This window comes from Leuresthes tenuis, unplaced genomic scaffold, assembly GCF_036924035.1.
Source record: "Leuresthes tenuis unplaced genomic scaffold, fLeuTen1.0.hap1 SCAF_18, whole genome shotgun sequence".
In the NCBI taxonomy this organism is placed as follows: domain Eukaryota; kingdom Metazoa; phylum Chordata; class Actinopteri; order Atheriniformes; family Atherinopsidae; genus Leuresthes; species Leuresthes tenuis.
Window position 1 is genome coordinate 25,988,473 of NW_027325372.1, and position 72,089 is coordinate 26,060,561.

Genomic DNA, 72,089 nt, shown 5'->3' on the forward strand with positions numbered 1-72,089 from the left:
GTTTTGAGGAAGCAGACATTGTTTCCATGCTAATATAATCTAAAAGAAAATTTCTAAACTGGTTAATACACAGATTGTTCTTCGCTTTCCAGTTCATGAGAATAGTTTTCTTTGCTATACATAACACTGTGAGGATCATGTGTGCTAAGCTAAATTCCACATTGATGTTGTCTAAGTCACCCAGTATGCACAGTGTGGGGCATGCAGGAATGCTACACTTTAGTCATGTTGATAGGTCCGCACAGACTTCAAGCCAGAACCTCTGGACAGGCGCACAAAACCACAAAGCGTGTGCATAATCATCAGGTGTGTTATCTGTGCAATGTGAGCAGATGTTTGAGTGTGTTAGACCCATCCTGAACATCCTTTGTCCTGTATAGTGTGTTCTATGAAGAATTTTGTATTGTATGAGCTCTAAATTAGGATTTTGAGTCATTCTGAAGGTGTTCAAACATATATGTGGCCAGAAGCTATGACTAGAACTGATGGATAAATGTGCCTCCCATTTTGAGGACGGTAGAGACATTGTGTCATCTATCTTAGACAATAATTTATATATTTTTGATAGTAGTTTTGGGGTGCAGATGCTTAGAAATTCTACTACCCTAATCGGGAGTTGTAAGTCTGGTTGGTGGAGGATATATTTCTTTGTTATTATAGACTTAAGTTGTTGATATTCTAGGAATTTATTGCTGCCTATCTCATGTTGTGATATGAGCTCATCAAATGAAATAAAATGTCCATTTTGGATTATATGTTCCAGATGTTTGATTCCTTTGATCTTCCACAGAGTAAAGTTTAGCATTTTTTTGTTTTGCAGGATGTCAGGATTGTTCCAGATGGGTGTAAGCTTACACGGGACAAGTGAAGACTTTGTTATTTTAAGAAATTCCCAACAGGCTGTCAGAGAGGTGCTGATGTTAATGCTTTTGAAACATTTGTGATTTTTTACGTTTTGACTAATAAGTGGCAGGTCAGAGATTTCCAGATTATCACACAATGCTTGTTCTATATTTATCCATGGTTCATCTATTGGGCTAGGTTTAAACCATTTTGATATATACTGTAACCTATTGGCTAAGGAATAGTGCTGAAAATTAGGTAAATCTAATCCACCACTGTCCTTGGTCTTCTGTAGGGTTTTTAAACTAATACGTGGTGGTTTGTTTTTCCACAGAAATTTGGAGATGCATGAACCTAGTGACTTAAACCAAGTAGCAGATGGTTTTATGGGGATCATTGAGAACAAATAGTTAACTTTTGGTAGTATCATCATTTTAATGGTTGTAACTCTCCCCATAAGTGATATAGGTAAGGACTTCAAACGAGAGAGATCGTCCTCTACTGTCTTTAATAATTGCACATAATTTAGCTTTGTTAGCTCTGAGAGCCTGGAGGAAATGTTTATGCCTAAATATCTAATATTTCCTGACTGTAAAGTGATCGCAGGTATATTCTGGTCCCTATAGTTAATGGGCAGAACTGTGGTCTTAGACCAATTGATAGAGTAGTCAGAAAGTGCTGAGAATTTATTTATGAGTGTGATCGTGTGAGTGAGAGATGTCTGTGAGTTCTGAAGGAAAAGTAATACATCATCAGCATAAAGACTTATTTTATGCTCAATATTTTGGGGTTGGATGCCTTTAATATTTCTATCTTGTCTGATAGCAGCTGCTAAAGGTTCGATGAAAATAGCAAAAAGTGAGGGCGAAACCCTGTCTTGTACCTCTCTGCAGACTGAAGCTTGGAGAAGTTTGATCATTTGTCCTGACACTTGCACTTGGGGAGTCAGTTATTTTCTTTTGAGGAGATAAGAGGCTTTAATAATAATATCTTGCAAGAGAGAACAACACAGTACAGAATACAGAGTTGCTCTGACCACTGAAGCAAAAACACACAGTTATATTGCCCGCTCATCACGTCATCTGTTTTTGGGTATAGTTGATTGTTCTTCTAACTTTCCTCCCCAACCATTAGTTGAGGTTACCCAGACACACTCGTAAATACCAGCCTAACCCTGTCCCCCCTAAAGTGCAGCTATCTCATAATAACAAGCCCACCATTGTAAAGAGGAATTTAAGAAAACAGGGCAGGGTGGTACCTTGCAGCTCAGTCATTTGCAGGTTATACACAGTAACACTCAATACAATGCATATAAGAATTATTTTCCATTACATTCCTCCCTTTTGATTATAATAATACCATTATATTAATCAACCCAAAAGAAACAAGGAAAATAATAACTTTATCTGTAAAACATCAGCCTGCATTTGCACACAACGTGAGTTTAAAATGCAGGCATCATAGTGATAAAGGGTCCAAAGATAAACAATCAAAACATGAACAATTAAATATGATTATCTTCATCCCTCTCTAAGTCAGCGTCACTAGAGGAAAAATTTTGAAAGCAAGAAAGTTATTTGAGTCATTTGGTCTTTTTCACACTGTTGTTTAGATGGACTACATAAAAGGATGTCATCCACATACTGCAAAAGAGCAGAGCCTGTGGTTGATTGAAGTTAATCCAGACTAGCTTTGAGGGCAGCATTGTAAATAGTGGGACTTTCACAGTACCCCTGTCATAACCGGGTAAAAGTCCAAGATCTCTGTTCAAACTAAAAAGCAAACCAAAATGGGCTATCAGGGTGCACTGGCGACAAGTCAACCACTGAGAAAAACTGTGCATCTGATGTAATTTGAGACAAAATAGTGTGTGGGTTGGGCACAGTAGGAGCATGTGGCTGAACTTTAGCATTCACCGCTTGGAGGTCCTGTACAAAACGCCATTCATCTGGCTGGCCAGCATCTTTAATCTTTTTAACAGGAAACAATGGAGTAAGCACAGGTGAATTTTCAAAAGGAACAATAACGCCTGTTTTCTGAAAAGATTGAAAAACAGGTTTAATCCCTTTAATTGCTTCAGGCTTAAAAGGGTATTGTTTTTTACATGGACAAAAGTCTGATTTAGGGGTGACAATTACTGGTTCACAGCCTTTTATCAACCCCACATCATATGTGCTCTTAGCCCAAAGATCATTGGATACTTCAGCCAACATGGGTATCGAAGACAAATCTGTTTCAGATAAAAAACATGCTTCAAAATGTGATTCTGTGGTAGGAATTAAGTCCACAGTTCTTTGACAATGCATTGTACTCAAAAATGTTTTTTTGTATGCTGACAATCGTTCAGAAAACATCAAATTTGGATCAGCAGGTGAAACAGTCCACTCCATTTCTTTCTGACATGTAGCAACAAACTCTCCCACACCTTGTCACTGCCAGTGTGTACGTTTGGCCAAGGAAATGTGAGGGCGAGTACCACAAACATTAAAAAAATCAAAGTGCTCTGGAGTCAATAAAGTAGGCGCACATATTTTTTTACTTCTTCTCATAGTCATTGTCAGGCCCCAAAGAAATGTGTGATGTGCAGTGCAAATCAGTAGGTTGCATGAAATCAGAAAGGGGTGAAACTAACGCTTTTGCTTCTTCCACTAGTTGTTGTGAAAAAGGAGAGCTGGGAAGTTTCCACTCATAAGCATATGTAAGTGCCGATGAATCAAACTGCACTGCTGTGAAAACTTTGTCAGGCTGTAACATAACCTTAACACCCTCTGGTGTAGAAGTTAAAATAATGCCTAATTTACACATGAGATCACAGCCCATCAGGTTAATGGGACACAACTCTGATAACAAAAATGAGTGTTTGAAGGAGAGCTCATCGGGAGTGACAACACGCAATGGGCATTGTCATTTTCTCCTTCACAACCTGGCCTGATGCAGACATACAGTAAACGTGGTTTCCACTTAACTTTGGAGGACAATCAAACTCCCCTGACGTCACTACTGATGAACATAATTTCCTATATTCTGAGAGAAATATCTTTGCTCTAGGACGGAAATAGCATGCAAAACTTTACTACGTGAATCACAGTCGGCAAGCGTTGCTTCACTACACAGAGCAGGAAAAATGTGTGAGTGTGTTTGTGCTATCACCCATTAGTGGAGGCTCCGCTGCCGCGTGACGTCCAGAACCTGCCTCCCACCCTCAGTCAGCCTTTTGCCCAATTTCATCACTTTTTAGCTGTGGACAGTCCTTCTTCCAGTGTCCAGTCTGGCCACAGTAAAAACAAATATTCGGATCATAGCTCTGGCGTGGCCCATTTCGACCTCCTCTCCCACACGTCCACGTCTTCGACTTCGGCCTCGTCCTCTGTTTACACCAACTGCGTAATACATGGTCATGGATGCCAAATGCAGCTCCTTTTCACACTTGTCCCTTTTGGTTGTCTTACACGTCTCAACTTGGTTCTGAGCATGGCGAGTATATCGGCGAACGTCAGCCAAACGAGGACCCTCACACCATCCCACGTAAATGTTCTTTACTTCAGTGGCGACATCTATATAATATTGTCTGGGTCCCGTTAAAACATGTATTTTTCTTGTTTGCTTTAAAACAAGTATTCCCCATTTTCTATCCCTTCAGTAGCCAACCAGTTTGTATGGAGTACACTGGAGCAACTTGACTGATCAGTAAAACACTGCTTTTGTTGTCACCGCAAGGCTTCCCCCGTCGGTTGTTTCACTGAGACACTACTGAGTAACTACAACTCAACACAGTTTATACACATAACATTCATATACATACTAACAAACAAACAAACAATAATTTATCGCAATTTTCTCATCTCTGTTTGAACGTACACCCAGGTAAATATTCCTGTAGTCTTCTCATACCGACTATGGACCCATTAATTGTTTAACTTCACTGTTTTGCAAATCCTAATTGAATATTACACATTGACATTGAACTTTACTGGATAAGCAGGTCTTCATTGCATTCAGCAGCCTATATGTGAGCATCTATGTGTAAGCTGTTCTTCTTTGCATTTATCAGCAGCAAGCAATTCTTCACTGCACATGCATATGTAAATAGTAAAACAATTCCAATGTGTTAGCGAAACCTTCTATATCACAGTGGTTTCTATGATCTATTTTAAGTTCTTTGCCATCAGTGAGATGACATAGTTTACAAAGTGTGTCAAATTATCACTGAAGATCTTTTCAGGAATTTCAAATCTAGAAATGAGTTATTTTACGCGTGATTTTGCTACTGAGAGTGCATCTGCTTGTGCACATGGAAATATTTCAGACCATTTGGTAAAAACCTCTGTTGTCACTGAGCAGAATCGTTTCCCTTAACATTAATTTAGTTCAATGAAATCTACACAATAATGAAATAATGAAATACAAACAAATATGTTGAAAAGATACACTGGCTTAGGGAATTATCTTCGTTTTGGTCTTAGATTTCCCTGTGGAATGTATTTTGCACATATTTGACCTGCTAGACAAAACTTTATTAATTTATTTATTCTAAAAAAAAAAATTCAATAATTAGTAAAACCATATGCTGTAAAAACCTTGTTCATTATTGCTTCCATCCCTCCTGTTGAGACATGACATGGTCCGTGGCTCAATACTGCAGCATATTTAAACAAATTCTTTGGCAGTATGGTTTTCCTTCCGGTCATTCATACGAGTCTATTGTAGATGGCAATTGAATAACATCTAATAATGCTAAAATATTTGTAGTTTATACATTTAGCTGTGGATGTCAACATACCTGTTTTTCCAATGCTGTGTTAACACATGTACAGTTGAGAAGGCATACTGACTGTCAGTGTAAACGTTAACAACCTTTTTGTTATTTAATTTACAAGCTTCAGTTAAAGCTACCAATTCGACTGCTTGAACAGAGTAATTTTTTGGTAGTGGTTGTTTTAAGAAAACTTCAGTTTCTGTTACTACTGCAAATCCTGTAGCATTTGTGCCATCAGGGTTTTTTGCTTGACCTGTTGAATAAATATAGTTATTTCTGCATTTTCATAACGTATATCAGTTAAGTCTGGCCTGGGTAAAACACTGATGGTTATTTCTGACATGCAATCATGAGGCTTTCCATCTGTGGGGTAGGTAGCAGTGTGGATGGATTAAGTGTAGCACATCTCTCGACAACAAGGTGTGGCTGTGAAAGAAGAACTGTTATGTAGGAGAGATGTCTGGTAAAGATATTTTGTTAAGTAACCATATCACAGCCACTGCATGAGGTACCTTAAGTGTTAATGGGTGAAATAACACCATTATTGTTGATGCCTGCACTGCCAATGGCTTCTGGCCATTGATTCAAAAGTACGATCTCGTCCCTTTTTCCCCCTTTCAGTGGACACTGGCCCCTAATTACCGCAATTCAGCAGGGGGTCTTTCATTAGGAGTACTGGACTCCCCCGTGCACGGTTTCAGCTCCGACCCTGGAAAGCGGAAAAAATGTTGAGATCTGGTTTGAGGACCCAATTGTTGAGAAAGGTCTCTCAATGAGACTCAGAGTTGCTGGAGTCAGTTAATGCAAATGTTTAATCTTGCAGCAAGTTCAAGAATGTGTGTGTGTGTGTGGGTGTATGTGTGCGAACGTGTGTGAGTTTGTGTGTGTGAGAGTTTAAAGAACCTGTTATCCACAGGCAGGTCTTAACTAGTATGGCACAGGTCCAGCCTGTCTCATCTTTTTTGGAAGGTCCAGTGCTCGGCCGTAACCCTTCTGTCTGTTTGGACTCTCACATACATTCGGTTAATCATAGAAAAACGAGAACAAAACTTTTTAGCCCCTTAAATTCATAAAACAGACATGGTGCAGTTATTTCCATTCTAGAAAATAAGAGTAATCACCACCATTCCTATAAATTCTGGATATTCTAACAATCTGAATCTTTTTTAAATGTTCGATGAAGCCCTTTGCTGTTCTGTTTAGAGACTCAGCTGATCATAAACCAAGTTTTGCTCTTGAACCAAGCTTCTAAACTCTTCACCTTTTTCATTTCTCAGTTAGTATTCACTTTAAAACTGATTAAAAGAAAAATTAAATGAATGCCTATCAACAAATGTGGGATCTAAACTCTAGTGCTTTCTCTAAAATAATTTCCTTTCTCAATTCAGAAATGTGTGTGTGTAAGTCACAACACCCGTGACACCAAAACGGCTTTCTTTTCTCTCTTTTCTCTACACTCTGCACTGTGAGCACACACACCAAATCAGAAAGGCTTTTTTCTCTCTTTTCTACATTATGGACTGTGGGGACAGTCCATAATGTGTGCCAGGGCGTTGTCTCACGTATTAGATTATGCTTAAGATACGAATGGGTTTATCAGTCACATCAGAATCCATACATACTGATCCTCCCGTAATAAAATGGTCGGATCTTATCAAACACACTTTGTTTCTTGTGACAAGTCAGCGAAACAGCGTATACACGTCAAGACACTGAATCAAGTTTGCCACAAGAACTCATAAGTTTGGCAGTATTGCTCTGCCGTCAGCAATCATACACCCATTTTATTTTCATGAGACATGTGCAGGCACCTGTTCATCTACTGTTCTATCACTATGAATTAGTTTATCTATTATCAATAAGGATACTTCTACAACTACTATCAAAGTATGTCCGGACTTCTTATGTTGTCAGTTGCTATATATGAATAAGTGGGTTGCTACTGAAAAGCATTAAGCATGTCACACAGCCCAAAAATATAACATTTCAGGACACACCACACAGTTAACAACCACAGTGAAGCGTGTCAAAGCCCAAACATGTAACATTCAACAGGACACTTACACAACACATTCAAATCAAACAGTCAGACAACATACAAGAACATATACCCCAGCCGGCATTGCTCCCTGCCTATTTTCCTACAACTCACTATGTGTGCGCACACCTTTATTCACAAACTCTTCAACTTATACTCTTTTACCGAAGCTGCTACAGCTTGATTGGCCAAATACCCTTAGATCCTATTTCGGTGAATTTGACATCTGCCTTGTATGTAAAAGATTAGCGGTTTAGCAGTTTTAATTTAGTTTGAGTGAAGGAATTCATTTTATAGCAAAATCCGAAATCGTGAAGAACTCATGAAAGTAAGCTTATTCTCGGATTCCTGAAACTTTAGATTTGCTCTTTCTTTTACTGCAAAGTACAACGTTGAGCAGCACTAATGAGTTGTTTCTATTTTTGGCAGGCTTTACCTTTGCGGATGAAGCCCTTTCTGTCTGTGCAAAAGAAATCTTGTTACTGTGCAGAGTGACTTCTCTGAGTAGAGTCGCCTTACTTGTTGCGACTTTGCCGATGTTCGAAGCTGGAGTGCAAAGTTGTTGCTTGAATGGTGCTCGCTGGAGCGTGTGGTAGTGTAAAGTTATACCATTTAAAAGGGCTGAAGAGTGCTCAGTGCAGCGGGTGGGCGGAGGTGCAAAGTGACACTATGGCCATAAAAAGAACACCGCTACAAGTGCGCATTGTGCCAGGAAGGGCCCTCGGACGTGAACCAGTGGACAGTTATCGCTTCTCGGCCTTTTGGCTAAGATCAAGTGTAGTATCTGTTCTTATCAGTTTAATGTCTGATATGTCCTCTATGCGAGGACTACATATTAAATGGATTTTTATCAATAGGAGTTGAAAAAGGAGCTTGCTCCGTTCACTCCAAGCATCGACCCGGTACTGCAGTGCCGCTGGGAACGGTGCGCTCTCCTCTGCTCTTGTGAAAAAGCAAACAGCGGTGCAGGATGGAAGTTTCAGGGAGCCTAAGATGAAACTTTCTTTTAATCTGCTGAGAAAAGAGGGTGAATGCGAAGCAGACTTTAACACGGCTCTGGGAGCGAGCCGAGTGCGGGCTAACCGGGACAATTGCTTGAAAGAAACGCGACACCGAATGAGCAGTCAGAACAAAGCCTCAATACGGTGTTCCCGTGTTGTTTGTGGCTGCCTTGTCTTTTGCACAGAGTAAAAGACAAGGCAGCCATCGAATAGGGCCCGATTGTTCCTACTTGGTCAGCCGAGGAGCAAGGGGGGGAGCAAGCGTCTCAACCAAGCAAAGCTCACCATGGGGAAGGTGGCTATGCCAACTAGCCTGATGCCCTGCTCCCGCAGTGATGGATAATCGTACACTGGTTTCTCTTCATAATGTACAAGTCTTTCGCCTTTTACTAAAGACTTCCGTGGAGAGCAGCACTAATGAATTGTTTCTATTTTTGGCAGGCTTTACCTTTGCGGGTGAAGCCCTTTCTGTCTGTGCAAAAGAAATCTTGTTACTGTGCAGAGTGACTTCTCTGAGTAGAGTCGCCTTACTTGTTGCGACTGTGCCGATGTTGCTTGAATGGTGCTCGCTGGAGCGTGCGGTAGTGTAAAGTTATACCATTTAAAAGGGTTGAAGAGTGCTCAGTGCAGCGGGTGGGCGGAGGTGCAAAGTGACACTATGGCCATAAAACGAACACCGCTACAAGTGCGCATTGTGCCAGGAAGGGCCCTCGGATGTGAACCAGTGGACAGATATCGCTTCTCGGCCTTTTGGCTAAGATCAAGTGTAGTATCTGTACTTATCAGTTTAATATGTGATATGTCTATGCAAGGACTACATATTAAATGGATTTTTATCAATAGGATTTGAAAAAGGAACGGTGCGCTCTCCTCTGCTCTTGTGAAAAAGCAAACAGCGGTGCAGGATGGAAGTTTCTTTTAATCTGCTGAGAAAAGAGAGTGAATGCGAAGCAGACTTTAACACGGCTCTGGGAGCGAGCCGAGTGCGGGCTAACCAGGAGAATTGCTTGAAAGAAACGCGACACCGAATGAGCGGTCAGAACAAAATCTCAATACGGTGTTCCTGTGGTGTTTTTATAAAATGCGGTGTAAAAAAGGTGTGAATGCCCCATAGAAAACTAAAAGGTGGAGCGGAAGTGTTCGGCTGCAAGAAGGTGTGAATGTCCGACTTTATTTGGTGAAAAGCAGGTGAAGCAAGGTCTGAATGCCTTAACCTTTTCTTACCCGCTTTTTACCAACTATGGTCGGACATTCGCAGCATCTTACAGCCGAACACCACCTCTCTAGCTTTTGATGATGTATGGTTGGGCATTCGCACCTTTTCTTACCCATTTTTGAGGAATTATGGGTGGACATTCACACCTTCTTGCAGCTGAACACCTCTTCTCCCACTTATGATCATGTGCGGTTGGATATTCGAAAAATGTTTGAGTATCTGTACTTATCAGTTTAATATGTGATATGTCTATGCAAGGACTACATATTAAATGGATTTTTATCAATAGGAGTTGAAAAAGGAGCTTGCTCCGTTCACTCAAAGCATCGACCCGGTACTGCAGTACTGTCCCCACAGTCCATAATGTAGAAAAGAGAGAAAAAAGCCTTTCTGATTTGGTGTGTGTGCTCACAGTGCAGAGTGTAGAGAAAAGAGAGAAAAGAAAGCCGTTTTGGTGTCACGGGTGTTGTGACTTACACACACACATTTCTGAATTGAGAAAGGAAATTATTTTAGAGAAAGCACTAGAGTTTAGATCCCACATTTGTTGATAGGCATTCATTTAATTTTTCTTTTAATCAGTTTTAAAGTGAATACTAACTGAGAAATGAAAAAGGTGAAGAGTTTAGAAGCTTGGTTCAAGAGCAAAACTTGGTTTATGATCAGCTGAGTCTCTAAACAGAACAGCAAAGGGCTTCATCGAACATTTAAAAAAGATTCAGATTGTTAGAATATCCAGAATTTATAGGAATGGTGGTGATTACTCTTATTTTCTAGAATGGAAATAACTGCACCATGTCTGTTTTATGAATTTAAGGGGCTAAAAAGTTTTGTTCTCGTTTTTCTATGATTAACCGAATGTATGTGAGAGTCCAAACAGACAGAAGGGTTACGGCCGAGCACTGGACCTTCCAAAAAAGATGAGACAGGCTGGACCTGTGCCATACTAGTTAAGACCTGCCTGTGGATAACAGGTTCTTTAAACTCTCACACACACAAACTCACACACGTTCGCACACATACACCCACACACACACACACATTCTTGAACTTGCTGCAAGATTAAACATTTGCATTAACTGACTCCAGCAACTCTGAGTCTCATTGAGAGACTTTTCTCAACAATTGGGTCCTCAAACCAGATCTCAACGTTTTTTCCGCTTTCCAGGGTCGGAGCTGAAACCGTGCACGGGGGAGTCCAGTACTTCTAATGAAAGACCCCCTGCTGAATTGCGGTAATTAGGGGCCAGTGTCCACTGAAAGGGGGAAAAAGGGACGAGATCGTACTTTTGAATCAATGGCCAGAAGCCATTGGCAGTGCAGGCATCAACAATAATGGTGTTATTTCACCCATTAACACTTAAGGTACCTCATGCAGTGGCTGTGATATGGTTACTTAACAAAATATCTTTACCAGACATCTCTCCTACATAACAGTTCTTCTTTCACAGCCACACCTTGTTGTCGAGAGATGTGCTACACTTAATCCATCCACACTGCTACCTACCCCACAGATGGAAAGCCTCATGATTGCATGTCAGAAATAACCATCAGTGTTTTACCCAGGCCAGACTTAACTGATATACGTTATGAAAATGCAGAAATAACTATATTTATTCAACAGGTCAAGCAAAAAACCCTGATGGCACAAATGCTACAGGATTTGCAGTAGTAACAGAAACTGAAGTTTTCTTAAAACAACCACTACCAAAAAATTACTCTGTTCAAGCAGTCGAATTGGTAGCTTTAACTGAAGCTTGTAAATTAAATAACAAAAAGGTTGTTAACGTTTACACTGACAGTCAGTATGCCTTCTCAACTGTACATGTGTTAACACAGCATTGGAAAAACAGGTATGTTGACATCCACAGCTAAATGTATAAACTACAAATATTTTAGCATTATTAGATGTTATTCAATTGCCATCTACAATAGACTCGTATGAATGACCGGAAGGAAAACCATACTGCCAAAGAATTTGTTTAAATATGCTGCAGTATTGAGCCACGGACCATGTCATGTCTCAACAGGAGGGATGGAAGCAATAATGAACAAGGTTTTTACAGCATATGGTTTTACTAATTATTGAATTTTTTTTTTTAGAATAAATAAATTAATAAAGTTTTGTCTAGCAGGTCAAATATGTGCAAAATACATTCCACAGGGCAATCTAAGACCAAAACGAAGATAATTCCCTAAGCCAGTGTATCTTTTTCAACATATTTGTTTGGATTTCATTATTTCATTATTGTGTAGATTTCATTGAACTAAATTAATGTTAAGGGAAACGATTCTGCTCAGTGACAACAGAGGTTTTTACCAAATGGTCTGAAATATTTCCATGTGCACAAGCAGATGCACTCTCAGTAGCAAAATCACGCGTAAAATAACTCATTTCTAGATTTGAAATTCCTGAAAAGATCTTCAGTGATAATTTGACACACTTTGTAAACAATGTCATCTCACTGATGGCAAAGAACTTAAAATAGACCTTAGAAACCACTGTGATATAGAAGGTTTCGCTAACACATTGGAATTGTTTTACTATTTACATATGCATGTGCAGTGAAGAATTGCTTGCTGCTGATAAATGCAAAGAAGAACAGCTTACACATAGATGCTCACATATAGGCTGCTGAATGCAATGAAGACCTGCTTATCCAGTAAAGTTCAATGTCAATGTGTAATATTCAATTAGGATTTGCAAAACAGTGAAGTTAAACAATGAATGGGTCCATAGTCGGTATGAGAAGACTACAGGAATATTTACCTGGGTGTACGTTCAAACAGAGATGAGAAAATTGCGATAAATTATTGTTTGTTTGTTTGTTAGTATGTATATGAATGTTATGTGTATAAACTGTGTTGAGTTGTAGTTACTCAGTAGTGTCTCAGTGAAACAACCGACGGGGGAAGCCTTGCGGTGACAACAAAAGCAGTGTTTTACTGATCAGTCAAGTTGCTCCAGTGTACTCCATACAAACTGGTTGGCTACTGAAGGGATAGAAAATGGGGAATACTTGTTTTAAAGCAAACAAGGAATTAGATGGGTAAAATACATGTTTTAACGGGACCCAGACAATATTATATAGATGTCGCCACTGAAGTAAAGAACATTTACGTGGGATGGTGTGAGGGTCCTCGTTTGGCTGACGTTCGCCGATATGCTCGCCATGCTCAGAACCAAGTTGAGACGCGTAAGACAACCAAAAGGGACAAGTGTGAAAAGGAGCTGCATTTGGCAACCATGACCATGTATTACGCAGTTGGTGTAAACAGAGGACGAGGCCGAAGTCGAAGACGTGGACGTGTGGGAGAGGAGGTCGAAATGGGCCACGCCAGAGCTATGATCCGAATATTTGTTTTTACTGTGGCCAGACTGGACACTGGAAGAAGGACTGTCCACAGCTAAAAAGTGATGAAATTGGGCAAAAGGCTGACTGAGGGTGGGAGGCAGGTTCTGGACGTCACGCGGCAGCGGAGCCTCCACTAATGGGTGATAGCACAAACACACTCACACATTTTTCCTGCTCTGTGTAGTGAAGCAACGCTTGCCGACTGTGATTCACGTAGTAAAGTTTTGCATGCTATTTCCGTCCTAGAGCAAAGATATTTCTCTCAGAATATAGGAACTTATGTTCATCAGTAGTGACGTCAGGGGAGTTTGATTGTCCTCCAAAGTTAAGTGGAAACCACGTTTACTGTATGTCTGCATCAGGCCAGGTTGTGAAGGAGAAAATGACAATGCCCATTGCGTGTTGTCACTCCCGATGAGCTCTCCTTCAAACACTCATTTTTGTTATCAGAGTTGTGTCCCATTAACCTGATGGGCTGTGATCTCATGTGTAAATTAGGCATTATTTTAACTTCTACACCAGAGGGTGTTAAGGTTATGTTACAGCCTGACAAAGTTTTCACAGCAGTGCAGTTTGATTCATCGGCACTTACATATGCTTATGAGTGGAAACTTCCCAGCTCTCCTTTTTCACAACAACTAGTGGAAGAAGCAAAAGCGTTAGTTTCACCCCTTTCTGATTTCATGCAACCTACTGATTTGCACTGCACATCACACATTTCTTTGGGGCCTGACAATGACTATGAGAAGAAGTGAAAAAATATGTGCGCCTACTTTATTGGCTGTGTCGCTCACTCCAGAGCACTTCGATTTTTTTAATGTTTGTGGTACTCGCCCTCACATTTCCTTGGCCAAACGTACACACTGGCAGTGACAAGGTGTGGGAGAGTTTGTTGCTACATGTCAGAAAGAAATGGAGTGGACTGTTTCACCTGCTGATCCAAATTTGATGTTTTCTGAACGATTGTCAGCATACAAAAAAACATTTTTGAGTACAATGCATTGTCAAAGAACTGTGGACTTAATTCCTACCACAGAATCACATTTTGAAGCATGTTTTTTATCTGAAACAGATTTGTCTTCGATACCCATGTTGGCTGAAGTGCAAATATGATGTGGGGTTGATAAAAGGCTGTGAACCAGTAATTGTCACCCCTAAATCAGACTTTTGTCCATGTAAAAAACAATACCCTTTTAAGCCTGAAGCAATTAAAGGGATTAAACCTGTTTTTCAATCTTTTCAGAAAACAGGCGTTATTGTTCCTTTTGAAAATTCACCTGTGCTTACTCCATTGTTTCCTGTTAAAAAGATTAAAGATGCTGGCCAGCCAGATGAATGGCGTTTTGTACAGGACCTCCAAGCGGTGAATGCTGCAGTTCAGCCACATGCTCCTACTGTGCCCAACCCACACACTATTTTGTCTCAAATTACATCAGATGCACAGTTTTTCTCAGTGGTTGACTTGTCGCCAGTGCACCCTGATAGCCCATTTTGGTTTGCTTTTTAGTTTGAAGGGAGATCTTGGACTTTTACCCGGTTATGCCAGGGGTACTGTGAAAGTCCCACTATTTACAATGCTGCCCTCAAAGCTAGTCTGGATTAACTTCAATCAACCACAGGCTCTGCTCTTTTGCAGTATGTGGATGACATCCTTTTATGTGGTCCATCTAAACAACAGTGTGAAAAAGACAGTGAATCTGTTGAAACATCTTCCTTCTTATGGCCATAAAGCCACCCTTTCTAAGTTACAATTTGTACAGGACGAAGTCACCTTTTTGGGTCATGTGATTTCTAAGGATGGGCGCTCACTTTCTCCTAAACGTGTTGCTGCAGTTCAGATCATTCCTAAACCGGTTACTAAAAAACAGCTTATGTCATTCTTAGGTATAACATCTTACTGCAGGAACTTTATTCCTAACTACTCTTTTCTCGAAGCTCTCTTAGGTGCTCTTATCCATGGTAAAGGCAGCTGCAGTTATGACATGCAGCTCTAGTCAGCTGATCGTGTTCCATGTACTCCTGAGGCTGAATCAGCCTTTAGTCAGCTTAAGCTGGCTCTTCAAACAGCACCAACACTTGGCATTCCAGATCCTCATAAACCTTTCATACAGGCAGTTGATGAGAAGCATGGTTGTATGACATCTGTTCTTATGCAGGAACATGGGGCAGGCAAAGGCCAGTGGCTCATTTCTCAGCAAAACTGGACTCTGTGGCTGCAGGCCTGCCTGGTTGTCTTCGTGCTGTTGCAGCTGCAGAGAAAGCTGTCCTGGCCTCCCAAGATATTGTGGGCTACGCTAATTTGACTGTTTTGGTTCCTCATGCTGTTGCCATTATTCTTCTTGAGCAGAAAACTTCACATCTTTCAACTGCTTGTTGGATCAGATACACCTCTGTGCTCCTTGATATGCCAAATGTCACTGTTAAACGTTGTACTGTTCTGAATCCTGCTACTTTGCTTCCGACTCCTGAGGATGGGGAGCCTCATGACGCTCATGAAGCTGTTTTGGAACAAGTTTGTACACCCCGACCTGATCTTTTAGAGACTCCTCTTCCAAACTCTGACATGATTCTTTTTGTAGATGGATCAGCTTTGCGTGATCCAGCCACAGGTACTAACTGTGTTTGGTTTGCAGTATGTTCTTCACATGACACTTTGTTGTCTGGTTCTCTTCCTAAACATTTCTCTGCTCAAACTACTGAGCTTATTGCACTTACTGAAGCTTGTAAGTTGGCAGCTGGTAAGTCTGTCACTATTTACACAGATTCCAGATATGCTTTTGGTGTTGTTCATGACTTTGGTGCGCTGTGGAAACACAGGCATTTCCTTAAATCAGATGGTAAAACTATTCTGAACTCCAAGCAGGTTTCTGATCTTCTTGATGCGATCCTTTTGCCTACAGCAATCTCGGTCTGTAAGTGTGCGGCTCACACTAACTCAGACGATCCTGTTGCTTGTGGCAATGCCAGAGCTGATGCTGCAGCTAAGCAAGCAGCTAATTTTTTTCCTGTTTTCGCTTCCCTCTCTTTGCAGGCAGAAGACTCCCTCACAGATCTCCATGCTTTGCAAACTTTTGCCTCTGCAGATGAAATTTGGTCCTCTGGACGCATTTGGTCCTCTGTGGGTGCAACTCATACGGATGGTGTTTGGATGGGACCTGATGGTAAACCCTGTCTACCTAAACATTTTTTTCCTCATTTTTCAAAATTGACACATGGGTTGGACCATGTGTCAAAAGGGGGGATGCTGAATGCACTCACTGCTCAGTGGTTCACAAAAGGGTTCAGTTCATATGCGCAAAAATACTGTCAGTCATGTATGGTTTGTGCCACACATAATGTAGGAAAGGCATTACACACATCGCAAGTTGCACACCCTCCACCAGAGAAACCTTTTGAACATTTGATGATGGATTTTGTTGAACTCACACCAGCTGAAGGAAAGAAATATGCACTAGTAATAGTGGACGTGTTTAGTAAATGTGTTGAAGTTTTCCCTGCAAAACATGCAAACAGTAATGCAGTGACTAAAGCACTGCTAAACAGAAATCATTCCTAGATGGGGCATTCCAGAGAAGATCAGCAGTGATAATGGCACACATTTTGTAAACACTGCATTGACTGAGGTTGGTAAATTCCTGGGAATAAGCTTGCGCACACATTGTGCTTATCATCCACAGAGTGGAGGTGCTGTGGAAAGAGAAAATGGTACATTAAAGTCCAAGTTAGCCAAATGTTGTGAAGAAACAGGTCTGCCATGGACAAAAGCATTACCTATTGTGCTTACCTACATGAGAATGAGAATCAGAGCTCAAGTGAATCTCAGCCCATTTGAAACTTTATTTGGCAGACCTCCTAACCTGGGATTGGGACCTGTAACCAGACCCCTCCCTTCCACAACTGTTTGTGATGATGCTATGTTGTCTTACTGTCGAAACCTTTCCACTGTTCTATCTCAAGTTTCACAGACAGTAAAAGCAGCCCTTCCAGCCACAGAAAACACACCACTCCAACCAGATGACAGGTGGTGAAGGAACTTCGCAGGAAACATTGGAAGTCCAAACGTTGGCAAGGCCCGTTCCAGGTGCTACTGGTCACTCACACAGCTGTTAAAGTTGCAGAGAGAGCAACCTGGATTCATGCCAGTCACTGTAAGAAGGTACCAGAACCAGTAGATGACTTCCACCCTGACATACATCAGCCTAACCAACACGCCCGGAAGGACAAAGATAAGAGTCAGCAGTAAAAGCTGTACTCCACCGGTGTGTTAAGTGCTAGTAACCTCTGACACCGAAGATTGAAACATCCTTACTGAGACCAGCGATGAAGATGATCATACACATGCTGTGAACCATGGAAGAAACTGTTTGTTGTTTGTATTTTCTTATTTGTAACCAGCATGTGCACATTGTATCTTGATTTCACAGGAAGCAATAATACAGGGCTGCTGTATTTCCCCACGACCCGAGAGACCACCAGACGCCCGAAGCCACACAGCCCCCCCCAGCACACACCCAACCGCCCAGAGCGACGGGACAGCAACCCACCACCACCACTATGTGATCAAGCTAATCAGAAGGGACCAGAGAGAATTAAATTCAGCCAATTGATGTTTTGAGGAAGCAGACATTGTTTCCATGCTAATATAATCTAAAAGAAAATTTCTAAACTGGTTAATACACAGATTGTTCTTCGCTTTCCAGTTCATGAGAATAGTTTTCTTTGCTATACATAACACTGTGAGGATCATGTGTGCTAAGCTAAATTCCACATTGATGTTGTCTAAGTCACCCAGTATGCACAGTGTGGGGCATGCAGGAATGCTACACTTTAGTCATGTTGATAGGTCCGCACAGACTTCAAGCCAGAACCTCTGGACAGGCGCACAAAACCACAAAGCGTGTGCATAATCATCAGGTGTGTTATCTGTGCAATGTGAGCAGATGTTTGAGTGTGTTAGACCTATCCTGAACATCCTTTGTCCTGTATAGTGTGTTCTATGAAGAATTTTGTATTGTATGAGCTGTAAATTAGGATTTCGAGTCATTCTGAAGGTGTTCAAACATATATGTGGCCAGAAGCTATGACTAGAACTGATGGATAAATACGCCTCCCATTTTGAGGACGGTAGAGACATTGTGTCATCTATCTTAGACAATAATTTATATATTTTTGATAGTAGTTTTGGGGTGCAGATGCTTAGAAATTCTACTACCCTAATCAGGAGTTGTAAGTCTGGTTGGTGGAGGATATATTTCTTTGTTATTATAGACTTAAGTTGTTGATATTCTAGGAATTTATTGCTGCCTATCTCATGTTGTGATATGAGCTCATCAAATGAAATAAAATGTCCATTTTGGATTATATGTTCCAGATGTTTGATTCCTTTGATCTTCCAGAGAGTAAAGTTTAGCATTTTTTTGTTTTGCAGGATGTCAGGATTGTTCCAGATGGGTGTAAGCTTACACGGGACAAGTGAAGACTTTGTTATTTTAAGAAATTCCCACCAGGCTGTCAGAGAGGTGCTGATGTTAATGCTCTTGAAACATTTGTGATTTTTTACGTTTTGACTAATAAGTGGCAGGTCAGAGATTTCCAGATTATCACACAATGCTTGTTCTATATTTATCCATGGTTCATCTATTGGGCTAGGTTTAAACCATTTTGATATATACTGTAACCTATTGGCTAAGGAATAGTGCTGAAAATTAGGTAAATCTAATCCACCACTGTCCTTGGTCTTCTGTAGGGTTTTTAAACTAATACGTGGTGGTTTGTTTTTCCACAGAAATTTGGAGATGCATGAACCTAGTGACTTAAACCAAGTAGCAGATGGTTTTATGGGGATCATTGAGAACAAATAGTTAACTTTTGGTAGTATCATCATTTTAATGGTTGTAACTCTCCCCATAAGTGATATAGGTAAGGACTTCAAACGAGAGAGATCGTCCTCTACTGTCTTTAATAATTGCACATAATTTAGCTTTGTTAGCTCTGAGAGCCTGGAGGAAATGTTTATGCCTAAATATCTAATATTTCCTGACTGTAAAGTGATCGCAGGTATATTCTGGTCCCTATAGTTAATGGGCAGAACTGTGGTCTTAGACCAATTGATAGAGTAGTCAGAAAGTGCTGAGAATTTATTTATGAGTGTGATCGTGTGAGTGAGAGACGTCTGTGAGTTCTGAAGGAAAAGTAATACATCATCAGCATAAAGACTTATTTTATGCTCAATATTTTGGGGTTGGATGCCTTTAATATTTCTATCTTGTCTGATAGCAGCTGCTAAAGGTTCGATGAAAATAGCAAAAAGTGAGGGCGAAAGTGGGCAACCCTGTCTTGTACCTCTCTGCAGACTGAAGCTTGGAGAAGTTTGATCATTTGTCCTGACACTTGCACTTGGGGAGTCAGTTATTTTCTTTTGAGGAGATAAGAGGCTTTAATAATAATATCTTGCAAGAGAGAACAACACAGTACAGAATACAGAGTTGCTCTGACCACTGAAGCAAAAACACACAGTTATATTGCCCACTCATCACGTCATCTGTTTTTGGGTATAGTTGATTGTTCTTCTAACTTTCCTCCCCAACCATTAGTTGAGGTTACCCAGACACACTCGTAAATACCAGCCTAACCCTGTCCCCCCTAAAGTGCAGCTATCTCATAATAACAAGCCCACCATTGTAAAGAGGAATTTAAGAAAACAGGGCAGGGTGGTACCTTGCAGCTCAGTCATTTGCAGGTTATACACAGTAACACTCAATACAATGCATATAAGAATTATTTTCCATTACATTCCTCCCTTTTGATTATAATAATACCATTATATTAATCAACCCAAAAGAAACAAGGAAAATAATAACTTTATCTGTAAAACATCAGCCTGCATTTGCACACAACGTGAGTTTAAAATGCAGGCATCATAGTGATAAAGGGTCCAATGATAAACAATCAAAACATGAACAATTAAATATGATTATCTTCATGCCTCTCTAAGTCAGCGTCACTAGAGGAAAAATTTTGAAAGCAAAAAAGTTATTTGAGTCATTTGAATCATTTGGTGAGATACATACAATGAGGCCTTTCACACAGGGAAAAATACAGCAGCCCTGTATTATTGCTTCCTGTGAAATCAAGATACAATGTGCACATGCTGGTTACAAATAAGAAAATACAAACAACAAACAGTTTCTTCCATGGTTCACAGCATGTGTATGATCATCTTCATCGCAGGTCTCAGTAAGGATGTTTCAATCTTCGGTGTCAGAGGTTACTAGCACTTAACACACCGGTGGAGTACAGCTTTTACTGCTGACTCTTATCTTTGTCCTTCCGGGCGTGTTGGTTAGGCTGATGTATGTCAGGGTGGAAGTCATCTACTGGTTCTGGTACCTTCTTACAGTGACTGGCATGAATCCACGTTGCTCTCTCTGCAACTTTAACAGCTGTGTGAGTGACCAGTAGCACCTGGAACGGGCCTTGCCAACGTTTGGACTTCCAATGTTTCCTGCGAAGTTCCTTCACCACCTGTCATCTGGTTGGAGTGGTGTGTTTTCTGTGGCTGGAAGGGCTGCTTTTACTGTCTGTGAAACTTGAGATAGAACAGTGGAAAGGTTTCGACAGTAAGACAACATTAGGGGTAAGCACAATAGGTAATGCTTTTGTCCTGTTTCTTCACAACATTTGGCTAACTTGGACTTTAATGTACCATTTTCTCTTTCCACAGCACCTCCACTCTGTGGATGATAAGCACAATGTGTGCGCAAGGTTATTCCCAGGATTTTACCAACCTCAGTCAATGCAGTGTTTACAAAATGTGTGCCATTATCACTGCTGATCTTCTCTGGAATGCCCCATCTAGGAATGATTTCTGTTTAGCAGTGCTTTAGTCACTGCATTACTGTTTGCATGTTTTGCAGGGAAAACTTCAACCCATTTACTAAACACGTCCACTATTACTAGTGCATATTTCTTTCCTTCAGCTGGTGTGAGTTCAACAAAATCCATCATCAAATGTTCAAAAGGTTTCTCTGGTGGAGGGTGTGCAACTTGCGATGTGTGTAATGCCTTTCCTACATTATGTGTGGCACAAACCATACATGACTGACAGTATTTTTGCGCATATGAACTGAACCCTTTTGTGAACCACTGAGCAGTGAGTGCATTCAGCATCCCCCCTTTTGACACATGGTTCAACCCATGTGTCAATTTTGAAAAATGAGGAAAAAAATGTTTAGGTAGACAGGGTTTACCATCAGGTCCCATCCAAACACCATCCGTATGAGTTGCACCCACAGAGGACCAAATGCGTCCAGAGGACCAAATTTCATCTGCAGAGGCAAAAGTTTGCAAAGCATGGAGATCTGTGAGGGAGTCTTCTGCCTGCAAAGAGAGGGAAGCGAAAACAGGAAAAAAATTAGCTGCTTGCTTAGCTGCAGCATCAGCTCTGGCATTGCCACATGCAACAGGATCGTCTGAGTTAGTGTGAGCCGCACACTTACAGACCGAGATTGCTGTAGGCAAAAGGATCGCATCAAGAAGATCAGAAACCTGCTTGGAGTTCAGAATAGTTTTACCATCTGATTTAAGGAAATGCCTGTGTTTCCACAGCGCACCAAAGTCATGAACAACACCAAAAGCATATCTGGAATCTGTGTAAATAGTGACAGACTTACCAGCTGCCAACTTACAAGCTTCAGTAAGTGCAATAAGCTCAGTAGTTTGAGCAGAGAAATGTTTAGGAAGAGAACCAGACAACAAAGTGTCATGTGAAGAAAATACTGCAAACCAAACACAGTTAGTACCTGTGGCTGGATCACGCAAAGCTGATCCATCTACAAAAAGAATCATGTCAGAGTTTGGAAGAGGAGTCTCTAAAAGATCAGGTCGTGGTGTACAAACTTGTTCCAAAACAGCTTCACAGTCATGAGGCTCCCCATCCTCAGGAGTCAGAAGCAAAGTAGCAGGATTCAGAACAGTACAACGTTTAACAGTGACATTTGGCATATCAAGGAGCACAGAGGTATATCTGAGCCAACAAGATGTTGAAAGATGGGAAGTTTTCTGCTCGAGAAGAATAATGGCAACAGCATGAGGAACCAAAACAGTCAAATTAGCGTAGCCCACAATATCTTGGGAGGCCAGGACAGCTTTCTCTGCAGCTGCAACAGCACGAAGACCACCAGGCAGGCCTGCAGCCACAGAGTCCAGTTTTGCTGAGAAATGAGCCACTGGCCTTTGCCTGCCCCATGTTCCTGCATAAGAACAGATGTCATACAACCATGCTTCTCATCAACTGCCTGTATGAAAGGTTTATGAGGATCTGGAATGCCAAGTGTTGGTGCTGTTTGAAGAGCCAGCTTAAGCTGACTAAAGGCTGATTCAGCCTCAGGAGTCCATGGAACACGATCAGCTGACTGGAGCTGCATGTCATAACTGCAGCTGCCTTTACCATGGATAAGAGCACCTAAGAGAGCTTCGAGAAAAGAGTAGTTAGGAATAAAGTTCCTGCAGTAAGATGTTATACCTAAGAATGACATAAGCTGTTTTTTAGTAACCGGTTTAGGAATGATCTGAACTGCAGCAACACGTTTAGGAGAAAGTGAGCGCCCATCCTTAGAAATCACATGACCCAAAAAGGTGACTTCGTCCTGTACAAACTGTAACTTAGAAAGGCTGGCTTTATGGCCATAAGAAGGAAGATGTTTCAACAGATTCACTGTCTTTTTCACACTGTTGTTTAGATGGACCACATAAAAGGATGTCATCCACATACTGCAAAAGAGCAGAGCCTGTGGTTGATTGAAGTTAATCCAGACTAGCTTTGAGGGCAGCATTGTAAATAGTGGGACTTTCACAGTACCCCTGGCATAACCGGGTAAAAGTCCAAGATCTCCCTTCAAACTAAAAAGCAAACCAAAATGGGCTATCAGGGTGCACTGGCGACAAGTCAACCACTGAGAAAAACTGTGCATCTGATGTAATTTGAGACAAAATAGTGTGTGGGTTGGGCACAGTAGGAGCATGTGGCTGAACTGCAGCATTCACCGCTTGGAGGTCCTGTACAAAACGCCATTCATCTGGCTGGCCAGCATCTTTAATCTTTTTAACAGGAAACAATGGAGTAAGCACAGGTGAATTTTCAAAAGGAACAATAACGCCTGTTTTCTGAAAAGATTGAAAAACAGGTTTAATCCCTTTAATTGCTTCAGGCTTAAAAGGGTATTGTTTTTTACATGGACAAAAGTCTGATTTAGGGGTGACAATTACTGGTTCACAGCCTTTTATCAACCCCACATCATATTTGCTCTTAGCCCAAAGATCATTGGGCACTTCAGCCAACATGGGTATCGAAGACAAATCTGTTTCAGATAAAAAACATGCTTCAAAATGTGATTCTGTGGTAGGAATTAAGTCCACAGTTCTTTGACAATGCATTGTACTCAAAAATGTTTTTTTGTATGCTGACAATCGTTCAGAAAACATCAAATTTGGATCAGCAGGTGAAACGGTCCACTCCATTTCTTTCTGACATGTAGCAACAAACTCTCCCACACCTTGTCACTGCCAGTGTGTACGTTTGGCCAAGGAAATGTGAGGGCGAGTACCACAAACATTAAAAAAATCGAAGTGCTCTGGAGTGAGCGACACAGCCAATAAAGTAGGCGCACATATTTTTTCACTTCTTCTCATAGTCATTGTCAGGCCCCAAAGAAATGTGTGATGTGCAGTGCAAATCAGTAGGTTGCATGAAATCAGAAAGGGGTGAAACTAACACTTTTGCTTCTTCCACTAGTTGTTGTGAAAAAGGAGAGCTGGGAAGTTTCCACTCATAAGCATATGTAAGTGCCGATGAATCAAACTGCACTGCTGTGAAAACTTTGTCAGGCTGTAACATAACCTTAACACCCTCTGGTGTAGAAGTTAAAATAATGCCTAATTTACACATGAGATCACAGCCCATCAGGTTAATGGGACACAACTCTGATAACAAAAATGAGTGTTTGAAGGAGAGCTCATCGGGAGTGACAACACGCAATGGGCATTGTCATTTTCTCCTTCACAACCTGGCCTGAGGCAGACATACAGTAAACGTGGTTTCCACTTAACTTTGGAGGACAATCAAACTCCCCTGACGTCACTACTGATGAACATAAGTTCCCATATTCTGAGAGAAATATCTTTGTTCTAGGACGGAAATAGCATGCAAAACTTTACTACGTGAATCACAGTCAGCAAGCGTTTCTTCACTACACAGAGCAGGAAAAATGTGTGAGTGTGTTTGTGCTATCACCCATTAGTGGAGGCTCCGCTGCCGCGTGACGTCCAGAACCTGCCTCCCACCCTCAGTCAGCCTTTTGCCCAATTTCATCACTTTTCAGCTGTGGACAGTCCTTCTTCCAGTGTCCAGTCTGGCCACAGTAAAAACAAATATTCGGATCATAGCTCTGATCCCACACGTCCACGTCTTCGACTTCGGCCTCGTCCTCTGTTTACACCAACTGCGTAATACATGGTCATGGCTGCCAAATGCAGCTCCTTTTCACACTTGTCCCTTTTGGTTGTCTTACGCGTCTCAACTTGGTTATGAGCATGGCGAGCATATCGGCGAACGTCAGCCAAACGAGGACCCTCACACCATCCCACGTAAATGTTCTTTACTTCAGTGGCGACATCTGGCATGAGGCCTTTAATTATTGCATTGCATGCAATACTCTCCCATGGTCCTGATTCATTACCCAAATCCCTTGGTCTCTGATGACCGCTGTGCTTGCTGACTTCCTCAAGGATGCGGTGTACAAAATCATCAGTCCCTTCACCGGGTGTCTGTTTGCAGGTGTAAATGTGGGACATATTGATTTTGGTTGGAAATTGAGTGGTGATGGCTTGACACAGTATTTGGTTGGCTGCTTCATATTGAGCGTTATCATTATGTCCTCGTTCACTGTTGGTAGGTCGCAAATCCAGTTGTAGCATACTGGCCTCTATTTTCTAGAGGTCGGACGGTTTGAACTTTTTTGCCAATATGCGACGCAATTCAACCCCAGTCGGGCAGAATTGTGCGCAGAAATCTCGCAACTCGTCAGCAAAATGGGGTCCAGAAATCTCTGGATCTGGTAAGCATTGTTATGCTTCCATGATGTCAGTCTCAGTCCAGGGTCGATAAACCAGTAATGGTCCAGTGGGAACTGCAACTTTAACCATAGGCATGGTTTGAATCTGGTTTTGTTTTTTCTCATGTTTAGATCTCTGAAGTCCAGATTGTGGGTAAAGGATTTTTGTCACTTGCGTTAAAAGTTCTTGGGCAGGTACGCTGGAGAACCAAACGTCTTCCTTTTCCTCATCATCAGACCTATGTAGCTGATGTTGTGAGAATGATGGAATTTCTTCCCAAGGGAGGATGGAAGAAGTCCCTTCTTCCCGAGAGCCAGAGGCTTGTGGCAGGGCTGGCTGTTGTTGTTGCAGGCGTCGTGGAGGGCAGGAGTCCAGGTCTGGATCCGGCACAGCTAATACTAAATTATTATCATCATTCCGTCATGGCATTTGTTTAACATTTTCCTTTCTTTCTCTTAATACACTTTATTTTTTCCAAAATTCTATACCTTTCTTACTTCTTATTTAAACTTAATTTTCTTTTTTTTTGCTTCATCTCTTTCTCATATTTGCAAAACTTTTCTTCTAATTTTCTTATTTCTAACATACTAAAAGAACCTTCTGGTGGAAAACCTCTGGACCATATGTCTTTTTCATTTCATCATGCTTAGGTCCCCCGGTAGGGTCAAAAGTCTGAGACCTACTGTTTCCAATTCTCAGACTTGGAATGGGGAAATATATTCCTTCACTCAAAGGACGTCTCCAATGAGGACCTTAATCTCTACTCACACTTCTTCGGAGTACTTCACACTTCTTCGGACTGCTTCAAAAGTTTCACTTACCCATGAAATCTCTGTCTCACTAATGACACAACCGGGAAACCCTCTTTTATTCAAATAAAAACTAAAAAGCAGTCCTATCGTCTCAGACTATCATATTTCAAAAATGATCCCAGCGCTGGTATTCAAGAAAAGGACCTGCCAGTCCTCTCTCTCAGAAAAGGCCTTGGAGGTATGAGGCTGGAACAGCTACTTCAGTCCAGGCTGGCCATGCACTGCGATCCGGTCCAGAGACACCAGTCGAGGGATCCTGTTCGTGACGCCAAAATTGTGGTGGAAATTTAGTAACGCACAGAGTCAGTTATTTTCTTCTGAGGAGATAAGAGGCTTTAATAATAATATCTTGAAAGAGAGAACAACACAGTACAGAATACAGAGTTGCTCTGAAGCAAAAACACAGTTATATTGCCCGCTCATCACGTCATCTGTCTTTGGTTGATAGTTGATTGTTCTTCTAACTTTCCTCCCAAACCATCAGTTTAGGTTACCCAAAAGGAGTGTATTGCTCCATCACAAGTATGCTTCTTTCACATACAGGGTAATATGAAGAATTTTATGCCTGAAACCTATTTAGACATGCAAAAATATGAAGGACAAAGCAGTTTTAACTTAGTTTGAGTGAAGGAATTCATTTTATATCAAAATCCGGAATTGTGTAGAACTCGTGAAAAGAAGCTTATTCTTGGATTCCTGAAAAAATTTAGTGTTGTTGTTTCCTATCCTGAAAAGTACTACGTTCGTTTTTGTTTAAAGGTATTTAGACATGGATAAATATGAAGGACAAAGCAGTTTTAACTTGGTTTGAGTGAAGGAATTAATTTTATATCAAAATCCGATATTGTGTAGAACTCGTCAAACGACGCTTATTCTCGGATTCCTGAAAAGGTTTAGTGTTGTTCTTTCCTATCCTGCAAAGTACAACGTTCTTTTTTGTTTAAAGCTATTTGGACATGGATAAATATGAAGGACAAAGCAGTTTTAACTTAGTTTGAGTGAAGGAATTCATTTTATATCAAAATCCGAAATTGTGTAGAACTCGTGAAAATAAGCTTATTCTCGGATTCCTAAAGGTTTAGTGTTGTTGTTTCCTATCCTGCAAAGTACAACGTTCTTTTTTGTTTAAAGCTATATAGACATGGATAAATATGAAGGAAAAGCAGTTTTAACTTGGTTTGAGTGAAGGAATTCATTTTATATCAAAATCCGGAATTGTGCATTATGGCAGCAGAATTGTAGTCTGAATACCTTTATGCCAAACAGATTTGCTTTGCCAAGGGAAGTTTTATAATTGTTTATTGTTTATGTTTACAATATATAAACTAGCAGAATAATTAATTCATCCTCCTGGTCCCTCCCACCCCGGAGAGGGCAGCCAGAGACTGGCTGCAATAGGCATCCCCGCTACCTGGGACCCAACACAGGGCAGGAGGGCCTGATGTCCACCAGGCTCGGGGCCTGCAGTCACCATATTCCGGGAGCTACTGTACCCCCAGAAGGAACCCATCCCGCCCCACCCCACTCAACCCAACCCCACCCCGGAGGACCTCTACAAAAACAAACAAACAACAACAAAAATCAAACAAACAAACAAACAAATCACCCGGTTACACCAGTCGCAGCAGCCCGGGCCTGAGACCCACCATCACCCAGGCCCCCCCAGGCCCCCCCCAACAGGGGAAAAGCACACCCCCATACAGACCCCCTCCTCCTCACCGCACGCCCCAACACCCTAAAAAAAATAACCACCTGCGGACACCTTGGAGTTCCCAGAGCAACAAGGCCGGCACCAGGACCTGCACCAACCCACGCATGCTGTGGCATGTCCAGGGCAACCCAGACCCCCCAGGCACAGGCAGGGCCCCGCCCCGGGCACAAGGCAGCGGCAAGCCACCAGGTCCAGGCCCAGCTCCACCACCCACGCCAGAGCGGCCCCGTCACCCGGTACAGAGCCAGCAGCCACCACCCCAAGGCCCCTAAGGGACCCCGCCCCACACCGCAAGACAGCCCCACCCGCAAGCCCCCAAAACTGCCCTCCAAGCCCGACACACAGTCCCCCCAGCAATGACCAACCGCCCAGAGCGACGGGACAGCAACCCACCACCAACACTATGTGATCAAGCTAAGACCAGAGAGAATTAAATTCAGCCAATTGATGTTTTTAGGAGGCAGACATTGTTTCCATGCTAATATAATCTAAAAGAAAATTTCTAAACTGGTTAATACACAGATTGTTCTTCGCTTTCTAGTTCATGAGAATAGTTTTCTTTGCTATACATAACACTGTGAGGATCATGTGTGCTAAGCTAAATTCCACGTTGATGTTGTCTAAGTCACCCAGTATGCACAGTGTGGGGCATGCAGGAATGCTACACTTTAGCCATGTTGATAGGTCCGCACAGACTTCAAGCCAGAACTTCTGGACAGGCGCACAAAACCACAAAGCGTGTGCATAATCATCAGGTGTGTTATCTGTGCAATGTGAGCAGATGTTTGAGTGTGTTAGACCCATCCTGAACATCCTTTGTCCTGTATAGTGTGTTCTATGAAGAATTTTGTATTGTATGAGCTGTAAATTAGGATTTCGAGTCATTGTGAAGGTGTTCAAACATATTTGTGGCCAGAAGCTATGACTAGAACTGATGGATAAATCTGCCTCCCATTTTGAGGACGGTAGAGACATTGTGTCATCTATCTTAGACAATAATTTATATATTTTTGATAGTAGTTTTGGGGTGCAGATGCTTAGAAATTCTGCTTCCCTAATCGGGAGTTGTAAGTCTGGTTGGTGGAGGATATATTTCTTTGTTATTATAGACTTAAGTTGTTGATATTCTAGGAATTTATTGCTGCCTATCTCATGTTGTGATATGAGCTCATCAAATGAAATAAAATGTCCATTTTGGATTATATGTTCCAGATGTTTGATTCCTTTGATCTTCCACAGAGTAAAGTTTAGCATTTTTTTGTTTTGCAGGATGTCAGGATTGTTCCAGATGGGTGTAAGCTTACACGGGACAAGTGAAGACTTTGTTATTTTAAGAAATTCCCACCAGGCTGTCAGAGAGGTGCTGATGTTAATGCTTTTGAAACATTTGTGATTTTTCACGTTTTGACTAATAAGTGGCAGGTCAGAGATTTCCAGATTATCACACAATGCTTGTTCTATACTTATCCATGTTCATGTATTGGGCTAGGTTTAAACCATTTTGATATATACTGTAACCTATTGGCTAAGGAATAGTGCTGAAAATTAGGTAAATCTAATCCACCCTGTCCTTGGTCTTCTGTAGGGTTTTTAAACTAATACGTGGTGGTTTGTTTTTCCACAGAAATTTAGAGATGCATGAATCTAGTGACTTAAACCAAGTAGCAGGTGGTTTTATGGGGATCATTGAGAACAGATAGTTAACTTTTGGTAGTATCATCATTTTAATGGTTGTAACTCTCCCCATAAGTGATATAGGTAAGGACTTCCAACGAGAGAGATCGTCCTTTACTGTCTTTAATAATTGCACATTGAGGCGGCCTGTTGCCACTGCGGGTTCTTTCAGAGAGACTCAGAGACAGAGGACGGTTCAACGTATAGTTTATTTAACCCTTTTTCATGAATGTGGAGTCGTTCGCAGGCCTTCCCTCCCGGTTCGTGCTGCCGACTCCACTTCAATCCTCCTTACAGCTCTGAGTTTTTTAAAGAGGAGAGTGATTAGACAAGTGACTGCCGGTGTACTAATCACTCACCTAGTCCTGCTCCCCAGAGCTCTCTCCACAGCTCTCTCCTGCAGCTGATGCACCACGCCCCCTCCACATACCTCCACCGCCTGACCTTGGCCGGGGAGCGGTCCGGCCTAACCTACTCCCCCCCCCCCCCCCCCCCCCCCCCCCCCACCTCGCCATGCGAGCTGTAAAGGAAGTCGGCCACCGCCATCTGTGCCCCCGGCCTATGGACCACTTTGAATTTAAAAGGCTGTAGTGCCAGATACCAGCGGGTGATCCGTGCATTGACATTTTTCATTCGGTGGAGCCACTGGAGGGGAGCAAGGTCCGAGCAAAGGGTGAATGGGCGCCCCAGCAAGTAATACCGCATAGCGCCGACCACCCACCGGATGGCCAGGCACTCCCTCTCCATCGTGTTGTATCTGGTCTCCCTCTCGGATAGTTTCTGGCTGATGTAAAGCACTGGGCGGTCAACGCCCCGCACCTGCTGGGACAGAACAGCCCCTGACCCCCTTCCCGATGCATCAGTCTGCAGGACAAATGGGAGAGAGGAGTTAGGTGTGTGGAGAAGAGGCTCCCCACAGAGGGTCTGCTTTACCCTCTCAAGTGACACCTGGCACTGCTTCGTCCACCGGACCGGATCAGAGGCACCTTTTCGCGAAGTTGGGAATAAATCGCCGGTAATATCCGGCCAGCCCCAAAAACCGCCTCACCTCTTTCTTGATCTTAGGTTTTGGGCAGGCTGCAATCGCTGCTGTCTTGTCTACCTGTGGACGCACCTGTCCGCCGCCCAAGTGGTACCCCAGATACCGTACCTCCCTCCATCCAACTGCACACTTCTTTGGGTTGGCCGTGAGCCCCGCCTGCCGCAGTGACTCCAGCACTGCCGCCATCTGCTGAACATGCTCCGCCCAGCTGTTGCTATGGATGATGACGTCATCCAGGTAAGCGGCAGCATACGCAGGAACTTACATCATGAAAAGCGAGATCAGAGGTGTTTGGCTGAGAGAAGGCCACAGTTTGCGATGCAATAATTAAAGGCCTCATGCCAGATGTCGCCACTGAAGTAAAGAACATTTACGTGGGATGGTGTGAGGGTCCTCGTTTGGCTGACGTTCGCCGATATGCTCGCCATGCTCATAACCAAGTTGAGACGCGTAAGACAACCAAAAGGGACAAGTGTGAAAAGGAGCTGCATTTGGCAGCCATGACCATGTATTCCGCAGTGTGTGTAAACAGAGGACGAGGCCGAAGTCGAAGACGTGGACGTGTGGGAGAGGAGGTCGAAATGGGCCACGCCAGAGCTATGATCCGAATATTTGTTTTTACTGTGGCCAGACTGGACAGCTGAAAAGTGATGAAATTGGGCAAAAGGTTGACTGAGGGTGGGAGGCAGGTTCTGGACGTCACGCGGCAGCGGAGCCTCCACTAATGGGTGATAGCACAAACACACTCACACATTTTTCCTGCTCTGTGTAGTGAAGAAACGCTTGCCGACTGTGATTCACGTAGTAAAGTTTTGCATGCTATTTCCGTCCTAGAGCAAAGATATTTCTCTCAGAATATAGGAACTTATGTTCATCAGTAGTGACGTCAGGGGAGTTTGATTGTCCTCCAAAGTTAAGTGGAAACCACGTTTACTGTATGTCTGCATCAGCCCAGGTTGTGAAGGAGAAAATGACAATGCCCATTGCGTGTTGTCACTCCCGATGAGCTCTCCTTCAAACACTCATTTTTGTTATCAGAGTTGTGTCCCATTAACCTGATGGGCTGTGATCTCATGTGTAAATTAGGCATTATTTTAACTTCTACACCAGAGGGTGTTAAGGTTATGTTACAGCCTGACAAAGTTTTCACAGCAGTGCAGTTTGATTCATCGGCACTTACATATGCTTATGAGTGGAAACTTCCCAGCTCTCCTTTTTCACAACAACTAGTGGAAGAAGCAAAAGCGTTAGTTTCACCCCTTTCTGATTTCATGCAACCTACTGATTTGCACTGCACATCACACATTTCTTTGGGGCTATGAGAAGAAGTGAAAAAATATGTGCGCCTACTTTATTGGCTGTGTCGCTCACTCCAGAGCACTTCGATTTTTTAATGTTTGTGGTACTCGCCCTCACATTTCCTTGGCCAAACGTACACACTGGCAGTGACAAGGTGTGGGAGAGTTTGTTGCTACATGTCAGAAAGAAATGGAGTGGACCGTTTCACCTGCTGATCCAAATTTGATGTTTTCTGAACGATTGTCAGCATACAAAAAAACATTTTTGAGTACAATGCATTGTCAAAGAACTGTGGACTTAATTCCTACCACAGAATCACATTTTGAAGCATGTTTTTTATCTGAAACAGATTTGTCTTCGATACCCATGTTGGCTGAAGTGCCCAATGATCTTTGGGCTAAGAGCAAATATGATGTGGGGTTGATAAAAGGCTGTGAACCAGTAATTGTCACCCCTAAATCAGACATTTGTCCATGTAAAAAACAATACCCTTTTAAGCCTGAAGCAATTAAAGGGAAACCTGTTTTTCAATCTTTTCAGAAAACAGGCGTTATTGTTCCTTTTGAAAATTCACCTGTGCTTACTCCATTGTTTCCTGTTAAAAAGATTAAAGATGCTGGCCAGCCAGATGAATGGCGTTTTGTACAGGACCTCCAAGCGGTGAATGCTGCAGTTCAGCCACATGCTCCTACTGTGCCCAACCCACACACTATTTTGTCTCAAATTACATCAGATGCACAGTTTTTCTCAGTGGTTGACTTGTCGCCAGTGCACCCTGATAGCCCATTTTGGTTTGCTTTTTAGTTTGAAGGGAGATCTTGGACTTTTACCCGGTTATGCCAGGGGTACTGTGAAAGTCCCACTATTTACAATGCTGCCCTCAAAGCTAGTCTGGATTAACTTCAATCAACCACAGGCTCTGCTCTTTTGCAGTATGTGGATGACATCCTTTTATGTAGTCCATCTAAACAACAGTGTGAAAAAGACAGTGAATCTGTTGAAACATCTTCCTTCTTATGGCCATAAAGCCAGCCTTTCTAAGTTACAGTTTGTACAGGACGAATGTGTACAATGTGCACATGCTGGTTACAAATAAGAAAATATAAACAACAAACAGTTTCTGCCATGGTTCACAGCATGTGTATGATCACCTTCATCGCAGGTCTCAGCAAGGATGTTTCAATCTTCGGTGTCAGAGGTTACTAGCACTTAACACACCGGTGGAGTACAGCTTTTACTGCTGACTCTTATCTTTGTCCTTCCGGGCGTGTTGGTTAGGCTGATGTATGTCAGGGTGGAAGCCATCTACTGGTTCTGGTACCTTCTTACAGTGACTGGCATGAATCCAGGTTGCTCTCTCTGCAACTTTAACAGCTGTATGAGTGACCAGTAGCACCTGGAACGGGCCTTGCCAACGTTTGGACTTCCAATGTTTCCTGCGAAGTTCCTTCACCACCTGTCATCTGGTTGGAGTGGTGTGTTTTCTGTGGCTGGAAGGGCTGCTTTTACTGTCTGTGAAACTTGAGATAGAACAGTGGAAAGGTTTCGACAGTAAGACAACATAGCATCATCACAAACAGTTGTGGAAGGGAGGGGTCTGGTTACAGGTCCCAATCCCAGGTTAGGAGGTCTGCCAAATAAAATTTCAAATGAGCTGAGATTCACTTGAGCTCTGATTCTCATTCTCATGTAGGTAAGCACAATAGGTAATACTTTTGTCCATGGCAGACCTGTTTCTTCACAACATTTGGCTAACTTGGACTTTAATGTACCATTTTCTCTTTCCACAGCACCTCCACTCTGTGGATGATAAGCACAATGTGTGCGCAAGGTTATTCCCAGGAATTTACCAACCTCAGTCAATGCAGTGTTTACAAAATGTGTGCCATTATCACTGCTGATCTTCTCTGGAATGCCCCATCTAGGAATGATTTCTGTTTAGCAGTGCTTTAGTCACTGCATTACTGTTTGCATGTTTTGCAGGGAAAACTTCAACCCATTTACTAAACACGTCCACTATTACTAGTGCATATTTCTTTCTTTCAGCTGGTGTGAGTTCAACAAAATCCATCATCAAATGTTCAAAAGGTTTCTCTGGTGGAGGGTGTGCAACTTGCGATGTGTGTAATGCCTTTCCTACATTATGTGTGGCACAAACCATACATGACTGACAGTATTTTTGCGCATATGAACTGAACCCTTTTGTGAACCACTGAGCAGTGAGTGCATTCAGCATCCCCCCTTTTGACACATGGTCCAACCCATGTGTCAATTTTGAAAAATGAGGAAAAAAATGTTTAGGTAGACAGGGTTTACCATCAGGTCCCATCCAAACACCATCCATATGAGTTGCACCCACAGAGGACCAAATGCGTCCAGAGGACCAAATTTCATCTGCAGAGGCAAAAGTTTGCAAAGCATGGAGATCTGTGAGGGAGTCTTCTGCCTGCAAAGAGAGGGAAGCGAAAACAGGAAAAGATTTAGCTGCTTGCTTAGCTGCAGCATCAGCTCTGGCATTGCCACAAGCAACAGGATCGTCTGAGTTAGTGTGAGCCGCACACTTACAGACCGAGATTGCTGTAGGCAAAAGGATCACATCAAGAAGATCAGAAACCTGCTTGGAGTTCAGAATAGTTTTACCATCTGATTTAAGGAAATGCCTGTGTTTCCACAGCGCACCAAAGTCATGAACAACACCAAAAGCATATCTGGAATCTGTGTAAATAGTGACAGACTTACCAGCTGCCAACTTACAAGCTTCAGTAAGTGCAATAAGCTCAGTAGTTTGAGCAGAGAAATGTTTAGGAAGAGAACCAGACAACAAAGTGTCATGTGAAGAACATACTGCAAACCAAACACAGTTAGTACCTGTGGCTGGATCACGCAAAGCTGATCCATCTACAAAAAGAATCATGTCAGAGTTTGGAAGAGGAGTCTCTAAAAGATCAGGTCGGGGTGTACAAACTTGTTCCAAAACAGCTTCACAGTCATGAGGCTCCCCATCCTCAGGAGTCGGAAGCAAAGTAGCAGGATTCAGAACAGTACAACGTTTAACAGTGACATTTGGCATATCACAGAGGTGTATCTGAGCCAACGAGCAGTTGAAAGATGTGAAGTTTTCTGCTCGAGAAGAATAATGGCAACAGCATGAGGAACCAAAAAAGTCAAATTAGCGTAGCCCACAATATCTTGGGAGGCCAGGACAGCTTTCTCTGCAGCTGCAACAACACGAAGACAACCAGGCAGGCCTGCAGCCACAGAGTCCAGTTTTGCTGAGAAATGAGCCACTGGCCTTTGCCTGCCCCATGTTCCTGCATAAGAACAGATGTCATGCTTCTCATCAACTGCCTGTATGAAAGGTTTATGAGGATCTGGAATGCCAAGTGTTGGTGCTGTTTGAAGAGCCAGCTTAAGCTGACTAAAGGCTGATTCAGCCTCAGGAGTCCATGGAACACGGTCAGCTGACTGGAGGCCTTTACCATGGATAAGAGCACCTAAGAGAGCTTCGAGAAAAGAGTAGTTAGGAATAAAGTTCCTGCAGTAAGATGTTATACCTAAGAATGACATAAGCTGTTTTTTAGTAACCGGTTTAGGAATGATCTGAACTGCAGCAACACGTTTAGGAGAAAGTGAGCGCCCATCCTTAGAAATCACATGACCCAAAAAGGTGACTTCGTCCTGTACAAACTGTAAATTAGAAAGGCTGGCTTTAAGGCTATAAGAATGAAGATGTTTCAACAGATTCACTGTCTTTTTCACACTGTTGTTTAGATGGACTACATAAAAGGATGTCATCCACATACTGCAAAAGAGCAGAGCCTGTGGTTGATTGAAGTTAATCCAGACTAGCTTTGAGGGCAGCATTGTAAATAGTGGGACTTTCACAGTACCCCTGGCATAACCGGGTAAAAGTCCAAGATCTCCCTTCAAACTAAAAAGCAAACCAAAATGGGCTATCAGGGTGCACTGGCGACAAGTCAACCACTGAGAAAAACTGTGCATCTGATGTAATTTGAGACAAAATAGTGTGTGGGTTGGGCACAGTAGGAGCATGTGGCTGAACTTTAGCATTCACCGCTTGGAGGTCCTGTACAAAACGCCATTCATCTGGCTGGCCAGCATCTTTAATCTTTTTAACAGGAATCAATGGAGTAAGCACAGGTGAATTTTCAAAAGGAACAATAACGCCTGTTTTCTGAAAAGATTGAAAAACAGGTTTAATCCCTTTAATTGCTTCAGGCTTAAAAGGGTATTGTTTTTTACATGGACAAAAGTCTGATTTAGGGGTGACAATTACTGGTTCACAGCCTTTTATCAACCCCACATCATATTTGCTCTTAGCCCAAAGATCATTGGGCACTTCAGCCAACATGGGTATCGAAGACAAATCTGTTTCAGATAAAAAACATGCTTCAAAATGTGATTCTGTGGTAGGAATTAAGTCCACAGTTCTTTGACAATGCATTGTACTCAAAAATGTTTTTTTGTATGCTGACAATCGTTCAGAAAACATCAAATTTGGATCAGCAGGTGAAACGGTCCACTCCATTTCTTTCTGACATGTAGCAACAAACTCTCCCACACCTTGTCACTGCCTGTGTGTACGTTTGGCCAAGGAAATGTGAGGGCGAGTACCACAAACATTAAAAAAATCGAAGTGCTCTGGAGTGAGCGACACAGCCAATAAAGTAGGCGCACATATTTTTTCACTTCTTCTCATAGTCATTGTCAGGCCCCAAAGAAATGTGTGATGTGCAGTGCAAATCAGTAGGTTGCATGAAATCAGAAAGGGGTGAAACTAACGCTTTTGCTTCTTCCACTAGTTGTTGTGAAAAAGGAGAGCTGGGAAGTTTCCACTCATAAGCATATGTAAGTGCCGATGAATCAAACTGCACTGCTGTGAAAACTTTGTCAGGCTGTAACATAACCTTAACACCCTCTGGTGTAGAAGTTAAAATAATGCCTAATTTACACATGAGATCACAGCCCATCAGGTTAATGGGACACAACTCTGATAACAAAAATGAGTGTTTGAAGGAGAGCTCATCAGGAATGACAACACGCAATGGGCATTGTCATTTTCTCCTTCACAACCTGGCCTGATGCAGACATACAGTAAATGTGGTTTCCACTTAACTTTGGAGGACAATCAAACTCCCCTGACGTCACTACTGATGAACATAAGTTCCTATATTCTGAGAGAAATATCTTTGCTCTAGGACGGAAATAGCATGCAAAACTTTACTACGTGAATCACAGTCGGCAAGCGTTTCTTCACTACACAGAGCAGGAAAAATGTGTGAGTGTGTTTGTGCTATCACCCATTAGTGGAGGCTCCGCTGCCGCGTGACGTCCAGAACCTGCCTCCCACCCTCAGTCAGTCTTTTGCCCAATTTCATCACTTTTCAGCTGTGGACAGTCCTTCTTCCAGTGTCCAGTCTGGACACAGTAAAAACAAATATTCGGATCATAGCTCTGGCGTGGCCCATTTCGACCTCCTCTCCCACACGTCCACGTCTTCGACTTCGGCCTCGTCCTCTGTTTACACCAACTGCGTAATACATGGTCATGGCTGCCAAATGCAGCTCCTTTTCACACTTGTCCCTTTTGGTTGTCTTACGCGTCTCAACTTGGTTCTGAGCATGGCGAGCATATCGGCGAACGTCAGCCAAACGAGGACCCTCACACCATCCCACGTAAATGTTCTTTACTTCAGTGGCAACATCTGGCATGAGGCCTTTAATTATTGCATCGCAAACTGTGGCCTTCTCTCAGCCAAACACCTCTGATCTCGCTTTTCATGATGTAAGGTTGGGCATTCAGACCTTGCTTCACCTGCTTTTCACCAAATATAGTCGGACATTCACACCTTCTTGCAGCCGAACACTTCCACTCCACCTTTTAGTGTTCTATCACACCTTTTTTTTCACCGCATTTTATAGATTATGGTTGGAAATTCTCAACCACTCTCATCCGAAGACCTCTCCTCCCGCTTTTGTTAATATATTTGAACTTTAGTCGGACATTCACACCTTCTTGCAGCCGAACCACCTCCGCTCCCTGTTTTGATCATGTATGGTCTGGCAATACTACCTTTTCTTACCCATTTTTCAGGAATTATGGGTGGACATTCAAACCTTCCTGCAGCTGAACACCTCCTCTCCCGCTTATGATCATGTGCGGTTTGATATTCGAAAATTTTCTTTCATGTTTTCTAGCAATTATTGATGGACATTCAGACCTTCTTGCAGCTGAACACCTCCGCTCCCGCTTTTGTTAATATATTTGAACTTTAGTCGGACATTCACACCTTCTTGCAGCCGAACCACCTCCGCTCCCTGTTTTGATCATGTATGGTCTGGCAATACTACCTTTTCTTACCCATTTTTCAGGAATTATGGGTGGACATTCAAACCTTCCTGCAGCTGAACACCTCCTCTCCCGCTTATGATCATGTGCGGTTTGATATTCGAAAATTTTCTTTCATGTTTTCTAGCAATTATTGATGGACATTCAGACCTTCTTGCAGCTGAACACCTCCGCTCCCGCTTTTGTTAATATATTTGAACTTTAGTCTGACATTCACACCTACTTGCAGCCGAACACCACCTCTCTAGCTTTTGATGAGGTATGGTCCGGCATTCTTACTGTTTCTAACACATTTTTCAGCAATTATGGTAGGACATTCACACCTTCTTGCAGCTGAACACCTCCTCTCCCACTTATGATCATGTGCGGATTGATTTTCGAAAATTTTCTTTCATGTTTTCTAGCAATTAATAATGGACATTTAGACCTTCTTGCAGCTGAACACCTCCGCTCCCGCTTTTGATCATACATTGTCAGGCATTCGCACCTTGTCTTACCCGCTTTTTACAAACTTTAGTCGAACATTCACACCTTTTTGCAGCCGAACACAGTTTTTTGCAGCCGAATTTGGGCATTCGAACCTTTTCATACCCACTTTTTACCAACTATGGTCGGACATTCACACCGTCTTACAACGGAACACCTCCACTCCCTCTTTTGATGGTGTATGTTCGGGCATTCGAACCTTTTCTTACCCGCTTTTTACAAACTATGCTCGGACATTCAAACCTTCTTGTAGCCGAACACATCCACTCGTGCTTTTGATGATGTATGGTATGGCATTCGAACCTACTTGTTGCCCGCTTTTCATTAATTATGGGTGGACATTCACACCTTGTCGCAGCCAAACACCTCCGCTCCCTGGTTTGATCATGTATGGTTGGACATTCGCACCTTTTCTCACCCGCTTTTTGCAAACTATGGTCGGCCATTCACAGCTTCCTCTCCACCATACTTGTATGGTGGGATATTCACACCCACTTGCATTCGAAGACCTCCGCCCCCACTTTTGTTGATATTTAGTCGGTCATTCGCACCTTACCCGCTTTTGGCAAACTATGGCCTTCTTGCAGCCAAAAACCTCTGATCTCGCTTTTGATGATGTAAGGTTGGGCATTCAGACCTTGCTTCACCTGCTTTTCACCAAATATAGTCGGACATTCACACCTTCTTGCAGCCGAACACTTCCGCTCCACCTTTTAGTTTTCTATGGGGCATTCACACCTTTATTTTCACCGCATTTTATAAAAACACCACAGGAACACCGTATTGAGGCTTTGTTCTGACCGCTCATTCGGTGTCGCGTTTCTTTCAAGCATTTCTCCTGGTTAGCCCGCACTCGGCTCGCTCCCAGAGCCGTGTTAAAGTCTGCTTCGCATTCACTCTCTTTTCTCAGCAGACTAAAAGAAACTTCCATCCTGCACCGCTGTTTGCTTTTTCACAACAGCAGAGGAGAGCGCACCGTTCCCAGCGGCACTGCAATACCGGGTCGATGCTTGGAGTGAACGGAGCAAGCTCCTTTTTCAACTCCTATTGATAAAAATCCATTTAATATGTAGTCCTTGCATAGACATATCACATATTAAACTGATAAGTACAGATGGATTATGTGCAATTATTAAAGAGAGTAGAGGACGATCTCTCTCGTTGGAAGTCCTTACCTATATCACTTATGGGGAGAGTTACAACCATTAAAATGATGATACTACCAAAAGTTAACTATTTGTTCTCAATGATCCCCATAAAACCATCTGCTACTTGGTTTAAGTCACTAGATTCATGCATCTCCAAATTTCTGTGGAAAAACAAACCACCACGTATTAGTTTACAAACCCTACAGAAGACCAAGGACAGTGGTGGATTAGATTTACCTCATTTTCAGCACTATTCCTTAGCCAATAGGTTACAATATAAATCAAAATGGTTTAAACCTTGTTGTTGTCACAGTTCCCAGAGATGTTGTAATCGTTGAGGATTCTATATTCACCCCCTCATTAGAGGCACGTGTTGCAGATTGATGACACTGAATCTTCTTCTCTGTTCATTGCTGGCATCATTCCCAGAATCGTAAGTGTTCGTGGCATTGTTAGCCTCTTCTTCTGGATCTTGATATCGAGCATCCTTTTGTATTTCTGGTTTGTAAGTCCTCTCTCTTCGTTCACCGGAGTCTTCGTCTCTTTGTCCTTGAGTTTGGTGATTTTTTCTTTTTTTGATGCCTTGACACAGTGTGACAGGTGATACCACGTGGGAGATCCTTTAACTTGGACTGCTGTCCCTGTGCTGCGAAATGGCTGTGCTGCTCAAATGGTCTCTCCTTCATCATATACACAGTTATTTATACATCACCTTCCACCATGAAGCGTTGTCCCTTTTTGTTTCTCTCTTTGTTCTTAAAATGCTGTTATGCATGTCTAAACCAATCCATTAAACTAGATCATTTTGGCAGTAAAGCGATCTACAATGTGCTTGGTCGCAAAGCTGCTCATCTGTGGTAAACAGCTCTTCAGAAAGGCATTCTTCAATTGATTTCACTAATTTTATGTAATAATTTTGTGATTTCCTACAAAACTACACTTCTTCTCCCATCTGTCTGAGTATTTAATATTGTCTGGGTCCCGTTAAAACATATATTTTTCCCATCTAATTCCTTGTTTGCTTTAAAACAAGTATTCCCCATTTTCTATCCCTTCAGTAGCCAACCAGTTTGTATGGAGTACACTGGAGCAACTTGACTGATCAGTAAAACACTGCTTTTGTTGTCACCGCAAGGCTTCCCCCGTCGGTTGTTTCACTGAGACACTACTGAGTAACTACAACTCAACACAGTTTATACACATAACATTCATATACATACTAACAAACAAACAAACAATAATTTATCGCAATTTTCTCATCTCTGTTTGAACGTACACCCAGGTAAATATTCCTGTAGTCTTCTCATACCGACTATGGACCCATTCATTGTTTAACTTCACTGTTTTGCAAATCCTAATTGAATATTACACATTGACATTGAACTTTACTGGATAAGCAGGTCTTCATTGCATTCAGCAGCCTATATGTGAGCATTTATGTGTAAGCTGTTCTTCTTTGCATTTATCAGCAGCAAGCAATTCTTCACTGCACATGCATATGTAAATAGTAAAACAATTCCAATGTGTTAGCGAAACCTTCTATATCACAGTGGTTTCTAAGGTCTATTTTAAGTTCTTTGCCATCAGTGAGATGACATTGTTTACAAAGTGTGTCAAATTATCACTGAAGATCTTTTCAGGAATTTCAAATCTAGAAATGAGTTATTTTACGCGTGATTTTGCTACTGAGAGTGCATCTGCTTGTGCACATGGAAATATTTCAGACCATTTGGTAAAAACCTCTGTTGTCACTGAGCAGAATCGTTTCCCTTAACATTAATTTAGTTCAATGAAATCTACAAAATAATGAAATAATGAAATCCAAACAAATATGTTGAAAAAGATACACTGGCTTAGGGAATTATCTTCGTTTTGGTCTTAGATTGCCCTGTGGAATGTATTTTGCACATATTTGACCTGCTAGACAAAACTTTATTCATTTATTTATTCTAAAAAATATTTTTTTAATAATTAGTAAAACCATATGCTGTAAAAACCTGGTTCATTATTGCTTCCATCCCTCCTGTTGAGACATGACATGGTCCGTGGCTCAATACTGCAGCATATTTAAACAAATTCTTTGGCAGTATGGTTTTCCTTCCGGTCATTCATACGAGTCTATTGTAGATGGCAATTGAATAACATCTAATAATGCTAAAATATTTGTAGTTTATACATTTAGCTGTGGATGTCAACATACCTGTTTTTCCAATGCTGTGTTAACACATGTACAGTTGAGAAGGCATACTGACTGTCAGTGTAAACGTTAACAACCTTTTTGTTATTTAATTTACAAGCTTCAGTTAAAGCTACCAATTCGACTGCTTGAACAGAGTAATTTTTTGGTAGTGGTTGTTTTAAGAAAACTTCAGTTTCTGTTACTACTGCAAATCCTGTAGCATTTGTGCCATCAGGGTTTTTTTCCTTGATCTGTTGAATAAATATAGTTATTTCTGCATTTTCATAACGTATATCAGTTAAGTCTGGCCTGGGTAAAACACTGATGGTTATTTCTGACATGCAATCATGAGGCTTTCCATCTGTGGGGTAGGTAGCAGTGTGGATGGATTAAGTGTAGCACATCTCTCGACAACAAGGTGTGGCTGTGAAAGAAGAACTGTTATGTAGGAGAGATGTCTGGTAAAGATATTTTGTTAAGTAACCATATCACAGCCACTGCATGAGGTACCTTAAGTGTTAATGGGTGAAATAACACCATTATTGTTGATGCCTGCACTGCCAATGGCTTCTGGCCATTGATTCAAAAGTACGATCTCGTCCCTTTTTCCCCCTTTCAGTGGACACTGGCCCCTAATTACCGCAATTCAGCAGGGGGTCTTTCATTAGGAGTACTGGACTCCCCCGTGCACGGTTTCAGCTCCGACCCTGGACAGCGGAAAAAACGTTGAGATCTGGTTTGAGGACCCAATTGTTGAGAAAAGTCTCTCAATGAGACTCAGAGTTGCTGGAGTCAGTTAATGCAAATGTTTAATCTTGCAGCAAGTTCAAGAATGTGTGTGTGTATGGGTGTATGTGTGCGAACGTGTGTGAGTTTGTGTGTGTGAGAGTTTAAAGAACCTGTTATCCACAGGCAGGTCTTAACTAGTATGGCACGGGTCCAGCCTGTCTCATCTTTTTTGGAAGGTCCAGCGCTCAGCCGTAACCCTTCTGTCTGTTTGGACTCTCACATACATTCGGTTAATCATAGAAAAACGAGAACAAAACTTTTTAGCCCCTTAAATTCATAAAACAGACATGGTGCAGTTATTTCCATTCTAGAAAATAAGAGTAATCACCACCATTCCTATAAATTCTGGATATTCTAACAATCTGAATCTTTTTTAAATGTTCGATGAAGCCCTTTTCTGTTCTGTTTAGAGACTCAGCTGATCATAAACCAAGTTTTGCTCTTGAACCAAGCTTCTAAACTCTTCATCTTTTTCATTTCTCAGTTAGTATTCACTTTAAAACTGATTAAAAGAAAAATTAAATGAATGCCTATCAACAAATGTGGGATCTAAACTCTAGTGCTTCCTCTAAAATAATTTCCTTTCTCAATTCAGAAATGTGTGTGTGTAAGTCACAACACCCGTGACACCAAAACGGCTTTCTTTTCTCTCTTTTCTCTACACTCTGCACTGTGAGCACACACACCAAATCAGAAAGGCTTTTTTCTCTCTTTTCTACATTATGGACTGTGGGGACACAAAACCGCTCTCTCTTTTTTTTTTTTTGATTGTGTGCCAGGGCGTTGTCTCACGTATTAGATTATGCTTAAGATACAAATGGGTTTATCAGTCACATCAGAATCCATACATACTGATCCTCCCGTAATAAAATGGTTGGATCTTATCAAACACACTTTGTTTCTTGTGACAAGTCAGCGAAACAGCGTATACACGTCAAGACACTGAATCAAGTTTGCCACAAGAACTCATAAGTTTGGCAGTATTGCTCTGCCGTCAGCAATCATACACCCATTTTATTTTCATGAGACATGTGCAGGCACCTGTTCATCTACTGTTCTATCACTATGAATTAGTTTATCTATTATCAATAAGGATACTTCTACAACTACTATCAAAGTTTGTCCGGACTTCTTATGTTGTCAGTTGCTATATATGAATAAGTGGGTTGCTACTGAAAAGCATTAAGCATGTCACACAGCCCAAACATATAACATTTCAGGACACACCACACAGTTAACAACCACAGTGAAGCGTGTCAAAGCCCAAACATGTAACATTCAACAGGACACTTACACAACACATTCAAATCAAACAGTCAGACAACATACAAGAACCTATACCCCAGCCGGCATTGCTCCCTGCCTATTTTCCTACAACTCACTATGTGTGCGCACACCTTTATTCACAAACTCTTCAACTTATACTCTTTTACCGAAGCTGCTACAGCTCGATTGGCCGAATACCCTTAGATCCTATTTTGGTGAATTTGACATCTGCCTTGCATGTAACAGATTAGCGGTTTAGCAGTTTTAATTTAGTTTGAGTGAAGGAATTCATTTTATAGCAAAATCCGAAATCTTGAAGAACTCATGGAAGTAAGCTTATTCTCGGATTCCTGAATCTTTAGATTTGCTCTTTCTTTTACTGCAAAGTACAATGTTGAGCAGCACTAATGAGTTGTTTCTATTTTTGGCAGGCTTTACCTTTGCGGATGAAGCCCTTTCTGTCTGTGCAAAAGAAATCTTGTTACTGTGCAGAGTGACTTCTCTGAGTAGAGTCGCCTTACTTGTTGCGACTGTGCCGATGTTCGAAGCTGGAGTGCAAAGTTGTTGCTTGAATGGTGCTCGCTGGAGCGTGCGGTAGTGTAAAGTTATACCATTTAAAAGGGCTGAAGAGTGCTCAGTGCAGCGGGTGGGCGGAGGTGCGGAATGCGAAGTAGACTTTAACACGGCTCTGGGAGCGAGCCGAGTGCGGGCTAACCAGGAGAATTGCTTGAAAGAAACACGACACCGAATGAGGTGGCTGTTTTGGAACAAGTTTGTACACCCCGACCTGATCTTTTAGAGACTCCTCTTCCAAACTCTGACATGATTCTTTTTGTAGATGGATCAGCTTTGCTTGATCCAGCCACAGGTACTAACTGTGTTTGGTTTGCAGTATGTTCTTCACATGACACTTTGTTGTCTGGTTCTCTTCCTAAACATTTCTCTGCTCAAACTACTGAGCTTATTGCACTTACTGAAGCTTGTAAGTTGGCAGCTGGTAAGTCTGTCACTATTTACACAGATTCCAGATATGCTTTTGGTGTTGTTCGTGACTTTGGTGCGCTGTGGAAACACAGGCATTTCCTTAAATCAGATGGTAAAACTATTCTGAACTCCAAGCAGGTTTCTGATCTTCTTGATGCGATCCTTTTGCCTACAGCAATCTCGGTCTGTAAGTGTGCGGCTCACACTAACTCAGACGATCCTGTTGCTTGTGGCAATGCCAGAGCTGATGCTGCAGCTAAGCAAGCAGCTAATTTTTTTACTGTTTTCGCTTCCCTCTCTTTGCAGGCAGAAGACTCCCTCACAGATCTCCATGCTTTGCAAACTTTTGCCTCTGCAGATGAAATTTGGTCCTCTGGACGCATTTGGTCCTCTGTGGGTGCAACTCATACGGATGGTGTTTGGATGGGACCTGATGGTAAACCCTGTCTACCTAAACATTTTTTTCCTCATTTTTCAAAATTGACACATGGGTTGAACCATGTGTCAAAAGGGGGGATGCTGAATGCACTCACTGCTCAGTGGTTCACAAAAGGGTTCAGTTCATATGCGCAAAAATACTGTCAGTCATGTATGGTTTGTGCCACACATAATGTAGGAAAGGCATTACACACATCGCAAGTTGCACACCCTCCACCAGAGAAACCTTTTGAACATTTGATGATGGATTTTGTTGAACTCACACCAGCTGAAGGAAAGAAATATGCACTAGTAATAGTGGACGTGTTTAGTAAATGGGTTGAAGTTTTCCCTGCAAAACATGCAAACAGTAATGCAGTGACTAAAGCACTGCTAAACAGAAATCATTCCTAGATGGGGCATTCCAGAGAAGATCAGCAGTGATAATGGCACACATTTTGTAAACACTGCATTGACTGAGGTTGGTAAATTCCTGGGAATAACCTTGCGCACACATTGTGCTTATCATCCACAGAGTGGAGGTGCTGTGGAAAGAGAAAATGGTACATTAAAGTCCAAGTTAGCCAAATGTTGTGAAGAAACAGGACAAAAGCATTACCTATTGAGCTTACCTACATGAGAATGAGAATCAGAGCTCAAGTGAATCTCAGCCCATTTGAAATTTTATTTGGTAGACCTCCTAACCTGGGATTGGGACCTGTAACCAGACCCCGCCCTTCCACAACTGTTTGTGATGATGCTATGTTGTCTTACTGTCGAAACCTTTCCACTGTTCTATCTCAAGTTTCACAGACAGTAAAAGCAGCCCTTCCAGCCACAGAAAACACACCACTCCAACCAGATGACAGGTGGTGAAGGAACTTCGCAGGAAACATTGGAAGTCCAAACGTTGGCAAGGCCCGTTCCAGGTGCTACTGGTCACTCACACAGCTGTTAAAGTTGCAGAGAGAGCAACCTGGATTCATGCCAGTCACTGTAAGAAGGTACCAGAACCAGTAGATGACTTCCACCCTGAAATACATCAGCCTAACCAACACGCCCGGAAGGACAAAGATAAGAGTCAGCAGTAAAAGCTGTACTCCAACGGTGTGTTAAGTGCTAGTAACCTCTGACACCGAAGATTGAAACATCCTTACTGAGACCAGCGATGAAGATGATCATACACATGCTGTGAACCATGGAAGAAACTGTTTGTTGTTTGTATTTTCTTATTTGTAACCAGCATGTGCACATTGTATCTTGATTTCACAGGAAGCAATAATACAGGGCTGCTGTATTTCCCCACGACCCGAGAGACCACCAGACGCCCGAAGCCACACAGCCCCCCCCAGCACACACCCAACCGCCCAGAGCGACGGGACAGCAACCCACCACCACCACTATGTGATCAAGCTAATCAGAAGGGACCAGAGAGAATTAAATTCAGCCAATTGATGTTTTGAGGAAGCAGACATTGTTTCCATGCTAATATAATCTAAAAGAAAATTTCTAAACTGGTTAATACACAGATTGTTCTTCGCTTTCCAGTTCATGAGAATAGTTTTCTTTGCTATACATAACACTGTGAGGATAATGTGTGCTAAGCTAAATTCCACATTGATGTTGTCTAAGTCACCCAGTATGCACAGTGTGGGGCATGCAGGAATGCTACACTTTAGTCATGTTGATAGGTCCGCACAGACTTCAAGCCAGAACCTCTGGACAGGCGCACGAAACCACAAAGCGTGTGCATAATCATCAGGTGTGTTATCTGTGCAATGTGAGCAGATGTTTGAGTGTGTTAGACCCATCCTGAACATCCTTTGTCCTGTATAGTGTGTTCTATGAAGAATTTTGTATTGTATGAGCTCTAAATTAGGATTTTGAGTCATTCTGAAGGTGTTCAAACATATATGTGGCCAGAAGCTATGACTAGAACTGATGGATAAATGTGCCTCCCATTTTGAGGACGGTAGAGACATTGTGTCATCTATCTTAGACAATAATTTATATATTTTTGATAGTAGTTTTGGGGTGCAGATGCTTAGAAATTCTACTACCCTAATCGGGAGTTGTAAGTCTGGTTGGTGGAGGATATATTTCTTTGTTATTATAGACTTAAGTTGTTGATATTCTAGGAATTTATTGCTGCCTATCTCATGTTGTGATATGAGCTCATCAAATGAAATAAAATGTCCATTTTGGATTATATGTTCCAGATGTTTGATTCCTTTGATCTTCCACAGAGTAAAGTTTAGCATTTTTTTGTTTTGCAGGATGTCAGGATTGTTCCAGATGGGTGTAAGCTTACACGGGACAAGTGAAGACTTTGTTATTTTAAGAAATTCCCACCAGGCTGTCAGAGAGGTGCTGATGTTAATGCTTTTGAAACATTTGTGATTTTTTACGTTTTGACTAATAAGTGGCAGGTCAGAGATTTCCAGATTATCACACAATGCTTGTTCTATATTTATCCATGGTTCATCTATTGGGCTAGGTTTAAACCATTTTGATATATACTGTAACCTATTGGCTAAGGAATAGTGCTGAAAATTAGGTAAATCTAATCCACCACTGTCCTTGGTCTTCTGTAGGGTTTTTAAACTAATACGTGGTGGTTTGTTTTTCCACAGAAATTTGGAGATGCATGAACCTAGTGACTTAAATCAAGTAGCAGATGGTTTTATGGGGATCATTGAGAACAAATAGTTAACTTTTGGTAGTATCATCATTTTAATGGTTGTAACTCTCCCCATAAGTGATATAGGTAAGGACTTCAAACGAGAGAGATCGTCCTCTACTGTCTTTAATAATTGCACATAATTTAGCTTTGTTAGCTCTGAGAGCCTGGAGGAAATGTTTATGCCTAAATATCTAATATTTCCTGACTGTAAAGTGATCGCAGGTATATTCTGGTCCCTATAGTTAATGGGCAGAACTGTGGTCTTAGACCAATTGATAGAGTAGTCAGAAAGTGCTGAGAATTTATTTATGAGTGTGATCGTGTGAGTGAGAGACGTCTGTGAGTTCTGAAGGAAAAGTAATACATCATCAGCATAAAGACTTATTTTATGCTCAATATTTTGGGGTTGGATGCCTTTAATATTTCTATCTTGTCTGATAGCAGCTGCTAAAGGTTCGATGAAAATAGCAAAAAGTGAGGGCGAAAGTGGGCAACCCTGTCTTGTACCTCTCTGCAGACTGAAGCTTGGAGAAGTTTGATCATTTGTCCTGACACTTGCACTTGGGGAGTCAGTTATTTTCTTTTGAGGAGATAAGAGGCTTTAATAATAATATCTTGCAAGAGAGAACAACACAGTACAGAATACAGAGTTGCTCTGACCACTGAAGCAAAAACACAGTTATATTGCCCACTCATCACGTCATCTGTTTTTGGGTATAGTTGATTGTTCTTCTAACTTTCCTCCCCAACCATTAGTTGAGGTTACCCAGACACACTCGTAAATACCAGCCTAACCCTGTCCCCCCTAAAGTGCAGCTATCTCATATTAACAAGCCCACCATTGTAAAGAGGAATTTAAGAAAACAGGGCAGGGTGGTACCTTGCAGCTCAGTCATTTGCAGGTTATACACAGTAACACTCAATACAATGCATAGAAGAATTATTTTCCATTACATTCCTCCCTTTTGATTATAATAATACCATTATATTAATCAACCCAAAAGAAACAAGGAAAATAATAACTTTATCTGTAAAACATCAGCCTGCATTTGCACACAACGTGAGTTTAAAATGCAGGCATCATAGTGATAAAGGGTCCAAAGATAAACAATCAAAACATGAACAATTAAATATGATTATCTTCATCCCTCTCTAAGTCAGCGTCACTAGAGGAAAAATTTTGAAAGCAAGAAAGTTATTTGAGTCATTTGGTCTTTTTCACACTGTTGTTTAGATGGACTACATAAAAGGATGTCATCCACATACTGCAAAAGAGCAGAGCCTGTGGTTGATTGAAGTTAATCCAGACTAGCTTTGAGGGCAGCATTGTAAATAGTGGGACTTTCACAGTACCCCTGTCATAACCGGGTAAAAGTCCAAGATCTCTGTTCAAACTAAAAAGCAAACCAAAATGGGCTATCAGGGTGCACTGGCGACAAGTCAACCACTGAGAAAAACTGTGCATCTGATGTAATTTGAGACAAAATAGTGTGTGGGTTGGGCACAGTAGGAGCATGTGGCTGAACTTTAGCATTCACCGCTTGGAGGTCCTGTACAAAACGCCATTCATCTGGCTGGCCAGCATCTTTAATCTTTTTAACAGGAAACAATGGAGTAAGCACAGGTGAATTTTCAAAAGGAACAATAACGCCTGTTTTCTGAAAAGATTGAAAAACAGGTTTAATCCCTTTAATTGCTTCAGGCTTAAAAGGGTATTGTTTTTTACATGGACAAAAGTCTGATTTAGGGGTGACAATTACTGGTTCACAGCCTTTTATCAACCCCACATCATATTTGCTCTTAGCCCAAAGATCATTGGGCACTTCAGCCAACATGGGTATCGAAGACAAATCTGTTTCAGATAAAAAACATGCTTCAAAATGTGATTCTGTGGTAGGAATTAAGTCCACAGTTCTTTGACAATGCATTGTACTCAAAAATGTTTTTTTGTATGCTGACAATCGTTCAGAAAACATCAAATTTGGATCAGCAGGTGAAACAGTCCACTCCATTTCTTTCTGACATGTAGCAACAAACTCTCCCACACCTTGTCACTGCCAGTGTGTACGTTTGGCCAAGGAAATGTGAGGGCGAGTACCACAAACATTAAAAAAATCGAAGTGCTCTGGAGTGAGCGACACAGCCAATAAAGTAGGCGCACATATTTTTTCACTTCTTCTCATAGTCATTGTCAGGCCCCAAAGAAATGTGTGATGTGCAGTGCAAATCAGTAGGTTGCATGAAATCAGAAAGGGGTGAAACTAACGCTTTTGCTTCTTCCACTAGTTGTTGTGAAAAAGGAGAGCTGGGAAGTTTCCACTCATAAGCATATGTAAGTGCCGATGAATCAAACTGCACTGCTGTGAAAACTTTGTCAGGCTGTAACATAACCTTAACACCCTCTGGTGTAGAAGTTAAAATAATGCCTAATTTACACATGAGATCACAGCCCATCAGGTTAATGGGACACAACTCTGATAACAAAAATGAGTGTTTGAAGGAGAGCTCATCGGGAGTGACAACACGCAATGGGCATTGTCATTTTCTCCTTCACAACCTGGCCTGATGCAGACATACAGTAAACGTGGTTTCCACTTAACTTTGGAGGACAATCAAACTCCCCTGACGTCACTACTGATGAACATAATTTCCTATATTCTGAGAGAAATATCTTTGCTCTAGGACGGAAATAGCATGCAAAACTTTACTACGTGAATCACAGTCGGCAAGCGTTGCTTCACTACACAGAGCAGGAAAAATGTGTGAGTGTGTTTGTGCTATCACCCATTAGTGGAGGCTCCGCTGCCGCGTGACGTCCAGAACCTGCCTCCCACCCTCAGTCAGCCTTTTGCCCAATTTCATCACTTTTTAGCTGTGGACAGTCCTTCTTCCAGTGTCCAGTCTGGCCACAGTAAAAACAAATATTCGGATCATAGCTCTGGCGTGGCCCATTTCGACCTCCTCTCCCACACGTCCACGTCTTCGACTTCGGCCTCGTCCTCTGTTTACACCAACTGCGTAATACATGGTCATGGTTGCCAAATGCAGCTCCTTTTCACACTTGTCCCTTTTGGTTGTCTTACGCGTCTCAACTTGGTTCTGAGCATGGCGAGCATATCGGCGAACGTCAGCCAAACGAGCACCCTCACACCATCCCACGTAAATGTTCTTTACTTCAGTGGCGACATCTATATAATATTGTCTGGGTCCCGTTAAAACATGTATTTTTCCCATCTAATTCCTTGTTTGCTTTAAAACAAGTATTCCCCATTTTCTATCCCTTCAGTAGCCAACCAGTTTGTATGGAATACACTGGAGCAACTTGACTGATCAGTAAAACACTGCTTTTGTTGTCACCGCAAGGCTTCCCCCGTCGGTTGTTTCACTGAGACACTACTGAGTAACTACAACTCAACACAGTTTATACACATAACATTCATATACATACTAACAAACAAACAAACAATAATTTATCGCAATTTTCTCATCTCTGTTTGAACGTGCACCCAGGTAAATATTCCTGTAGTCTTCTCATACCGACTATGGACCCATTCATTGTTTAACTTCACTGTTTTGCAAATCCTAATTGAATATTACACATTGACATTGAAATTTACTGGATAAGCAGGTCTTCATTGCATTCAGCAGCCTATATGTGAGCATCTATGTGTAAGCTGTTCTTCTTTGCATTTATCAGCAGCAAGCAATTCTTCACTGCACATGCATATGTAAATAGTAAAACAATTCCAATGTGTTAGCGAAACCTTCTATATCACAGTGGTTTCTAAGATCTATTTTAAGTTCTTTGCCATCAGTGAGATGACATAGTTTACAAAGTGTGTCAAATTATCACTGAAGATCTTTTCAGGTATTTCAAATCTAGAAATAAGTTATTTTACGCGTGATTTTGCTACTGAGAGTGCATCTGCTTGTGCACATGGAAATATTTCAGACCATTTGGTAAAAACCTCTGTTGTCACTGAGCAGAATCGTTTCCCTTAACATTAATTTAGTTCAATGAAATCTACACAATAATGAAATAATGAAATCCAAACAAATATGTTGAAAAAGATACACTGGCTTAGGGAATTATCTTCGTTTTGGTCTTAGATTGCCCTGTGGAATGTATTTTGCACATATTTGACCTGCTAGACAAAACTTTATTCATTTATTTATTCTAAAAAAAAAATTCAATAATTAGTAAAACCATATGCTGTAAAAACCTTGTTCATTATTGCTTCCATCCCTCCTGTTGAGACATGACATGGTCCGTGGCTCAATACTGCAGCATATTTAAACAAATTCTTTGGCAGTATGGTTTTCCTTCCGGTCATTCATACGAGTCTATTGTAGATGGCAATTGAATAACATCTAATAATGCTAAAATATTTGTAGTTTATACATTTAGCTGTGGATGTCAACATACCTGTTTTTCCAATGCTGTGTTAACACATGTACAGTTGAGAAGGCATACTGACTGTCAGTGTAAACGTTAACAACCTTTTTGTTATTTAATTTACAAGCTTCAGTTAAAGCTACCAATTCGACTGCTTGAACAGAGTAATTTTTTGGTAGTGGTTGTTTTAAGAAAACTTCAGTTTCTGTTACTACTGCAAATCCTGTAGCATTTGTGCCATCAGGGTTTTTTGCTTGACCTGTTGAATAAATATAGTTATTTCTGCATTTTCATAACGTATATCAGTTAAGTCTGGCCTGGGTAAAACACTGATGGTTATTTCTGACATGTAATCATGAGGCTTTCCATCTGTGGGGTAGGTAGCAGTGTGGATGGATTAAGTGTAGCACATCTCTCGACAACAAGGTGTGGCTGTGAAAGAAGAACTGTTATGTAGGAGAGATGTCTGGTAAAGATATTTTGTTAAGTAACCATATCACAGCCACTGCATGAGGTACCTTAAGTGTTAATGGGTGAAATAACACCATTATTGTTGATGCCTGCACTGCCAATGGCTTCTGGCCATTGATTCAAAAGTACGATCTCGTCCCTTTTTCCCCCTTTCAGTGGACACTGGCCCCTAATTACCGCAATTCAGCAGGGGGTCTTTCATTAGGAGTACTGGACTCCCCCGTGCACGGTTTCAGCTCCGACCCTGGAAAGCGGAAAAAACGTTGAGATCTGGTTTGAGGACCCAATTGTTGAGAAAAGTCTCTCAATGAGACTCAGAGTTGCTGGAGTCAGTTAATGCAAATGTTTAATCTTGCAGCAAGTTCAAGAATGTGTGTGTATGGGTGTATGTGTGCGAACGTGTGTGAGTTTGTGTGTGTGAGAGTTTAAAGAACCTGTTATCCACAGGCAGGTCTTAACTAGTATGGCACAGGTCCAGCCTGTCTCATCTTTTTTGGAAGGTCCAGCGCTCGGCCGTAACCCTTCTGTCTGTTTGGACTCTCACATACATTCGGTTAATCATAGAAAAACGAGAACAAAACTTTTTAGCCCCTTAAATTCATAAAACAGACATGGTGCAGTTATTTCCATTCTAGAAAATAAGAGTAATCACCACCATTCCTATAAATTCTGGATATTCTAACAATCTGAATCTTTTTTAAATGTTCGATGAAGCCCTTTGCTGTTCTGTTTAGAGACTCAGCTGATCATAAACCAAGTTTTGCTCTTGAACCAAGCTTCTAAACTCTTCACCTTTTTCATTTCTCAGTTAGTATTCACTTTAAAACTGATTAAAAGAAAAATTAAATGAATGCCTATCAACAAATGTGGGATCTAAACTCTAGTGCTTTCTCTAAAATAATTTCCTTTCTCAATTCAGAAATGTGTGTGTGTAAGTCACAACACCCGTGACACCAAAACGGCTTTCTTTTCTCTCTTTTTTCTACACTCTGCACTGTGAGCACACACACCAAATCAGAAAGGCTTTTTTCTCTCTTTTCTACATTATGGACTGTGGGGACACAAAACCGCTCTCTCTTTTTTTTTTTTTGATTGTGTGCCAGGGCGTTGTCTCACGTATTAGATTATGCTTAAGATACGAATGGGTTTATCAGTCACATCAGAATCCATACATACTGATCCTCCCGTAATAAAATGGTCGGATCTTATCAAACACACTTTGTTTCTTGTGACAAGTCAGCGAAACAGCGTATACACGTCAAGACACTGAATCAAGTTTGCCACAAGAACTCATAAGTTTGGCAGTATTGCTCTGCCGTCAGCAATCATACACCCATTTTATTTTCATGAGACATGTGCAGGCACCTGTTCATCCACTGTTCTATCACTATGAATTAGTTTATCTATTATCAATAAGGATACTTCTACAACTACTATCAAAGTATGTCCGGACTTCTTATGTTGTCAGTTGCTATATATGAATAAGTGGGTAGCTACTGACAAGCATTAAGCATGTCACACAGCCCAAACATATAACATTTCAGGACACACCACACAGTTAACAACCACAGTGAAGCGTGTCAAAGCCCAAACATGTAACATTCAACAGGACACTTACACAACACATTCAAATCAAACAGTCAGACAACATACAAGAACATATACCCCAGCCAGCATTGCTCCCTGCCTATTTTCCTACAACTCACTATGTGTGCGCACACCTTTATTCACAAACTCTTCAACTTATACTCTTTTACCGAAGCTGCTACAGCTCGATTGGCCAAATACCCTTAGATCCTATTTCGGTGAATTTGACATCTGCCTTGTATGTAACAGATTAGCGGTTTAGCAGTTTTAATTTAGTTTGAGTGAAGGAATTCATTTTATAGCAAAATCCGAAATCGTGAAGAACTCATGAAAGTAAGCTTATTCTCGGATTCCTGAAACTTTGGATTTGCTCTTTCTTTTACTGCAAAGTACAACGTTGAGCAGCACTAATGAGTTGTTTCTATTTTTGGCAGGCTTTACCTTTGCGGATGAAGCCCTTTCTGTCTGTGCAAAAGAAATCTTGTTACTGTGCAGAGTGACTTCTCTGAGTAGAGTCGCCTTACTTGTTGCGACTGTGCCGATGTTCGAAGCTGGAGTGCAAAGTTGTTGCTTGAATGGTGCTCGCTGGAGCGTGTGGTAGTGTAAAGTTATACCATTTAAAAGGGCTGAAGAGTGCTCAGTGCAGCGGGTGGGCGGAGGTGCAAAGTGACACTATGGCCATAAAAAGAACACCGCTACAAGTGCGCATTGTGCCAGGAAGGGCCCTCGGACGTGAACCAGTGGACAGTTATCGCTTCTCGGCCTTTTGGCTAAGATCAAGTGTAGTATCTGTTCTTATCAGTTTAATGTCTGATATGTCCTCTTTGCGAGGACTACATATTAAATGGATTTTTATCAATAGGAGTTGAAAAAGGAGCTTGCTCCGTTCACTCCAAGCATCGACCCGGTACTGCAGTGCCGCTGGGAATGGTGCGCTCTCCTCTGCTCTTGTGAAAAAGCAAACAGCGGTGCAGGATGGAAGTTTCAGGGAGCCTAAGATGAAACTTTCTTTTAATCTGCTGAGAAAAGAGAGTGAATGCGAAGCAGACTTTAACACGGCTCTGGGAGCGAGCCGAGTGCGGGCTAACCGGGAGAATTGCTTGAAAGAAACGCGACACCGAATGAGCAGTCAGAACAAAGCCTCAATACGGTGTTCCCGTGTTGTTTGTGGCTGCCTTGTCTTTTGCACAGAGTAAAAGACAAGGCAGCCATCGAATAGGGCCCGATTGTTCCTACTTGGTCAGCCGAGGAGCAAGGGGGGGGAGCAAGCGTCTCAACCAAGCAAAGCTCACCATGGGGAAGGTGGCTATGCCAACTAGCCTGATGCCCTGCTCCCGCAGTGATGGATAATCGTACACTGGTTTCTCTTCATAATGTACAAGTCTTTCGCCTTTTACTAAAGACTTCCGTGGAGAGCAGCACTAATGAATTGTTTCTATTTTTGGCAGGCTTTACCTTTGCGGGGGAAGCCCTTTCTGTCTGTGCAAAAGAAATCTTGTTACTGTGCAGAGTGACTTGTCTGAGTAGAGTCGCCTTACTTGTTACGACTGTGCCGATGTTGCTTGAATGGTGCTCGCTGGAGCGTGCTGTAGTGTAAAGTTATACCATTTAAAAGGGTTGAAGAGTGCTCAGTGCAGCGGGTGGGCGGAGGTGCAAAGTGACACTATGGCCATAAAAAGAACACCGCTACAAGTGCGCATTGTGCCAGGAAGGGCCCTCGGACGTGAACCAGTGGACAGATATCGCTTCTCGGCCTTTTGGCTAAGATCAAGTGTAGTATCTGTACTTATCAGTTTAATATGTGATATGTCTATGCGAGGACTACATATTAAATGGATTTTTATCAATAGGAGTTGAAAAAGGAGCTTGCTCCGTTCACTCCAAGCATCGACCCGGTACTGCAGTGCCGCTGGGAACGGTGCGCTCTCCTCTGCTCTTGTGAAAAAGCAAACAGCGGTGCAGGATGGAAGTTTCTTTTAATCTGCTGAGAAAAGAGAGTGAATGCGAAGCAGACTTTAACACGGCTCTGGGAGCGAGCCGAGTGCGGGCTAACCAGGAGAATTGCTTTAAAGAAACGCGACACCGAATGAGCGGTCAGAACAAAGCCTCAATACGGTGTTCCTGTGGTGTTTTTATAAAATGCGGTGTAAAAAAAGGTGTGAATGCCCCATAGAAAACTAATAGGTGAATCGGAAGTGTTCGGCTGCAAGAAGGTGTGAATGTCCGACTATATTTGGTGAAAAGCAGGTGAAGCAAGGTCTGAATGCCCAACCTTACATCATCAAAAGCGAGATCAGAGGTTTTTGGCTGCAAGAAGGCCATAGTTTGCCAAAAGCGGGTAAGGTGCGAATGATCGGCTAAATATCAACAAAAGTGGGGGCGGAGGTCTTCGGATGCAAGTGGATGTGAATATCCCACCATACAAGTATGGTGGAGAGGAAGCTGTGAATGGCCGACCATAGTTTGCAAAAAGCGGGTGAGAAAAGGTGCGAATGTCCAACCATACATGATCAAAACAGGGAGCGGAGGTGTTTGGCTGCGACAAGGTGTGAATGTCCACCCATAATTAATGAAAAGCGGGCAACAAGTAGGTTCGAATGCCCAACCATACATCATCAAAAGCAGGAGTGGATGTGTTCGGCTACAAGAAGGTTTGAATGTCCGAGCATAGTTTGTAAAAAGCGGGTAAGAAAAGGTTCGAATGCCCGAACATACACCATCAAAAGAGGGAGCGGAGGTGTTCCGCTGTAAGACGGTGTGAATGTCCGACCATAGTTGGTAAAAAGTGGGTATGAAAAGGTTCGAATGCCCAAATTCGGCTGCAAAAAACTGTGTTCGGCTGCAAAAAGGTGTGAATGTTCGACTAAATTTTGTAAAAAGCGGGTAAGACAAAGTGTGAATGCCTGACAATGTATGATCAAAAGCGGGAGCGGAGGTGTTCAGCTGCAAGAAGGTCTAAATGTCCATTTTTAATTGCTAGAAAACATGAAAGAAAATTTTCGAAAATCAATCCGCACATGATCATAAGTGGGAGAGGAGGTGTTCAGCTGCAAGAAGGTGTGAATGTCCTACCATAATTGCTGAAAAATGTGTTAGAAACGGTAAGAATGCCGGACCATACATCCTCAAAAGCTAGAGAGGTGGTGTTCGGCTGCAAGTAGGTGTGAATGTCTGACTAAAGTTCAAATATATTAACAAAAGCGGGAGGAGAGGTCTTTGGATGAGTGGTTGAGAATTTCCAACCATAATCTATAAAATGCGGTGAAAAAAAAGGTGTGATAGATACCTAAAAGGTGGAGCGGAAGTGTTCGGCTGCAAGAAGGTGTGAATGTTATATATATAGTTGGTGAAAAGCAGGAAAAGAAAGGTCTGAATGCCCAATCTTACATCATCAAAAGCGAGATCAGAGGTGTTTGGCGGCAAGAAAACGGGTAAGGTGTGAATGACCGACTAAATATCAACAAAAGTGGGGGCGGAGGTCTTCGGATGCAAGTGGGTGTGAATATCCCACCATACAAGTATGGTGGAGAGGAAGCTGTGAATGGCCGACCATAGTTTGCAAAAAGCGGGTGAGAAAAGGTGCGAATGTCCAACCATACATGATCAAAACAGGGAGCGGAGGTGTTTGGCTGCGACAAGGTGTGAATGTCCACCCATAATTAATGAAAAGCGGGCAACAAGTAGGTTCGAATGCCCAACCATACATCAACAAAAGCAGGAGTGGATGTGTTTGGCTACAAGAAGGTTTGAATGTCCGAGCATAGTTTGTAAAAAGCGGGTAAGAAAAGGTGCGAATGCCCGACAAAGTATGATCAAAAGAGGGAGTGGAGGTTTTCGGCTACAAGAAGGTTTGAATGTACGACCATAGTTTGTAAAAAGCGGGTAAGAAAAGGTGCGAATGCCCGAACATACACCATCAAAAGAGGGAGCGGAGGTGTTCCGCTGAAAGACGGTGTGAATGTCCGACCATAGTTGGTAAAAAGCGGGTAAGAAAAGGTTCGAATGCCCGAATATATACCATCAAAAGCGGAAGCGGAGGTGTTCGGCTGTAAGAAGTTGTGAACGTCCGACCAAAGTTTGTAAAAAGCAGTTAAGAAAAGGTTTGAATATCCAACCAAACATAATCAAAAGTGGGAGCAGAGCTGTTCGACTGCAAGTAGGTGTGAATGTCCGACCATAGTTGGTAAAAAGCGGGTAAGAAAAGGTTAAAAAACCCGACTGTACACAATCAAAAGAGGGAGCGGACGTGTTTCGCTGCAAGAAGGTGTGAATGTCCGAGCATAGTTTGTAAAAAGTGGGTAAGAAAAGGTTCGAATGCCAGAACATACACCATCAAAAGAGAGAGCGGAGGTGTTCCGCTGTAAGAAGGTGTGAATATCCGACCATAGTTGGTAAAAAGCGGGTAAGAAAAGGTTCGAATGCCAAAATATACACCATCAAAAGCGGAAGCCGAGGTGTTCGGCTGCAAGTAGGTGTGAATGTCAGATCATAATTTGCAAAAAGCTGATGAGAAAGGTGTGAATGACCGACAATAATTGCTGAAAAATGTGTTAGGAAAGGTAAGAATGCCGGACCATTCATCATCAAAAGCGGGAGAAGAGGTGTTCGGCTGCAAGAAGCTGTGAATGTCCAGCCATAATTACTCAAAAACGGGTTCGAAAAGGTAGTATTGCCAGACCATAAATGATCAAAAAAGGGAGCGGAGGTTTTCCGCTGTAAGAAGGTGTGAATATCCGACCATAATTGGTAAAAAGCGGGTAAGAAAAGGTGCGAATGCCCGACAATGTATGATCAAAAGAGGGAACGGAGGTTTTCGGCTGCAAGAAGGTCTAAATGTCCAACCATAATTTGTAAAAACCGGGGAAGAAAAGGCTCGGAAGCCCAACTATACACCATCAAAAGCGGGAGCTGAGGTGTTCAGCTGCAAGAAGGTCTGATTGTCCATCAATAATTGCTAGAAAACATGAAAAAAAATTTCGAATATCCAACCGCACATGATCATAAGTGGGAGAGGAGGTGTTCAGCTGCAAGAAGGTGTGAATGTCCACCCATAATTCCTCAAAAATGGGTAAAAAAAAAGGTGCGAATGCCCAACCATACATCATCAAAAGCAGTACTGGATGTGTTAGGCTACAAGAAGGTTTGAATGTCCGAGCATAGTTTGTAAAAAGCGGGTAAGAAAAGGTTCGAATGCCCGAACATACACCATCAAAAGAGGGAGCGGAGGTGTTCCGCCATAAGAAGGTGTGAATGTCCGACCGTAGTTGGTTAAAATACCCGACTGTACACAATCAATAGCGGGAGCGAATGTGTTCGGCTACAAGAAGGTGTGAATGGCCGACCATTTTTTGTAAATAGCGGGTAAGAAAAGGTGCGAATGCCCGACAATGTATGATCAAAAGAGGGAGCGGAGGTTTTCGGCTAAAAGAAGGTCTGAATGTCCAACCATAATTTGTAAAAACCGGGGAAGAAAAGGCTCGAAATCCCGACTATACACCATCAAAAGCGGGAGCAGAGGGGTTCAGCTGCAAGAAGGTCTGAATGTCCATCAATAATTGCTAGAAAACATGAAAGAAAATTTTCGAATATCAAACCGCACATGATCATATGCGGGAGAGGAGGTGTTCAGCTGCAAGAAGGTGTGAATGTCCACCCATAATTCCTGAAAAATGGGTAAAAAAAGGTGCGAATGCCCAACCATACATCATCAAAAGCATGTGTGAATGTCAGATCATAATTTGCAAAAACCTGATGAACACATCAAATTTGGATCAGCAGGTGAAACAGTCCACTCCATTTCTTTCTGACATGTAGCAACAAACTCTCCCACACCTTGTCACTGCCAGTGTGTACGTTTGGCCAAGGAAATGTGAGGGCGAGTACCACAAACATTAAAAAAATCTAAGTGCTCTGGAGTCAATAAAGTAGGCGCACATATTTTTTCACTTCTTCTCATAGTCATTGTCAGGCCCCAAAGAAATGTGTGATGTGCAGTGCAAATCAGCAGGTTGCATGAAATCAGAAAAACTAACGCTTTTGCTTCTTCCACTAGTTGTTGTGAAAAAGGAGAGCTGGGAAGTTTCCACTCATAAGCATATGTAAGTGCAGATGAATCAAACTGCACTGCTGTGAAAACTTTGTCAGGCTGTAACATAACGTTAACACCCTCTGGTGTAGAAGTTAAAATAATGCCTAATTTACACATGAGATCACAGCCCATCAGGTTAATGGGACACAACTCTGATAACAAAAATGAGTGTTTGAAGGAGAGCCCATCTGGAGTGACACACGCAATGGGCGATGTCATTTTCTCCTTCACAACCTGGCCTGATGCAGACATAGAGTAAACGTGGTTTCCACTTAACTTTGGAGGACAATCAAACTCCCCTGACGTCACTACTGATGAACATAAGTTCCTATATTCTGAGAGAAATATCTTTGCTCTAGGACGGAAATAGCATGCAAAACTTTACGACGTGAATCACAGTCGGCAAGCGTTTCTTCACTACACAGAGCAGGAAAAATGTGTGAGTGTGTTTGTGCTATCACCCATTAGTGGAGGCTCCGCTGCCACGTGACGTCCAGAACCTGCCTCCCACCCTCAGTCAGCCTTTTGCCCAATTTCATCACTTTTCAGCTGTGGACACAGCCACAGTAAAAACAAATATTCGGATCATAGCTCTGGCGTGGCCCATTTCGACCTCCTCTCCCACACGTCCACGTCTTCGACTTCGGCCTCGTCCTCTGTTTAAACCAACTGCGTAATACATGGTCATGGCTGCCAAATGCAGCTCCTTTTCACACTTGTCCTATATCTTAAGCGTCTCAACTTGGCTCTCAGCATGGCGAGCATATCGGCGAACGTCAGCCAAACGAGGACCCTCACACCATCCCACGTAAATGTTCTTTACTTCAGTGGCGACATCTGGCATGAGGCCTTTAATTATTGCATTGCATGCAATACTCTCCCATGGTCCTGATTCATTACCCAAATCCCTTGGTCTCTGATGACCGCTGTGCTTGCTGACTTCCTCAAGGATGCGGTGTACAAAATCATCAGTCCCTTCACCGGGTTTCTGTTTGCAGGTGTAAATGTGGGACATATTGATTTTGGTTGGAAATTGAGTGGTGATGGCTTGACACAGTCTTTGGATGGCTGCTTCATATTGAGCGTTATCATTATGTCCTCGTTCACTGTTGGTAGGTCGCAAATCCAGTTGTAGCATACTGGCCTCTATTTTGCAGAGGTCGGTCAGTTTGAACTTTTTTGCCAATATGCGACGCAATTCAACCCCGGTCGGGCAGAATTGTGCGCAGAAATCTCGCAACTCGTCAGCAAAATGGGGTCCAGAAATCTCTGGATCTGGTAAGCATTGTTATGCTTCCATGATGTCAGTCTCAGTCCAGGGTCGATAAACCAGTAATGGTCCAGTGGGAACTGCAACTTTAACCATAGGCATGGTTTGAATCTGGTTTTGTTTTTTCTCACGTTTAGATCTCTGAAGTCCAGATTGTGGGTAAAGGATTTTTGTCACTTGCGTTAAAAGTTCTTGGGCAGGTACGCTGGAGAACCAAACGTCTTCCTTTTCCTCATCATCAGACCTATGTAACTGATGTTGTGAGAATGATGGAATTTCTTCCCGAGGGAGGATGGAAGAAGTCCCTTCTTCCCGAGAGCCAGAGGCTTGTGGCAGGGCTGGCTGTTGTTGTTGCAGGCGTCGTGGAGGGCAGGAGTCCAGGTCTGGATCCGGCACAGCGAGAGCGCTCAGGGTGGGGTAAAGAGGTGCAGAAGGAGAAAAAGTGTTATCAGTGGAATATGGTGATGGTTTAAAAGAAGATTCAGTCTTAATCAGAGCTGAATTATCTTTTCGTCCACATACTAAATTATTATCATCATTCCGTCATGGCATTCGTTTAACATTTTCCTTTCTTTCTCTTAATACACTTTATTTTTTCCAACATTCTATACCTTTCTTACTTCTTATTTAAACTTAATTTTCTTTTTTTTTGCTTCATCTCTTTCTCATATTTGCAAAACTTTTCTTCTAATTTTCTTATTTCTAACATACTAAAAGAACCTTCAGGTGGAAAACCTCTGGACCATATTTCTTTTTCATTTCAACATGCTTAGGTCCCCCGGTAGGGTCAAAAGTCTGAGACCTACTGTTTCCCATTCTCAGACTTGGAATGGGGAAATATATTCCTTCACTCAAAGGACGTCTCCAATGAGGACCTTAATCTGTACTCACACTTCTTCGGAGTACTTCACACTTCTTCGGACTGCTTCAAAAGTTTCCCTTACCCATGAAATCTCTGTCTCACTAATGACACAACTGGGAAACCCTCTTTTATTCAAATAAAAACTAAAAAGCAGTCCTATCATCTCAGACTATCATATTTAAAAAATGATCCCAGCGCTGGTATTCAGGAAAAGGACCTGCCAGTCCTCTCTCTCAGAAAAGGCCTTGGAGGTATGAGGCTGGAACAGCTACTTCAGTCCAGGCTGGCCATGCACTGCGGTCCGGTCCAGAGACACCAGTCGAGGGATCCTGTTCGTGACGCCAAAATTGTGGACATAGAAGGGCATGTTGAAGGTGTGAATGTCCGACCATAGTTGGTAAAAAGCGGGTAAGAAAAGGTTAAAATACCCGACTCTACACAATCAATAGCGGGAGCGGAGTTGTTCGGCTAAAAGAAGGTGTGAAAGTCCTACCATGGTTTGTAAAAAGCGGGTAAGAAAAGGTGCGAATGCCCGAACATACACCATCAAAAGAGGGAGCGGAGGTGTTCCGCTGAAAGACGGTGTGAATATCCGACCATAGTTGGTAAAAAGCGGGTAAGAAAAGGTTCGAATGCCCGAATATATACCATCAAAAGCGGAAGCGGAGATGTTCGGCTGCAAGAAGGTGTGAACGTCCGACCAAAGTTTGTAAAAAGCAGTTAAGAAAAGTTTCGAATATCCAACCAAACATAATCAAAAGTGGGAGCAGAGCTGTTCGACTGCAAGTAGGTGTGAATGTCCACCCATAATTCCTGAAAAATGGGTAAGAAAAGGTGCGAATGCCCGAACATACACCATCAAAAGAGGGAGCGGAGGTGTTCCGCTGTAAGATGGTGTGAATGTCCGACCATAATTGGTAAAAAGCGGGTAAGAAAAGGTTAAAATACCCGACTCTACACAATCAATAGCGGGAGCGGAGTTGTTCGGCTAAAAGAAGGTGTGAAAGTCTACTTCGCATTCCGCACCTCCACCCACCCGCTGCACTGAGCACTCTTCAGCCCTTTTAAATGGTATAACTTTACACTACCGCACGCTCCAGCGAGCACCATTCAAGCAACATCTTTGCACTCCAGCTTCGAACATCGGCAAAGTCGCAACAAGTAAGGCGACTCTACTCAGAGAAGTCACTCTGCACAGTAACAAGATTTCTTTTGCACAGACAGAAAGGGCTTCATCCGCAAAGGTAAAGCCTGCCAAAAATAGAAACAACTCATTAGTGCTGCTCAACATTGTACTTTGCAGTAAAAGAAAGAGCAAATCTAAAGATTCAGGAATCCGAGAATAAGCTTACTTCCATGAGTTCTTCACGCTTTCGGATTTTGCTATAAAATGAATTCCTTCACTCAAACTAAATTAAAACTGCTAAACCGCTAATCTGTTACATGTAAGGCAGATGTCAAATTCACCGAAATAGGATCTAAGGGTACTCGGCCAATCGAGCTGTAGCAGCTTTTGTAAAAGAGTATAAGTTGAAGAGTTTGTGAATAAAGGTGTGCGCACACATAGTGAGCTGTAGGAAAATAGGCAGGGAGCAATGCCGGCTGGGGTATATGTTCTTGTATGTTGTCTGACTGTTTGATTTGAATGTGTTGTGTAAGTGTCATGTTGAATGTTACATGTTTGGGCTTTGACACTTCACTGTGGTTGTTAACTGTGTGGTGTGTCCTGAAATGTTATATGTTTGGGCTGTGTGACATGCTTAATGCTTGTCAGTAGCTACCCACTTATTCATATATAGCAACTGACAACATAAGAAGTCTGGACATACTTTGATAGTAGTTGTAGAAGTATCCTTATTGATAATAGATAAACTAATTCATAGTGATAGAACAGTAGATGAACAGGTGCCTGCACATGTCTCACGAAAATAAAATGGGTGTATGATTGCTGACGGCAGAGCAATACTGCCAAACTTATGAGTTCTTGTGGCAAACTTGATTCAGTGTCTTGACGTGTATACGCTGTTTCGCTGACTTGATTGTCACAAGAAACAAAGTGTGTTTGATAAGATCCGACCATTTTATTACGGGAGGATCAGTATGTATGGATTCTGATGTGACTGATAAACCCATTCGTATCGTAAGCATAATCTAATACGTGAGACAACGCCCTGGCACACAATCAAAAAAAAAAAGAGAGAGCGGTTTTGTGTCCCCACAGTCCATAATGTAGAAAAGAGAGAAAAAAGCCTTTCTGATTTGGTGTGTGTGCTCATAGTGCAGAGTGTAGAGAAAAGAGAGAAAAGAAAGCCGTTTTGGTGTCACGGGTGTTGTGACTTACACATGCAAGTGGGTGTGAATATCCCACCATACAAGTATGGTGGAGAGGAAGCTGTGAATGGCCGACCATAGTAAAAAGCGGGTGAGAAAAGGTGCGAATGTCCAATCATACATGATCAAAACAGGGAGCGGAGGTGTTTGGCTGCGACAAGGTGTGTATGTCCACCCATAATTAATGAAAAGCGGCCAACAAGTAGGTTTGAATACCCATCATCAAAAGCAGGAGTGGATGTGTTCGGCTACAAGAAGGTTTGAATGTCTGACCATAGTTTGTAAAAAGCGGGTAAGAAAAGGTTCGAGTGCCCGAACATACACCATCAAAAGAGGGAGCGGAGGTGTTCCGCTGTAAGACGGTGTGAATGTCCAACAATAGTTGGTAAAAAGCGGGTAAGAAAAGGTTAAAATACCCGACTGTACACAATCAATAGCGGGAGTGGAGTTGTTCGGCTACAAGAAGGTGTGAAAGTCCGACCATGGTTTGTAAAAAGCGGGTAAGAAAAGGTGCGAATGCCCGACAATGTATGATCAAAAGAGGGAGTGGAGGTTTTCGGCTGCAAGAAGGTCTGAATGTCCAACCATAATTTGTAAAAACCGGGGAAGAAAAGGCTCGAAAGCCCGACTATACACCATCAAAAGTGGGAGCGGAGGTGTTCAGCTTCAAGAAGGTCTGAATGTCCATCAATAATTGCTAGAAAACATGAAAGAAAATTTTCGAATATCAAACTGCACATGATCATAAGCGGGAGAGGAGGTGTTCAGCTGCAAGAAGGTGTGAATGTCTACCCATAATTACTGAAAAATGGGTAAGAAAAGGTGCGAATGCCTAACCATACATCATCAAAAGAGGGAGCGGAGGTGTTCCGCTATAAGACGGTGTGAATGTCCGACCATAGATGGTAAAAAGAGGGTAAGAAAAGGTTAAATTACCCGACTGTACACAATCAAAAGAGGGAGCGGAGTTGTTCAGCTAAGAGAAGGTGTGAAAGTCCGACCTTGGTTTGTAAAAAGCGGGTAAGAAAAGGTTCGTATGCCCGAATATACACCATCAAAAGCGGAAGCGGAGGTGTTCGGCTGCAAGATATTGTGAACGTCCGACCAAAGTTTATAAAAAGCAGTTAAGAAAAGGTTCGAATATCTAACCAAACATAAGAATGAGTCTTTTTCGCTGTAGAATGCCCGACTATAGACCATCAAATGCGGGAGCGGAGGTGTTCGGCTCTGAGTAGGTGTGAATGTCCGACCATAATTGCTGAAAAATGTGTTAGAAAAGGTAAGAATGCTGGACCATACATCATCAAAAGCGGTAGAGGTGGTGTTCGGCTGCAAAAAGGTGTGACTGTTCGACTAAAGTTTGTAAAAAGTGGGTAAGACAAGGTGCGAATGCCTTACAATGTATGATCAAAAGCGGGAGCGGAGGTGTTCAGCTGCAAGAAGGTCTACATGTCCATCAATAATTGCTAGAAAACATGAAAGAAACTTTTCGAAAATCAAACCGCACATGATCATAAGTGGGATAGGAGGTGTTCAGCTGCAAGGTGTGAATGTCCACCCATAATTCCTGAAAAATGGGCAAAAAAAAGGTGTGAATGCCCAACCATACATCATCAAAAGCAGGAGTAGAAGTGTTCGGCTACAAGAAGGTGTGAACGTCCAACCAAAATATGTAAAAAGAAGTTAAGAAAAGGTTCGAATATCCAACCAAACATAATCAAAAGCGGGAGCAGAGCTGTTCGACTGCAAGTAGGTGTGAATGTCAGATCATAATTTGCAAAAAGCTGATGAGAAAAGGTTCGAATGCCCGACTATACACCATCAAAAGCGGGAGCAGAGGTGTTCCGCTGTAAGACGGTGTGAATGTCCGACCATAGTTGGTAAAAAGCGGGTAAGAAAAGGTTAAAATAGCCGACTGTACACAATCAATAGCGGGAGCGAAGTTGTTCGGCTACAAGAAGGTGTGAACGTCCGACCATGGTTTGTAAAAAGCATTTAAGAAAAGGTTCGAATATCCAACCAAACATAATCAAAAGCGGGAGCAGAGCTGTTCGACTGCAAGTAGGTGTGAATGTCCAGCCATAATTACTCACAAACGGGGGTAGAAAAGGTAGTATTGCCAGACCATACATGATCAAAACAGGGAGCGGAGGTTCAGCTGCAAGGTGTGAATGTCTGACTATAGTTTGTAAAAAGCGGGTAAGACAAGGTGCGAATGCCCAACAATGTATGATCAAAAGAGAGAGCGGAGGTGTTCGGCTGCAAGGTCTGAATGTCCAACCATAATTTGTAAAAACCGGGTAAGAAAAGGCTCGAAAGCCCGACTATACATCATCAAAAGCGGGAGCGGAGGTGTTCAGCTGCAAGAAGGTGTGAATGTTCGACTAAAGTTTGTAAAAAGCTGGTAAGACAAGGAGCGATGTCCCGACATTGTATGATCAAAAGCGGGAGCGGAGGTGTCCAGCTGTGAGTAGGTGTGAATGTCCGACCATAATTGCTGAAAAATGTGTTAGAAAAGGTAAGAATACTGGACCATACATCATCAAAAGCGGGAGAGGTGGTGTTCGGCTGCAAGAAGGTGTGAAAGTCCGACAATGGTTTGTAAAAAGCGGGTAAAAAAAGGTTCGAATGCCCGAATATACATCATCAAAAGCGGAAGCGGAGGTGTTCGGATGCAAGAAGGTGTGAACGTCCGACCAAAGTTTGTAAAAAGCAGTGAAAAGCGAGAAAAAGCATTTCGTGAGTTCTGCATGATTTGGGATTTTGCTTATAAAATGCATTACTTCACTCAAACTATGTTAAAACTGATTTGTCCTTCATATTTACCATGTCTAGAAATATTTAAACAAAAAAACAACGTTGTACTTTGCAGTAAAAGAAAGAGCAAATCTAAAGTTTCAGTTATCTGAGTATAAGCCTGCTTTCCTGAGTTCTGCACGATTTCGGATTTTGCTATAAAATGAATTGCTTTGCTCAAACCAAGTTAAAACTGCTTTGTCCTTCCATATTCATCAATGTCTAGATCGACTTCAACAAAGAAAAACATTGGACTTTGCAGTAGAAGAAGTTGAAATCCATCTACACATTGATAAATATGAAGGACAAAGCAGTTCCCACTTGCCCATAAGAAAATAAGCTTATTCTCGAATTCCTGATCCTTCAGTGTTGCTCTTTCTTCTACTGCAAAATACAATGTTGTTCTTTGTTGAAGTCGATCTAGACATTGATAAATATGAAGGAAAAAGCAGTTTTAACTTGGTTTGAGTGAATGAATTCATTTTATACATAAAATCCGAAATCGTGCAGAACTCATGAAAATAAGCTTATTCTCGGATTCCTAAAACTTTTGATTGGCTCTTTCTTTTACTGCAAAGTACAACGTTGTTTTTTTGTTTAAATCTATCGAGACATTGATAAATATGAAGGTAAAAGCCGTTTTAACATAGTTTGAGTGAAGGAATTGATTTTATAGATAAAATCCCAAATCATGCAGAACTCCTCAAAAGGGGCGTATGGCTTAATCACAAGTGTGGCTCTTTCTCATTCAGGGTAGTATGAGGAAGTTTATGCTTGAGATATATGTAGAAATGGGTACATATGAAGGACAAAGCAGTGTTAACTTAGTTTGAGTGAAGGAATTCATTTTATACATAAAATCCCAAATCATGCAGAACGTATGAAAAGAAGCTTATTCTCGGATTCCTGATCCTTCAGTTTTGCTCTTTCTTCTACTGCAAAATACAATGTTGTTCTTTGTTGAAGTCGATCTAGACATTGATAAATATGAAGGAAAAAGCAGTTTTAACTTGGTTTGAGTGAATGAATTCATTGTATACATAAAATCCGAAATCGTGCAGAACTCATGAAAATAAGCTTATTCTCGGATTCCTAAAACTTTTGATTTGCTCTTTCTTTTATTGCAAAGTACAACGTTGTTTTTTTTGTTTAAATCTATCGAGACATTGATAAATATGAAGGTAAAAGCCGTTTTAACATAGTTTGAGTGAAGGAATTAATTTTATAGATAAAATCCCAAATCATGCAGAACTCCTCAAAAGGGAGGTATGGCTTAATCACAAGTGTGGCTCTTTCTCATTCAGGGTAATATGAGGAAGTTTATGCTTGAAATATATGTAGAAATGGGTACATATGAAGGACAAAGCAGTGTTAACTTAGTTTGCGTAAAGAAATTCATTTTATACATAAAACCCGAAATCGTGCAGAACTCATGAAAATAAGCTTATTCTCGGATTCCTAAAACTTTTGATTTGCACTTTCTTTTACTGCAAAGTACAACGTTGTTTTTTGTTGAAATCTATCTAGACATTGATAAATACCAGCCGAAACTCTGCTGCCGCTTTTGATAATTTATGGTTGGGCATTCTTACCTTTTCTTACCCGCTTTTTACAAATTATGATCTTACATTCACACCTACTTGCAGTCGAACACCTTCTCATCCACTTATGATCATGTGCGGTTGGGCTTTCGCACCTTTTCTTACCCATTTTTCAGTAATTATGGGTGGACATTCAGACCTTCTTGCAGCCGAAAACCTCCACTCCTCTTTTGATCATACATTGTCGGGCATTCACACCTTGTCTTACGCGCTTTTTACAAACTTTAGTCGGACATTCAAACCTTCTTGCAGCTGAACCACCTCCGCTCCCTGTTTTGATCATATATGGTCTGGCAATAGTACCTTTTCTTACCCGTTTGTGAGTAATTATGGCTGGACATTCACACCTTCTTGCAGCCGAACACAACCTCTCCCGCTTTTGATGATATATGGTCCGGCATTCTTACCTTTTCTAACACATTTTTCAGCAATTATGGTCGGACATTCACACCTACTCACAGACGAACACCTCCGCTCCCACATTTGATAGTGTATAGTCGGGCATTCTCACCCTTTCTCATCAGCTTTTTGCAAATTATGATCTGACATTCACACCTACTTGCAGTCGAACAGCTCTGCTCCCGCTTTTGATTATGTTTGGTTGGATATTCGAACATTTTCTTAATGCTTTTTACAAACTTTGGTCGGACGTTCACACCGTCTTGCAGCCGAACACCTCCGCTTCCGCTTTTGATGGTGTATAGTTGGGCATTCGCACCTTTTTTTTTACCCATTTTTCAGGTATTATGGGTGGACATTCACACCTTCTTGCAGCTGAACACCTCCTCTCCCACTTATGATCATGTGTGGTTTGATTTTCGAAAATTTTCTTTCATGTTTTCTAGCAATTATTGATGGACATTTAGACCTTCTTGCAGCTGAACACCACCTCTCTCAATTTTGATGATGTATGGACCGGAATTTTTACCTTTTCTAACACATTTTTCAGCAATTATGGTTGGAGATTCACACCTACTCACAGCCGAATAACTCCGCTACCGCATTTGATGGTGTATAGTCGGGCATTCTCACCCTTTCTCATCAGCTTTTTGCAAATTATGATCTGACATTCACACCTACTTCCAGTTGAACAGCTCTGCTCCCGCTTTTGATTATGTTTGGTTAGATATTCGAACCTTATCTTAACTGCTTTTTACAAACTTTGGTCGGACGTTCACAATATCTTGCAGCCGAACACCTCCGCTTCCGCTTTTGATGGTGTATATTCGGGCATACGAACCTTTTCTTACCCGCTTTTTACAAACCAAGGTCGGACTTTCACACCTTCTCTTAGCTGAACAACTCCGCTCCCTCTTTTGATTGTGTACAGTCGGGTAATTTAACCTTTTCTTACCCGCTTTTTACCATCTATGGTTGGACATTCACACCGTCTTACAGCGGAACACCTCCACTCCCTCTTTTGATGATGTATGGTTAGGCATTCGCACCTTTTCTTACCCATTTTTCAGTAATTATGTGTAGACATTCACACCTTCTTGCAGCTGAACACCTCCTCTCCCGCTTATGATCATGTGCAGTTTGATATTCGAAAATTTTCTTTCATGTTTTCTAGCAATTATTGATGGACATTCAGACCGTCTTGCAGCTGAACACCTCCGCTCCCACTTTTGATCATACATTGTCGGGCATTCGCACCTTTTCTTACCCGCTTTTTACAAACCATGGTCGGACTTTCACAACTTTTAGTAGCTGAACACCTCCGCTCCCGCTATTGATTGTGTACAGTCGGGTATTTTAACCTTTTCTTACCCGCTTTTTACCAACTATGGTTGGACATTCACACCTTCTTACAGCAGAACACCTCCGCTCCCTGTTTTGATTATGTATGGTTTGACATTCGCATCTTCTCTCACCCGCCTTTTACTATGGTCGGCCATTCACAGCTTCCTCTCCACCATACTTGTATGGTGGGATATTCACACCCACCTGCATCCGAAGACCTCCGCCCCCACTTTTGTTGATATTTAGTCGGTCATTCGCACCTTACCCGCTTTTGGCAAACTATGGCCTTCTTGCAGCCCAACACCTCTTATCTCGCTTTTGATGATGTAAGGTTAGGCATTCAGACCTTGCTTCACCTGCTTTTCACCAAATATAGTCGGACATTCACACCCACTTGCATCCGAAGACCTCCGCCCCAAATTTTGTTGATATTTAGTCGGACATTCGCACCTTACCCGCTTTTGTCAAACTATGGCCTTCTTGCAGCCAAACACCTCTGATCTCGCTTTTGATGATGTAAGGTTGGGCATTCAGACCTTGCTTCACCTGCTTTTCACCAAATATAGTCGGACATTCACACCTTCTTGCAGCCGAACACTTCCGCTCCACCTTTTAGTGTTCTATCACACCTTTTTTTCACCGCATTTTATACATTATGGTTGGAAATTTTCAACCACTCTCATCCGAAGACCTCTCCTCCCGCTTTTGTTAATATATTTGAACTTTAGTCGGACATTCAAACCTTCTTGCAGCTGAACCACCTC

The 72,089-nt window shown here is 42.0% G+C and overlaps 6 non-coding genes and 2 pseudogenes across 6 annotated transcripts; 7 read left to right on the forward strand and 1 right to left on the reverse strand.

Moving 5' to 3' along the window:
- Window positions 1–8,382: 8,382 nt before the first annotated feature.
- LOC140275940 (U2 spliceosomal RNA) lies at window positions 8,383–8,573 on the forward strand. Its single transcript, XR_011908640.1, has one exon. It is a non-coding gene; the product is annotated as a U2 spliceosomal RNA (small nuclear RNA).
- Window positions 8,574–8,983: 410 nt separating this feature from the next.
- Window positions 8,984–9,097, forward strand: LOC140275804 (U5 spliceosomal RNA). The gene has a single exon (XR_011908518.1). It is a non-coding gene; the product is annotated as a U5 spliceosomal RNA (small nuclear RNA).
- Window positions 9,098–9,372: 275 nt separating this feature from the next.
- Window positions 9,373–9,558, forward strand: LOC140276202 (U2 spliceosomal RNA). The gene has a single exon (XR_011908871.1). It is a non-coding gene; the product is annotated as a U2 spliceosomal RNA (small nuclear RNA).
- Window positions 9,559–10,016: 458 nt separating this feature from the next.
- Window positions 10,017–10,221, forward strand: LOC140276278 (U2 spliceosomal RNA; annotated as a pseudogene).
- A 29,458-nt stretch (window positions 10,222–39,679) lies between these two features.
- Window positions 39,680–39,856, reverse strand: LOC140276225 (U2 spliceosomal RNA; annotated as a pseudogene).
- Window positions 39,857–55,384: 15,528 nt separating this feature from the next.
- LOC140276434 (U2 spliceosomal RNA) lies at window positions 55,385–55,575 on the forward strand. The gene has a single exon (XR_011909027.1). It is a non-coding gene; the product is annotated as a U2 spliceosomal RNA (small nuclear RNA).
- A 411-nt stretch (window positions 55,576–55,986) lies between these two features.
- On the forward strand, window positions 55,987–56,100 carry LOC140275850 (U5 spliceosomal RNA). Its single transcript, XR_011908560.1, has one exon. It is a non-coding gene; the product is annotated as a U5 spliceosomal RNA (small nuclear RNA).
- Window positions 56,101–56,375: 275 nt separating this feature from the next.
- Window positions 56,376–56,563, forward strand: LOC140275978 (U2 spliceosomal RNA). The gene has a single exon (XR_011908674.1). It is a non-coding gene; the product is annotated as a U2 spliceosomal RNA (small nuclear RNA).
- The last annotated feature ends 15,526 nt before the right edge of the window (window positions 56,564–72,089 follow it).